The sequence below is a fragment of the Nuphar pumila genome, chromosome 6 (genome assembly GCF_984573655.1).
Source record: "Nuphar pumila chromosome 6, dmNupPumi1.hap1.1, whole genome shotgun sequence".
NCBI lineage: Eukaryota > Viridiplantae > Streptophyta > Magnoliopsida > Nymphaeales > Nymphaeaceae > Nuphar > Nuphar pumila.
Window position 1 is genome coordinate 119,869,684 of NC_143254.1, and position 72,089 is coordinate 119,941,772.

The window sequence follows — 72,089 nt, forward strand, 5'->3', positions numbered from 1 at the left end:
TAGCCGTGCTCAAGGAGTGCTAAGGTCTGCTCCTGACCAGGATGGTCGACCCCATAGTGTATCATGACACAACTTAAGCAGTTCTCGGCGGAGGCTTCCCGACCGTGACACAAAGATGCATTCTCCTTTTGTCATGAGGATGCCATCTTGTAGCCAAAATCGCTGAGTCTTCCCTGCCTGCGTCAGAGAAACAAGTTGTTGTGTTGTTAGGTCCTGCTGCATCCCTTCGCGAATGCGGCTCAACAATGCGCCTTCCAAATGCACTTCAGAAGGCTCCGCACTTGCAACTGCCAGTTCAGCCATGCGGCTCAGGGCGTCTGCCACAACATTGGTTTTTCCAGCCTTGAACTCCAAGGAAAAGTCAAACTAGGCCAAAAACATTTGCCACCGAGCTTGCTTAGGCGTCAGTTTCTTCTATGTCTGAAAATAGCTCATGGCCACATTGTCCGTCTTGACGACAAACTGGGCACCCAAGAGGTAGTGCTGCCAGGTCTTGAGGCAATACACAATGACGGTCATCTCATGTTCATGCACTTTGTAATGCCTCTCTGCATCCTTCAGCTTGCGACTCTCATATGCAATCGGATGACCCTCATGTATAATAACTCCACCGATGGCAAAGTCTGAGGCGTCTGTGTGGACCTCAAAGGGTTTTGAGTGATCAAACAGTCACAACATTGGCTTCCTCACCAAGGCTTTCTTCAAGCCGTCGAAGGCATTTTAGCATGCTCCTGTCCAGAACCATACCTGATTCTTCTTTAATAAATTTGTGAGGGGCGCAACAATGAGGGAATAACCTTTGATGAAATGCCGATAGTAGTTTGCTAAACCAAAGAATGATCGCAACTCTAGAACTTTGCTTCACGGAACTCATTCCTGGATGGCCCTTATCTTTTGTCCATCCATACACAACACACCACGCCCCACAATGTAGCCAAGGAAGCTGATCTCCTCCTGCCCGAAGAGATACCCATTCTCCTTCAGCACCTGAAACACTGTTTGCAAGTGCCCGACATGTTCCTTCATGTTGCTACTGTAGATCACGATATCATCCAGGTAGACTACCACAAACTTGTCTAAGTAAGGGTAGAAAATTTGGTTCATTAAAGTCATGAACGTGGCTGGAGCATTTGTCAACCCGAATGACATTACTAAGAATTCGTAAGCATCATAGCGGGTGATGCAAGTTGTCTTCGGCTCATCACCTTCAGCAATCCTCACCTGCCAGTAACCTGATCGCAGATCTACCTTGGAAAAGATACGGGCACTGCCTAGCTGATTGAACAAGTCCGTTATCAGTGGCAATGGGTACTTGTTTTTCACCGTAACCTTGTTTAAAACATGGTAATCCACACATAACCGTTTGAAGCCGTCATGTTTCATCTGAAATAGGACCGAGGCACCAAATGGGGCTTTCGATGGATGAATGATGCCTGCGTCCAACATCTCGTCTAGCTGCCTGCACAACTCTTTCAACTGAGCTAACCCCATGCGGTATGAAACCATTGCAGGAGACTTCGCTCCCGGGGTCAACTCAATCTTATGGTCGACCTTGCATCTTAGCGGAAGACGCTTCAGCAATTCCGGAGGCATCACCCCCAGAAACTTCTCTAACAGTGGGGCTAGGGTCGGCGACACTGCTGCTTCTACCTTCTCTTCTTCTGTGCGCATGGCAACTAAAAATGTCTGCTCTCCATGCTTGACACCCTTCTTCAGCTGTATTGTCGATAACACTGAAGACTTGCCTTTCTGCGTAAGACACTGCACTGTGTGGGACAAGTCTGACCCCATGATCGTCAACGTGTTAAACCTTGGCAACATCATAACATTCTGGCTCCGCAGAAACTCTATACCCAAAATCATTCAGGGGCACCACAGAGAAGTTGGCTTTACCGGCCCAACTCCCCACTTGGATAGCCACATCTCTCGCTTCACCAAGGATGTGCTTGGCCTCAGAGTTTACCGTTTTAATGGTCCTCTGCTTTGGCCCGAGCTTCAAGCCCAACCACTCTGCCTCTTCCCGCGAGACAAAGTTGTGTGTGGCCTCAGAGTTTATCATTATTGAAGTAGACTTTTTATTCGCAATGACTTTCAAGTACATAAGTTCTTTACTGACATGCATGTTTTTAGTTGCGTAACTTCTAGCTGCGTTAATCGATCGCATAACCCCCATCCTTAGTTGCATGGTCTCAGTGTTACTACATTCTTCCTGTGTTGCATTGGCTTGCCCGTCATCCTTTACGAGGCGCTTGTGGCACTGCCTGACGATATGCCTATTGCCACAGAACCAACATGTCACAACTGTACCCTTGTTGTTGTTATGCTTTATGTAGTTCTGTTTCTTATAAGATTGATGACGTGTCGATACCTCATATTTGTTGTCACACCGCTCATCCTTTTTTCCTTCGTGGTCAGGCTTCTTCTCGACTTTGGTTGATGGGGTGAAAGGCTTGCGCTGAGTATCAACTAAGCGCTCGGTTGCCACATATGCATCTTCCAAAATATGGGGGTTGCTCCTTTCCACTTCAGACTGTGCTCATGACTTAAGTCCCACAATGAACCAGTTGAGCTTATCCTCTTCTGGCATGTTAGGCAACTTCAACATAAGCTTTTAGAACGTTTTGACATAGTCTTATAACAAAGAGTATGTTTAAGCTCACGAACCATCCGGTACGCCTGCCTCTATGCAATTCTCGGCATAAAGTAGTTGCGCAGCTCTATTTTAAAGTCGTCAAAGGTGTCTATCACGCATTGACCCCTCTCCATATCGCTGCGCTTTCGCCTCCACCAAGCGATAACATCCCCATCCAATAACGTTGTTGCAGCCTTAATCCAAAGATCTTCAAGCATCATATTTTGAATATCCAAGTAGTCTTCTACTTGGAACAAAAAGTTCTCAATGACCTTGTTGTCTCGAGAACCATTGAACTTTGCGGGTCTGGGCACATCAATCCTTGATGACCTCTCACCATTTCTGCCATTTAGGGTCACTGATCGCTGTAATGTGTGGTTCTTCAACTGAAACTCCCCTACTTCAGTCTGCAAGTCGACCATTGTAGTTGTCAACGAAGTGACCTGCCTCATTAGTAAGTTCACCTGCTCTTGCAGGCTTGCCACCACATCACTCTATCCACCGAATGATTTAACTGCTCGTGAAATCGCTTTCTCGTGCGAAGTCACGTCTTCCACCAACCTATTGATAGTTGCAACCAACTCCTCTTGGCCCCGAGGTGAACCCATCTCCTCAGCTTCGACAACTGCCTTGCCTTTGGTGTTGAATAAGTTTTAATAAGACGTAACAATGTCTTGCTCACAAATCCTATCGACACCGATTCCGGAGTCCCTTCCCCAACACAAGAATGGGCTCTGCTACCACTTATCACGGGCCTATTTCCTTCAATAGGACAGCGGGGTGCGACGATCCTTCCTTATCGCCGCAAGGCTACTCGTCAGCTCGCTTGCCAATCGCGAAAACTTGTAATTAGAGTGCAAGAGAGAATAGATGAAGAAGAATTGCAATCACAAGAAGCAATCACAACTAGAGTAAATAAAAGAAAACTCAACGCATTCAATTCATTCACAATTTTGCCCGCAGGCATTTACAATTCAAGTATACGGGCTGCCCCTTCGAAGTATTGATTCACCTGAACCGAGCAGCTTACATCAAACTCAACAAAAGCAAAACAAACGCCAGACACAACTTTACAATGTAAGTCACAAGGGAACAATTGAAATGGTTTATGAAATTTCATTTCAGACCTGGGTCTGTCCAGACTTCCAATGAAGATCCATAACTTTTCAATGTAAAAAATATTACTTTAACGGTAGAGCCAGCTTTGGTTTATGTAATCCTTATAGGATCCTAGTATGGTTTTTCCTACCAGCAACTCAAAGTCGGATCCAAGTCTGAACCCATCCAGGTCCGACTTCTTGTCACCCGTCCACTGAAGGCAAAATTCCATCCAATTTCCATGGGTAGCATCTTTTTCTGTTTTTTTCTTCTTTTATTTTTAGCTGGGGGGAAGTATCATGATATCCAATCATAATAATAGAACTGAAAATTGTTGAAGCGTGAGTTTTTATACCAATAAGGAGAATGCCATTAGAATTCGCACAAAGGGTTATAACACAGCCCTTGGCGTTTTCAAATCAAACAATTTCAAATTTTTCTGCTCATTATGTACGCATAGTAGTTTCATAAGTTATTATCAGTACAAAGATAATCAACACCTTGTACAAAATAGTACAATATAAGCGTATCCATAAAAATGCATAAGGAACACAATGGGACTAATAAACATGAGACCTTGTTCAAGGAGTTGGAATCTCAAGGATTAAACATACTGATCTAGTCACATATGAAAAGTTTTCTACGTCAATGGTCAAATTCATTATCCGATCAAGAGCAAAGGCACCCATTTAAGCTCTTTTTGGGAAATCATATAACAGATATGAAGGTATGAGACCCTTTTCACAGTAAAATCACCTACAACAAGGTCATCAACATCGACTATTAGCATCGTGAAGCAAACAAACTGTTGCTTTTCTGGCACACACTCTGTGAACCCAAGATTGACTGGCATCAGCAAGAATTTAAAAAGCTTACACAACTTAACCGTTTGCCAAAGAACACCATCAAAATCTCAATTGTCTTTTTTCAAATCGGTTCATCAATACTAGCTACAGTGGCAAAAGCAAGACAGGACATGGAATAAATTCAGCCAATAGATTCCCATCCACATGCTTTGAGTGGATTGCTTCCATACTCAGGACTACCAAGTCCAGATTCAAATCATCAGCAACCTCTCCTATAATTGCTGTTGGTTTCTTGCCTTCTCCAAGTCGCTCCAACAATCCGAACTCTTGAAACCCACCTAAATCACGAAATAACTTTCATCATCATTCCAGCCAAGAAACCATTCAACTCTAATATAAACCAATAAGGCTAACCTTCGGAAAGATGCCACCGGATTCTTGACAGTTGAGTTTCGTGCTGTGGTATTGACTCCTTCAAATTTTCATCAATAACTGCAAGGAACATCAAGTTCTACATGCCTTGAAATCCTGCAGTCATAATTTTGCCCAAAGCACCATTGTTTCTACAATTTAAAAGGATTTACTATTTGCAGGAAAATCAAGAAGTTTCGGGAAGGTGTAAGCATACCAACAACAGTAATATCTGCCCCAAATTTCTTGGCCAAAGCTGTTGTAGTTGCTGCAGCCTAAACATGCAATTGCAGAAATTACATAACAGCATTAAAAATGTTTAAGGAATAATGAATACCAAACTCTAGCATGAAAGACAGCCGACATCAGGATGCTGATAGAAGAAGCAGGTTGTGCTTGCAGTTTGTCACTGAAAATCTCTCTAAAAGCTACTTTGGTTGATATAGCCTTTATATACCTCTGAAAATGAGGTAACAATAACGAAGACTATCTAAAGGCTGATATCAACAATTTATATGTGATTGGTGAGCTCGGTCCTATGCAAACCAATTACCAAATTAAAATTTTGTGAATTCACTCTTTTAGGTGACTGTAGCAGGGCTTGCTGCACATTGCGAACTGCACAAAGTACTACTGTGATCAACAACACAAAGCCTAGTCGACTCTACACTAATCAGATGCCAGAAAGTTCATACCACATAATGCTTATAGATCTCATACTAAAGAAAAAGACAAGTTAGATAGGCCACCAATTTTTCCTTTGTTTCTAATAAACAAAAGGTCTACACTTAATCTACTTGGAACTAGAATTATTTACTGGTAATATCTGATGAATTATAAAAAAAATTTGGTTCCTTAAAATGGAAACGACCTGTCGTGTCCCTTCAGATAGGTAAGGATTGCGGTCAGTGATGGGAAGAAGCACATGCTTGATTTGGGTGAAAGAATCTGCACCAACTTTGTCTCCAGATTGCAGTTCTGCCCTGACTGAACACTCAAACACGAAGTATTTTACTGGCAAATCCAAAAGATCTACCAGGCAATGGGTAGGCAGAAGATGTTCAATAATTCGGATATATAAATAAAAAAAACATGAAATTTTACAGTGAAGAAACTTCAGAAATATAAAGTTACTTGTCAAACTAAATGATAAAATAAATTGGTACTCAAGAGTTAACCATATCTCAGAAAGATGTTAAGTGGATAAGGTTGGAAGTTGAGCACCAAAATAACAAGAGTATAGGAAAGTAAATAAAATAGTTCATCCATATTTATTTGTAAATCAAGTAGGAAAGAACAGAAAATTTAAGAAAGTGAAGACAAGTTGGAAGCATAGATTCCCTTGATATAATAAACCCCCTCAGCCATCAAAAATTTTGACTAAAAAATAGAAACAAACTTGAAACCACTTGCACAACCATGGGAACGAGAGAATGGAAAAGAAGCAATCTAACATTAAACTATGTTAGAACCCCCCAACCAAGTCAGCATAATTAACCAACTCAATAAGCTATAGAACAATAAATATAGGGATAGAAGCTTGATGCATCTAATGATAAAAACAATAGCTTCAACTCGGACAACAAAAGAACGGTCAAAGCATAATAATTACTGTCAATGTTGAACTAGAAATACACATGAACCCATTTGCACTACAATGATACAATGACAAGAAAAAGATACAAAATCCTCCATTATTCTGATAAACAACTAGATCACAACCCTAGTCAGCATCTGCATAATTAACCAACTTCATAGGTGTTCATAACAATACAAGAAAATATGGCGATAGCAGATGGATCCATCTAACAAATGAGAAGAGACATGGCTAACAGAAGAGCCCAATTTATAAGTCTTAGATGGGACACTGAAGTACACCTGAAAAGTGATTAAATAACAAATGCACATGGAACAATTTTATGTTTCTGCCCAGTGATGCCACCTTGCTTGTGAGTATATGCCCCTCTTATGAACAAAAAAAACATATCTAGACTAAAGTGGAAGGTTGAGAATCAACGTGTAGCAGAAATCATGAATAATGGATGTAAAAACAAAATTATGCATATTGGGTACTTGGAAAATAAAACATGGCAAACCACCCTTAAGAAAGAGTAAGTGTGCTTGAACCCATATCCACTAATGAATTCAAAACACAGTAGCCAAGGAAACATGATATATTTATGCACGGCATTTCTTCTATGGTTCATGCAGCCAAGTGATAGTTTTAACTTGACACGAGTATCCAACCATTCGTGTATATGGTTTATAGAGTACAAGTATGCAAAATATTACTGACAAATACATGTGTACAATCTGGTCATTTATCAAGCTTTCAAGTTGGCCATCCAAGCAGGAAATTCATCAGTGACTACCACTATAATGACCTCAAACCGACTCTCGAAAATTTTGCAGATTTTTTTTTTAACGAATAAATAATTTTAAAACATTGTGGAAAGATGTCATTTATCAAGCTTTCAAGTTGGCCATCCAAGCAGGAAATTCATCAATGACTACCACTGTAACAACCTCAAACCGACTCTCGAAAATTTTGCAGATTTTTTTTTAAACGAATAAATAATTCTAAAACATTGCGGAAAGATATCCCATGAATCTGAGGTACATCACAGATTTAATATACACAACCCAACATACATTCCATACATAGAATAAATCAAACTATGAATTTAAATTGAATTGAATTTAATAGAATAATCCCCATTTATGGTTCAACAAGTTTTCCAAAACAATAACTCCCAAAAATGTCAGAATCTGGGCCACCATATCGTAACCCTCGCTCCTTCGAGCAAGTCGGTCCCTCTATCACTGTGCCTCAGTACTTGAAAAGTGTTTTTAAAAATGAGGTAAGAACCGAAGTTCTCGTACGAGACCCTCTCAAAATCCAACAATAAGAAAATTAACATAAATCAAATCGAACACAAGTTTAAGAGGGCTTAACAAATATCACATGTTCATAACAAGCTTGCAATATAAGCAGTTCAATTCAAACAACCAACAATATCTTGCTAAATTAACCATTTAGAGATGCATGAATCAATGGAATATGCATGAATGACTTTTTAACTTAAATTATCTTTTTAATGCATGTTCTTTCTTAATGCAATTCAGTTCTCACTTGTACCAAACCCGCAGATACTCAAAACGGATAAAATTCTCGAGGTTTAAGGCAGTTTTCAGTGGTATCTTAACACACAATTTGTATTTTATTAACGGGGTCCTACACATGTCGCTCTACCGATATAAAAAATCAACACTATCAATAAGAACATTAGGAATCAACACCTAATGTCGAGACAATAAGGAAATCAATATCTATTGATGCTACTTTCTCGGTATACCAATAACTGTAACTAAGTCTAACAATACCACCCTCAGGCAAAGTAACGAAAGTTTCCTATAACCGTGGTTGAGAACACAAACTACAAATTGGGTTATTGAGAAAAATAATGCACACGATGTTTAGTATCCTTACGGTCCCCCATGACCGTTATTCAAGGATTTCACATTTTCAAAGAGCCACCAAGAAAGAACAAATTATTATACTGTTTTGTTTAGCCTGTTTTACCATTCTTAATTTATTAAGGGTTCTTTACACAAGAACAATTATACAAATCAACATGCATTAACACTTTTGGGCCTTTGCCTGTCAATCTCAAGAGTGTAAGTAATTCAAGAGAACTATAAAACAATTTTGCAATGCATTTAAAATTTGCTATTTCAAGAGCAACACTTGCACCTGACCTCCAAAGGCTCATGAGTGGCTCATTCATAACCACTACACAAAATCTAAATGGCATTACAAATTTCAGTGGACAACAATCACACATAGATATACAAATATGTGTTCACGGTACAACATCAATGCATATTCATAGTACGTGAACAAATGCATATTGTAGCAAAAAATTCAAACTTTTGTGATCGACCACGTTCAACACCTAATAAGTTCAAATTCAATTAAATATCCAAAACTGATCAAATTTAATAAATTTTCAATAAAAATCAGATTGTAGGAAGAAAATCAGATTTCTATAGACTAAAGTTCAACTTAGAATTAATAAAATTTCAGATTCAGATAAATATCCACAACAGAACAGTTTTATCCATTGCCAATCAGATTTGAATAATAAAAATATTGGATTGTAGGATTTCCAAGAAAAATCAGATTTCGAATAAGTTTTCAAACTAGATTTTTAATACTCTTAATAGTCAGCTGAAACAAATCGGACTTAAAAGGGATGTAAAACCCGATCCATACTAACCGAATCAGGTTCACATAACTGATTCAGGTCTGACATAATAAATAAATAAAATTAGATTTATTAGACCTCAACAAACCTTTTACAATGCAGTTTTAACATGGACAGGCGTGAAGGGTAGAATAAAGTACATCGTAATGTATGAATTAGACTGTACAACAAATAAAATTGAAAACTTATGCTGACATACTAATCCGATCAGGTTCATGCTCACAGTTTACAAGTCGTGCATATGCAGAATTTACTTAACTAATCTGCCTATGCAGACAACGTACAGGGACAGATTTAATAGTCATTACGCATAAGCAAAACTAATGACTACTAACATATCTGGAAAACTATCATACATGAACAGATTTTAACAATTAACTTACATGAACAGATTTATCTAATCGTGCAAGCACTACCAACACACCTTCATCTAAATCAGCGTCAGCACCACCACACCCACACGAGTTTTAATTCTATCCAAGTTCAACACTGAAAATAGCCCAGAAAAATGGGTACTTGACATATTTTTCCCAGTCAAGATTTTAAATTCAAAACTATTCAGACGTCTTTTTCTTAAATCTGAAAAAAAAACTGAATTTTTTTAGATCAGATGCACAAGTCCAAACATAACATAGATGTTGATATGACTAATAAAAACCCATATTTATGCACACAAGCATTGATCCATAGATGGAATAAAAATTTCTGCGTGAATTCTGTTAGGAAAAGATAATCGCAAATTGAAAGAAAATATATATCTTGACCTAATCAGCAATAACTTTTGATTTTTAAGCCCAACATGAATCAGATTTTTTTGAGAGGCATGCAGATCAGGATATATATATATATATATATAACCCCAAAAAAGATCTATTCTAAACAGAATAAAGTCAATCCCTGAGTTTGAATCTCACAAAAACTCAAATCTGGAAAATTGATGCACAAATCAGCAGCGACAACAAATTAGAAAAATTGTGCCTCGATTCACAGATTCTCTTTCTTTTCCTAAACCCATGCTGAATGGATTTATGCTAACCCCCTTACTACTGGATTAAGAGGGTGACTCGTACCTTGTGTGATTCAAACAGCAAGGAAAAGAAGAAGACGAAGGAGTCATTGAAGAAGAAGGTGGCGCTGCTGCCGCTCAAGCGTCTCTGTCTCTCTCTCTCTCTCTCTCTCTCTCTCTCTCTCTCGGTTCTGCCTCCTCTGTACAGCCTTCTCTCTGTCCAAATCATGATTGAGAGAGAGGCGCATACCCATCTTATAACTCATATAGGACTCCTTATGAAAGGACGTCCTTATCAAAATAGAAAGTATTCTAACAAGACTAACTAAAAAAAAATATCTATAATATATATTTTTTATTTTAGTTAAAAAATTATTTTTAAAACTTATTTATCCACACCAGTGTTGTGAAAAGCGTTGAGGCGTAGCGAAGTGCTCCACCAAAAACCGAGGTGAGGCGTAAGCCTCAAAAATTTGTTTTTGAAAACTTTTAAAAAATTATAAAAAAATATCTAAAAATACAAATAAATAAAGAAATGCTTTATTGATGAAATAACAACCAATAAGAAATAGAAAATCTCAAATAAGTACTAAAAAATATAAGATTAACATATAAAAGTAACTAAAAACTGATTACATAACTAAAAAATATATGAGATTAGCCTACAAAAGTTAAAATATATGAGATTAACCTACAAAAATTAAAATATATGAGATTATTCTAAAAAAATATGAGATTAACATATAAAAGTAACTAAAAATTGATTACATAACTGGAAAATATGTGAGATTAACTAACAAAAATTAAAATATATGAGATTATTCTAAAAAATATGAGATTAACATATAAAACCTAACATCAAACCATGACAGTATATCATACACCTAACATCAAACCATGACAGTAGATGCAAATTTAGCCACAAAGAACTTAGTTATTGTACAACAACAACAACAACAACTACGCCTTCATCCCAAAAAAATTGGGGTCGGCGATATGAACCAAAAAAGAAAATCATTCTGGGTCTTCCACATGAATCCTTCTCCTCCAATCATTTTTATCCAATGCCATGTCCTCGATGAGGTTCAAAGCATTCATATCCATAAAATAATTATTGTATTGTGGAATAATTAAAGATTGATAAAATTGATTAAATACTTAGTATAAAGAGCATTTACATTATTATGCCATAAAATAAGTTTGTTTGCATGTGCACACAGTGTTCTGGCCAATGAATGGAAACTCTAAATAAAGTAAAGTAAAAAGGTAAAGAAGACATGAGAGGGATCCCCAACATGAAAAGAGATCTGATATTTTTTTTATGACATAAGAAGCGATCTAATACAATTAGCCAGAATCCTATATATTCCCAAACCTATACCATGTGCTTGAAGTTAGACTATTGGATTTGATTCCTGAATTAGTTATACTTGTCAAATTATGTGTTGAAAACTACGTTTCTATAAGCTAAGTAACCAGTGAAGCTATGGTTCTCTTTACTGATCCAACTGTGATTTGCATGTTTTTATGAGACAGCGTGCAAAATACAACACTCCCAGTGTGGATGGGATTGAGAAAGCAAGAACAGTTCAACTGTTACAGTTGTATAGACTGCAGTGAAACAACCTTAATGTAACTAATAGCATAAGATGGACTAACCAACTTTGCAGCAGAAAACTTTCAAAAGAATAAACATATGCTTCAGAAATCTTGTTGTAAAAAAAAAAATGCGCCTCAGGCTTGCTCCTTGAGGCACAGAGGGCCGTGCCTCAAGGCGAGGCGCACCTTTTGTGCCTCAAGGCACGTTTTTGATAACACTGCCTGTAAGTAATCTGCCTAACAGACCCAAATATATATATATATATATATATATATATATATATATATATATATATATATATATATATATATATATATATATATATATATAATACAGGGACAGACCTGATAACTTTCATGCATGAGCAAGACCTATCATGCATGAACAGAATTAACATTATGAAGAATTAACTAATATGTGTGTACCAACACACTTCGAGCTGCTGACATGCCTATTTCAGTGTCAGCGCAGCACACAAGTTCCACAATAAGGAAAATCATTCATGCTGAACCCTGAAAATAGCCCAGACAACTAGGTATGTTTAATTTATTTCAGCCATGATATTAATTTCAGGACCATATGACCATTCAGATTCCTTTATTCTTAAGTCTGAGAAAAATCGACTGTTGGAACAGATACGCAAGTTCAAACATAGGTACCAATTTTTGACTGTGTGATAAAAGTTTGTTTTATGAACACAAACAATCATTGGCTATCGAGTAAAAATCAAAATTCCCGAGAATGCAATTAAGCAGAACATGAAATAGGTTCGCACGAGTTAACATGCCCAATAATGCAGTTTAAATGTGACAACAATTTTGTACCATGATACCAAATTCAGCATAACCCATGAAATAAATGTATTTATTCTTACTGGAACAAAAAGGGAACGTTAGATAACGAATTTTCAAAGCAAAATACCCACCGTGTATTCAAATCAATAAAAACGACAGATTAAAGATGAGACATATAAATCAAACCTAACACCAACAATCACAATAACCATACTGAATATTAAAACTACTGTAGGTTTGACTGTTCAGACCCATCAAAGTCCCAATCAGAATCGATGGTTGCAGCAGCCAAGGAAAAATCCAGATTCAGAAAACAAAAACAAAAATATGTGTATAGAAACACATATTTAAATCTTTCTCTAACCTATGCTCGATTCAACCTAACTAAATTCCTTCCTACTGAATCCCAAGAGGAAAAATCCAGTACCTTTAAGATCTGATCAGCGAAGAAAAAGAGGAAGGAGACATTGTAGGAGGAGAACACAGTACTGCTGCGCCTCTCTCTCTCTCTCTCTCAAAATCGTGATTGAGAGAAAGAGGGGAACACGCCCTATTATAAAGCCAATAGGACTCCTTATAGAAGGACATCCTTTTTTTGTTGGAAATAGAAGGTATTCTATTCTATTTCCTTAAGGAAATAGAAACCCTCTTCTAACCAAACTCTCAATATATATATATATATATATATATTATTTTAGTTAAAAATTCATTTTTAAAACTTATTTATCCACACCCATATGGATCATGGATCTCGATTAACAAGTTCAAGATCCACATGTGTGTCCAAACTCAACGTCAACTCTTATTATCAATACCTTTTATATATTATATTAATTCCAGACATCGAAAATATAATTATTTAAATAAAAATTATATTTATTAAATTTAAAAATAGACAAAAAATTGTGAGATATTACACGTCCCTAGGTATCCTTAGAGCTCCTGGACTAATCGGGCCCATATTGCTCGTACCCAATTTAGTCGTTTTGTCATTGTTTTTCCTATACCTCCCAAACTGCTGAGATGTACCACGACATAGATCTTAGGGTTGCGGGTAGTAGCTGCAACATCCAAGAAGTGTTTTTACATTAGATATGGTAATGACAAAGTTGAATATCGGTTCTAGGATGATCATAACAAAAAGATCATAAGAAGGAGAGATGTCATATTCAATGAAAACGTCGTGTATAAAGACAGATCTGTTGTAGAATTTGACAATACAGGAAAGAGTAAGCGGATTGAATCGGATATCTCTGAACATGATGTGGCAAGGAGAGTTCAAGACAATCCTGAAAACATTGTGCCACAACCACAACTTGCACAACTGAGATTCAACATAAAAGGTCGTCTAGAGCATCTAGACCTACTCAATGATATTCTCCTTCTTTGCATTACTTATTGTTGATTGATGGGGATGAGCCAGAATGTTTTAGTAAAGCAATGCAGGTTAATGATCATCTCCAGTGGGAGTCAGCCATGGAAGAAGAGATGAATTCATTATAAGCAAATCAAACATGGGTGTTAACTAAACTGTCAAGGAAAAAAAAAGCACTTCGTAACAAATGGGTCTATCGGATTAAGGAAGAACATGATGGCAACAAGAAATACAAAGTCATGTTGGTTGTGAAAGGTTTTCAACAGAAGGAAGATATTGACTATACTGAGATTTTCTCTTTTGTTGTTAAATAAACTACAATCAGGCTTGTATTGAGTATTATTGCAGTTGAAAACTTGCACTTAGAGCAGTTAGATATAAAAACTGTTTTTCTTTACGGTGATCTGGAAGAAGACATCTACATAGTGCAACCAGAAAGGTTTGCACTACAGGGTACGAAAGAGCTTATGTCCAAGCTAAATAAAAGCTTGTATGGCTTGAAACAAGCATTCAGATGGATCATTGTTGTTACCTTAAGAGGTTTGATGATTGTTATATTATTTTGTTTTTATATGTAGATGATATGCTCATTGCAGGATCTACCATTCAAGAGATCAATAAGTTAAAGCAACAATTATCAAAGGAGTTTGCAATAAAGGATCTAGGAACTGCAAAAAAAATACTTGGGATGAGAATTCTTCGATATCGAGAAGTTGGCTCTTTAAAGTTGTCTCAAATAGACTATATCAAAAGGGTGTTAAGAAGGTTTCTTATGCATGATGCAAAACTTGTAAGTACTCCTTTGGCAAGTCATTTTAAATTATCGAAAGAGCAGTCACACAAGTTAGATGAGGACTATGAGTTTATGTCCAAAGTTTCATATGCTTTAACAGTTGGCAGCTTGATATATGCTATGGTTTGTACCAGACCAGACATAGCTCAAGCAATGGAAGTTGTGAGCAGGTACATGGTATATTCAGGGAAGCAACATTAGAAAGCTGTGAAATAAAACTTCTGGTCCTTGAGAGGTACCACAAACATGACATTTTGTTTTGGCAAAGGTGACATGATTTTGCAAAGTTTTGTTGATGCATATTTAGGTGGTGATGTTGACAATCGTAAAAGCACCATTGGTTATATTTACACTTTAGGTGGCACTGTTATAAATTGGGTATCTCAGTTGCAGAAGATTTTGGCTCTCTCCACCATTAAAACTAAATATGCTGATATTACTCAAGCAAGCAAAGAGATGATCGTGTTAAAGAACTTTCTAGAAGAGTTTGGCAGAAAGCAAAGCAGTAATGTATTTTTTTGTAACAGCCAAAGTCTGACTCATCTGGCAAAGAATTCAGCATTTCATGTTAGAACAAAGCACATTCAGATGAAGTATCACTTTATTCGTGATTTGTTGGCTAATGGGGCACTGTCACTTGAGAAGATATGTGGGTTAGAAAACCCAACAGATATGTTAACTGATCATGCATAATTTTATGCATATTATATACATTTTATGTGCATGATTAATTGCGAAAAGAGATCAATAACCCTTGTTTATCAACTTTTGGCAGGGCATTACTTAGTTTTGAGAAAAAAAGAAAAATCGCACAAAGTAAACCCACTTGAGTAGTTTTTGATAATTCAATTTCTTTTAACAGCCTTTCTTTTGAAAATAATTTTTAGAAAACATAGTTCTTTGAACTTATTAAACATAGGTAGAGTTTTTAGAAAATATTTTTTTAACCTTAGTTTTAGCTTTAAATAGTATCAATCAAGAAGGGGGGGGGTCTCTTCTAGGGATTCACGCCAGCCCCTCCTTCTCTTCTCCTCTCTCTTCCCTCCCTCTCGATCTCAGTCGGTTCTCCCCCTTTTCTTCTTCTTTCTTTTCTCCTATTCCTCTTTCTTTCTTTCCCTTCTCTCACTAGCTACTTCTTTTCCTCGTCATCGGAGAGCGTCATGCGTGCAATCTCGGAGGATGACCATTCTTTTCTCAACCTCTCCTTCGGAAGCAGCCATGGTATGCTTCTTCTCCCTCGTCTCTTTACATTTTCATATTTAGATTAGATTTTCTTATTATGCAAATGCATATGAAATCGGTTTTAACATTGCATATAGAATAGCATGATGTCTGCCTATTCGTTGCATTTAGATTAGAATAAAATTTGATTTCATGCATTAGATAGTTAGTTTGCATTTATTTTTTTATTCTTGTTTTTGGCAGAGAACACACAAGCTGCAGTGCAGTCTGCGCTGATTCTATACCAGATCTGTCATCATTGACAAATCTGGTCAGGTTCATATAGCCAGACGCTGATCTGGCCTGACCGAATTTCGATCAAGCCAGAGCAGGCCCAGCCAATATTATGATCTGCATGAATATTTTTTGATTCGATAATCTGATCTGTGTTCAAAACCGATCAGATCACAGCAAGATCGTTGATCAGCGTGATCTGCAGATCACGCATATCAGCATGATTCTCAGATCACGTGTTTTAGCCTGATCAGACCGGCGTGCATGCTCAGCAGTTCACGCAAATCAGTGTGATTTGCAAGTGTGGATCTGTAGACCATCAGCACTAGCATGACCAGATTGGCATTCAAGAATTTTATATTTTTTTCATTGGTCATCTACAGCAGATCACGCACCCCTGTAAATCACGCAGATCAGCGTGACCTGAATGCGCTGATCTGTTCGACCATCAGCATAGTGCGATCAAAGTTGTGGAAGAAAAAGTTTTAAGCATTGCATTGCATAGATATATCTGCGTATTTGATATCTTTTGATCTCGGCCTTCGCATCAAGCTTGCATGTTCTCGTCTGCTGAATTATTTCTGCGCCCTCTGTGTTGATTTATTTTCTTCAGTCTCTTTATGTCAGCATTGCATTGCATGATAGGTTAGGTTCTGATTTCGTTAGGTAGTAAATGTAGTTAAATTCTTTCAGCAGTTTCGTAGATTTGATTGTTTTCACTTGTGCAACCTAACATTCGTTATCTTGGAAAGCCCAGTGGTGCGTACGTTTTTGTTTTGCGTGTTTAGTGTTCTTTGCAGGTGGATTCACGTGTGCGAATAAAGTGCCATCGCTAGGGTTGTGCCTGTGCGAAGCAACAAGAGCTAGTTCGTTAAAGAACGGAGCCCTGCAGATTTTTGTGTTTCTTTATTTTTTTGGGCCACTGGCCATTTAATTGGGTTGTAATAATTTAATTTATGCTCAAACTATTTTAATAGGGTAGAACGTTTTATTTGTTCTTTTTCTTAAGGCAATAAAGTTTTGTTATTGTGTGGAGTAGAAAGATTTTTAAACACATTCCCTGTGTTCGACTTGGACTTCACTATTAGTGTGAACCGGAAATTTAAAATTTGATGCACGGATTACATAAGTGATTTTCATTAAAAATATATATTTTAAAATACTTCTAATCAAAGTTGCATTAAATTTTTGGCGTCGTTGCCGGGGAACGGCAATTTAAAACTCAATACTCACTTTATTGCCTTTTTTCGCATTTATTTAGGATTGCTAGTTTACTTTTACACTTTATTAGGATTGTTTAATTTAATTTTCTGTTGATACGTAGGATTGCTTAGTTTGTTTTTGCTTATTATTTAGGATTGCTAGAACCACGCTGAGTGCAAAACATAGAGCCTGTTTACTTTTCCTGGCCCACCTATTAGGGTACCATCTTAGGTGAATGTTCATGTAGTTTGCTTTGAAGTTCTATATCTGCACTGAGTGGTGGTTGTTTATTTTCAGCTTTATTTTGCTTTGCCCGCTTGCGTGGTGTGGTTTGATCGAGTTGGCACGTTAGATTAGGTAGAAAACCAAATCCTTAGGAAGGTTGCTATATCGATGTGTACATTGTATGCAAGAGCGACGCTCGCAAGACCCCGAGCTCATTAAACCTCTAGAAGACCCAAAGTTCATCCTTAGGCGAGCTCACAGATCAGGACACATGGCTGAAGATCAACAAATCACTCATCCTCTGAGGGACTATTTCATCCCTAATAAATATACTCCCACCTCTTGCATCGCGAGACCTGATATAGGAGCAAACCAGTTTGAGATTAAAGTTAGCGTCATTCGGATGCTCTCATCTTTTTACGGCCTTAATAACGAGGATCCCTATCATCATCTTGACAAATTTTTAGAGATTTGCTCCACGGTGCAGATCAATAACTTTGGAGATGACGCTTTAAGGCTAACCCTCTTCTCGTTCTCCCTAAAAGACAAAGTGAAACATTGGCGAAAGGCTATAACCAGTTTCATTCAGATTGAGGGAGAATAATTTTACGAGACCTAGGACAGGTTAAAAGACCTACTCAGGAAGTACCCCCACCACCAAGTGCCTAAATGGCAGTTGGTGCAGTATTTTTACGATGACCTAACTAAGAAAGACAGGCAAATGGTTGATTCTTCGTGTGAGGGCACGTTCATACTCAAGAGCGAGGACGAGGCATGGGCCCTATTTGAAACATTGAGTAAAAACTCTATGCATCATACCTTGTCTTCGAGATTTGACAGGACCACCTCTGCTCCTAGTGGTCCTAAAAAGGGAGGGATTTTTTAAGTTGAGTAAAATAAAAAACTGTAAATCAAAGTAGACCAATTGGCTAGAAAAGTGGACCAACTACTAGCTAACCCAACTTCAATAAATCAAGCGAGTAAAGTGTATGAGTTATGTACTAGCCCTGCACACTGTGTATCTGACTGTCCGACATCACCGTTCTATCCTGAGTTTGTTCAGGAGCAGGTGAATATTGCTCAAAGTTTTGCCAGACCGTCGCATGATCCTTATGCAACCACTTATAATCCGGGTTGGCAAAATCACCCCAACTTTGCATGGAGAAATGCACAAGACTCACCATTTGTGCCTTCCCAGACACAGGCCACACCGGGTAACTTCCAACAAAGTTACCCAAGGACCACATTCCCACAGGCTCATCACTAGTTTAGCCAGCCTTCTCCCCAGAAACCCACAGCGAGCCAATCTTTTCAAGAGAAGCAACTCGAGGCCTTTTCTGATATCAAGGCCAACCTCAACTCTCGCGTGCAGTCAATAGCGAAGCTAGAAACTCAGATGAGACAGTTGGCTAAGGCCTTGAGCACGCGCAACAAGGGGAGCCTTCCTAGTCAACCTGTTGTCAACCCGAGGGATAAGAAACCCATGCGCTATGGCTTGCACACGTCAAAGTCTCATCAAGAGCAGGCCAACTCTATTATGATCCTTCGAAGGGGGAAGGAAGTCTACCCAATTCAGGAGACGACTTAAAAACCCAAGGAAAAGACTAAAGACCAGTCGAGTTCTCCTGCCAGGCCCAAGGAAAGCAGCCAGGGCCCACGGCATGCGCCTTCTCCTTTGTATATACCTGAAGACCCATTTCCTCAGGCCTTAGAAAAACTGAATCTATTTGGCAAGCAAGGGGCAAAAATGCAAGAAATGCTTGAGACATTCAAGTATGTTCACATAAACCTCCCCTTGTTAGATGTCATCCAACAAGTGCCTGCATATGCAAAGTTTTTTAAAGAACTTTGCAAGCAGAAAAGAAAATCAAGATCTCTGCCCAAGAAGATCTTCTTGACTGAGCAGGTGAGCTCAATGCTTCGGCACCAAGCGCCACCTAAACTTAAGGATCCTGGGGCACCAATCATCTCTTATGTCATAGGGAACATGACCATCGAGCATGCTTTGCTCGATCTTAGGGCCAATGTAAACATATTGTCGGGTTTCCTGTATGACATTTTTGGGATTGAGGATCTAAAACCCACATCGACCATCCTACAGTTGGCTGACAAGTCTACCAAGATTCCTCGAAGAATATTGGAAGATGTATTAGTCAAAGGTCGAGGATTTTTATTTCCCTGTTGATTTTATTGTTTTAGATATGGAAGGCACAGATCTCGTTCACCAGATCCCCATCATTCTAAGCAGACAATTCTTGGCTATTGCCAATGCTTGTATTAACTGTCATACTAGGGAGATAGGACATCTCAATTGGCAACAAGCGAATGCGCTTAAACATCTTTGATACTGCCACGAGAACGACAGGAAATGATGAATGTTTTCATATCTTTGACACCAATCCTCAATGAAAGCAATCCAATCCATCACAGTTGGAGAGTTGCATAGATGACGTTTTGGTTCATGACTCATTAGCTGAAAAGCGTCCCCACAAGTGTCAAAAAGATTTTCAAATATGTGTGGAAGCAAATTGGTTCATAGCGGAGAAAAGAGCCATTTCAGGGTCTAGAGGGGTAAACTTTTAGGACACGTAGTGGACAGGGCAAAAGATGAAACTATATATTTTAGACCTCCCAATTGAGCATGACCTTGATTCCATTCATCTCATGGACGATGAAGGGTAACCAGAGATCCATTTGGCTGAAGATGTAAAACTTAGCGCTTTTTGGAAAGCAACTCATATTGTTGTTATAATTTAGTAACCAAGTAGTTTTTCTGTTTATTTATTCTCTTCTTTCTTTTGTTTTATAAGCATGAATGATAGATCAGGTATATATTTCATTTCTTGGATATGGTTTATGAGTTGCAGGTAACAGGATAACTTCCAGCAAATATATAGGTGATAGCTATCCTTTCTCTCATGTTTCTTTTGTTTCTTAGTGTGCATTCATTTAGTTGCATATAAGCATGGGGGAGTGTCACTGAAGATAGTGTCATTTAAGCATGAGGGAGGGTATAGTTTGCACCCAATATTTTTTTTCTGTCTATGCATTTATTCTGACAAAAACTCATGAAAATTAGGCTTTTAAGGAATAAATTTTAAGCTTATATGAATGTGTTACATAATCTGACATTTTAGAGAATTTTTAAACCCCACGAAAAAAAAATTTCTGACACTAATCTAGAAAGTGTGGTCATTTATGTGGACTTCAAAGAAAGGATGGTAGATGAACATGAGAGTTTATTTTGAATCACGAATATGAATATGCATAGCTTTATTTTTTTGAAAAACTAAGCAAATGAAAATCATAAAGGAATAAGAGGCTCAAAAGAAAAAGAGCATGCATTTAGTCGTTTGATATCCTCGTTGTTCTCTAGTAGCTGGGCTCTGACACAAGTTAAAGTGTTTGATTTTCATGTTGAAAAGGGCAACGAAAGAGATCACTTTTCCGTTTAGTTGATATCTGTCGCCTATTCGATTCGAGCAAGTAGAGCCTAAAGGGTGTTTACACCAGGTGCCCTAAAGCCATCTGGTTTAGGAGCCACCGGCCCGAAAGCCCGTTACATGGACTTTATAGAGAGCCTAAGAGATATTGATATTGCACATGGTAAGAAGAAAACTATACGTAGAATTATAAAAATATAAGGTCTAGTGACTCGAGCAATTAAGATTGAAGGATACTCTGTATCTGGTGTCCTAAGGTCGTCTGGCCTGTGAGTCATTGACCCAAAGCTCGTTACAAGGGTCATGAAAACCTGAAAATTGATATAGTGCTCAATTGAAAAAAAAAGTGAAAGTGTGAAAAATTGATAATCACCAGAGTTTTTTGAAAAAAAAAATTTATTGCTTAAAAAGAATCATAAAAAAAACTGTGTATAAGTGAGGATAAATAAGCAATGGCATGAGTGCACTTGATTTTTTGAGAATAAAGTATAGATAATTGCAAATTTTTAGAAAAATAAAGGAAAAGTTTTTCTTCTGTGGTGGCATGTGAAAACTCTAAATATGTTATGAAAATATAATTGCATGAAATGTTTGTTTAGATAAATTTCTTAACTGCCTAATACTTTTTTAAATAGAATTCTGATGTATACATGACAGAGATGTTTGTGGGTAGCATCACTGCAAATCCTCACGAGACCTTACTCGTCCACTGGGGCAACCCAGGGGTTTAAAGCGCTTTTTGCATATGCTAAATGCAACCGTGATTCCTACGAAAGTGAGTTAAGTTTTGATTTGCATGTTTTGTTTTGTTTTTTGTTAAGGATCAGTTTGCTCGAGGACTAGCAAACGATAAGCATTGGGGAATTTGATCATGCATAATTTTATGCATATTATATACATTTTATGTGCATGATTAATTGCAAAAAGAGATTAATAACCCTTGTTTATCAACTTTTGGCACGACATTACTTAGTTTTGAGAAAAAGAAAAAAATCGCACAAAGTAAACCCGCCTGAGTGGTTTTTGGGAATTCAATTTCTTTTAACAACCTTTCTTTTGAAAATAATTTTTAGAAAACATAGTTCTTTGAATTTATTAAATATAGGTGGAGTTTTTAGAAAATATTTGTTAACCCTAGTTTTAGCTTTAAATACTATCAATCAAGAAGGGGGGCATCTCCTCTAGGGATTCACGCCAGCCACCTCTTCTCTTCTCCTCTATCTTCTCTTTTCTCACTCCCTCTCGATCCCAGTCAGTTCTCCCCCTTTTCTTCTTCTTTCTTTTCCCCTATTCCTCTTTCTTTCTTTCCCTTCTCTCGTCGGCTACTTCTTTTCCTCGTCATCGGAGAGCGTCACGCGTGCAATCTCGGAGGACGACCATTCTTTTCTCAACCTCTCCTTCAGAAGCAGCCATGGTATGCTTCTTCTCCCTCGTCACTTTACATTTTCATATTTAGATTAGATTTTCTTATTATGCAAATGCATATGAAATCTATTTTAACATTGCATATAGCATAGTATGATGTCTGCCTATTCATTGCACTTAGATTAGAATAAAATTTGATTTCACACATTAGATAGTTAGTTTGCATTTATTTTTTTTATTCTTGTTTTTGGTAGAGGACACACAAGCTCTAGTACAGTCTGCGCTGATTCTATACCAGATCTGTCATCATTGATAGATCTCGTCAGGTTCATATAGCCAGACGCTAATCCGGCTTGACCGAGTTCCGATCAAGCCAGAGCAGGCCCAGCCAATATTTTGATCTGCGTGAATATTTTTTGATTCGGTAATCTGATCTGTTGTCAAAACGGATCAGATCAGAGCAAGATCACTGATCAGCGTGATCTGCAGATCACGCATATCAGCGTGATTCTCAGATCACGTGTTTTGGCCTGATCAGACCGGCGTGTGTGCTCAGCAGTTCACGCAAATCAGTGTGATCTGCAGGTGTGGATCTGTAGACCATCAGCACTAGCGTTCAAGAATTTTATATTTTTTTTCATTGATCATCTAAAGAAGATCACACACCCCTGTAAATCACACAGATCAGCATGATCTGCATGCGTTGATCTGTTCGACCATCAGCATAGTGTTATCAGAGTTGTGGAAGAAAAAATTTTAAGCATTGCATTGCATAGATATATCTGCGTATTTGATATCTTTTGATCTCGGCCTGCACATCAAGCCTGCATGTTCTCGTCTGTTGAATTATTTCTGCGCCCTCTATGTTAATTTATGTTCTTCAATCTCTCTATGTCAGCATTGCATTGCATGATAGGTTAGGTTCTGATTTCGTTAGGTAGTAAATGTAGTTAAATTCTTTCTGCAGTTTCGTAGATTTGATTGTTTTCACTTGTGCAACCTAACATTCGTTATATTGGGAAGCCCAATGGTGCGTACATTTTTGTTTAGCGTGTTTAGCGTTTTTGGTAGGTGGATTCACGTGTGCGAATAAAGTGTCATCGCTAGGGTCGTGCCCGTGCGAAGCAACAAGAGCTAGTTCGTGAAAGAACGGAGCCCTGCAGAACGGGCCACTAGCCATTTAATTGGGTCGTAATAATTTAATTTATGCTCGAACTATTGTAATAGGGTAGAACATTTTATTTGTTTTTTTTTTTAAGGCAATAAAGTTTAGGTTTTTAAATATGTTCTCTGTGTTCGACTCGAACTTCACCACTAGTGTGAACCAAAAATTTAAAATTTGATGCACGGTTTACATAAGCGATTTTTATTAAAAAATATATTTTAAAATACTTTCAATCAAAGTTGCATTATTAACCAAGACTATCCTGCGAAGAAGCTGAGGTTGTGCATAACCTCAGTGTTAAAAAATGTAATATTTATATGTAATCTATTTGTAGTTTAGTTACCCCACGCTTCCTCCTCGCTTCCCCATTTTTTTCATTTTTTTCGCTTCCCCCTTGCTTCCGGTTCGCTTCCGAGACGGTTCGAAATTTTCTTCTAAGTGGTCCCACGCTTCCCCGCTTCCTAAATTTTTGAAAGTGCCTCGCTTCCCGCTCCTGCTTCCCGTATCGCTTCCCGCTCCCGCTTCCTCGACTGGTAACTCTGGTTAGAAACTAGTTAGAATTAGGTTTAGGATTTTAGTTTGGACATTTTTAGACTTTTGGACATGTTACTTTTTTACCATAGTAAAAAAGCAACATGTATTTTTAGAGCTGTTGGGCTTCCAACGACTCTAATTAGAGCTGTTGGGAGCCCAACAACTCCCTCCAACTCTATGCCTTATGCTCTATAAATATGGGGCTATTTCCCCTTGTAAACTATACTCTTGAGTGTGGGTTTTCCCACTTGAATGATATATAATGTTTCCTTTCTTCTTGTGTAGACTCTTTTTATTTATTTCGGTTATTGTGTATGTGTTGAATGAACCATTGTGTTCATTGAGAGAGATCTTTTGTGATCTAAATTTGAAGCTTTAGTTGTGGGCTTCATCTTCTTACATGGTATCAGAGCGAGGTTGTGATCAAGCTATTTATCTCGGTGCATTGGGAAGCATGCCACTCTTGTTTTGGAGAGAAGAGACGTTCTTCCTCAAGTATATATAAAAGTGTGTTCAAGCAAAGCTTGGAGGCGTGCTTGCATCTACCATTCGTGGTAGAGTATATCCTTCTTCTCTACTCTTGGTATTTTCTTCTTTTTCCCCTTATTAAGCCCTGTAAAATTGATGACAATGATAACGTCACCATTAAACCCATCAAGCTTAATGATTCAAACTACGTTACATGGGCTTCATTTATCAAGCACCTAATATGAGGAAAGGGGTTGTGGGGATTAGTAGATGGAACCGACTTGAAACCCAAATTAATCCTCACAAAGATCGAAGATGAGAAAGAAATACCTTTCACGAAGGTAGAAAAGACTAAAGCTATTACCACTTACGAGAAAAAGTGGAAAGAATTGAGGATGGGACACACCAAGATTATGTCTTGGCTCATAAGTAGCGTGGACATCAAAAAATGTTCAAGTCTTGCAAAATTTGAACATGCAAATAATGCGTGGGACTATCTTAAGAGAATGTACTCTCTTAAAGATATTGCTCATGTGTGCAATTTGCAACATCAAGTTCGAAATATGGTTCAAGGGGACAAAAACATTAGAGAATACTATAATAGTTTGTCCGAATTGTGGGAAGAGTTGACTCTTCTCGAACCAAAGTGACATTGCTCATAAGACATTGAACTCCGTGAAAATCAAATGAATGTGGAGCACTTCTTTCAATTTGTCAATGGTCTAAGATCGGATTTTGAAGCTACTAAATCCATTCTTCTTCATCAGGAAAAGGTTCCCTCAATAGAGGATACTATAGAAGAATCGAGTATGGAGGAAAATCGGCTCAAAAGTAGAGTTGCCAAAAATGATGATGACTCGGTTCTAGCCGTATCTAGACCAAGGAATCATGTCCTCACCTACAAACCTCCAAACTATGGAAGAACAAATGACATAAATGATTTTGAGAAGAGAAAAGTGATTTGTTACTACTGTCGTGAGCCAGGACATGTAAAAACTTATTGTCCAAAACTGAAGAAACCATATGAAAAGAAAGTTGCCTCTGTCGGACCTCCGCAAGAATCCAATGAATCTTTCATTGGAAGCATATCTCTAGTACAACTAGTGGAAGCACTTCAACCACTGTTCAAGGGAACGTCGTCCTCGACTGTAGCCGCAATCTCTTCCATTAGCACCTCAGATCCAGGTAAATCTCTTTGGCTTCTTGACTCAAGTGCATCTTTTCATATGACCCTAAACATTAATATCTTATCTAAATGTCATAACTTAAATGGGTCAAATGTGTTTGCTGTTGATGGGACATCTCTTGAAATTAAAGAAATTGAGAATTTCGAAAACTCAAAAAGATTTTGTATTCCACAAGTTAGATATATTCCTAAACTAAATTTAAATCTTTTATCTGTTTCACAATTAATTGACCATGGATGTAATGTTTTTTTCTCCTCTCGTGAATGTCGAGGGCAAGATCACCAGTCAGGAAAGTTGATTGGGGAAGGCCATAGAGAATGAGGCTTATACTATATGAATTTTTTGGATATACCTAAGAATACATTGTGTTGTAATGTTCAAAAGATTGACTTAGACTTATGGCACATGAGACTTGGACATCCTAGTGTATCCAAGCTCCAGTTATTTCCAAAGATGATTTTTTTTTATAATTTTGAAACTTTTAAATGTGAAAAATGTATTATGAGAAAAATGAAAAGACTACCATTTCAAGAAAGAACTTTTGTCACTTCTCGACAACTAGAATTAATACACTCAGATGTATAGGGCCCCACACCTATTAGCTCCGAAGGTGGCTTTATTTATTATGTAATCTTTGTAAATGATTTCACGAGACACACTTGGATCTATTTTCTTAAACATAAATCTGAAGTCTTTTCACACTTTCAAATATTTCATCAGTTAGTCAAATATCAATTCAAAGATAACATTTCAAATTTTCGCACTGATTCAGGGGGAGAATTATTATCTAAAGAATTTAAGAATTACTTAAACTTGTATAACATTATACATAAAAAATCATGCCCTTATACCCCTCAACAAAATGAGTTAGCAGAAAGAAAGCATAAACGCATCATAGAAACAACAAGAACCTTACTTATTATACATCAAGTACCAAAGGTTTTTTGGGTCGAAGCCATGTTAACAACAATTTATCTTATCAACAGGATGCCATCATCTTCCTTAAACCACATATCTCCTATTGAAAAACTTTTTAAACAAATCCCAGATTACTCCAGGTTAAGAGTTTTTGGGTGCAAATGCTTTGTTTTTTCAAACAAAAATGATAAATTCTCTCCTCGTGCTATTTCATGTGCCTTTTTAGGGTATGCAAGTCATCAAAAAGACTATAGATGCTTCGATCTCAAAACAAAAAAATTATACGTTTCAAGGAATGTATTCTTCCTGGAAAAAGAAAGTTTTTTTGAAAATATAAATTCTAAGGAAATAGATGAATATTCTTTTCTATTAGATCTAGTTTCAAAAATTGTTGAAGATGTTGTAGAAACAAATCCCGAAGAACCACTTGATATGACAAATTCAGAAATTTTTAGTGACCCTTCTGATTGCATTCAGTACTCTAGGCGAGGTAATTTAGAGAAACCTTGTGTTCTCGAAAAATACACTAAAGAACAGAAACAAGTATCCACTAGGAAGTCATCGAGAGTCTCTAAAGCTCTCAAAAAATTTGTATCATACGAGTCTTTTTCACCAAAGCATCAAGCCTATATTGCTTTAATACACTCCTATGTAGAACCCTCTAACTATGATACAACAAAAGAACAATCTGAATGGGTCAAAGCAATGACAGTAGAATTAAGAGCCTTATAAAAAGCAAATACTTGGACTATCCAGGATCTTCCATAAGGAAAAAAGCCTATCGGATGTAGATGGGTGTTCAAAGTGAAAACCAAGAGTGATGGCACTCTTGAAAGGTTTAAGACTTGTTTAGTTGCCAAAGGTTATTCTAAAAAATATGGAATAGACTATTAAGAAACATTTGCTCTGGTTGCTAGAATGACCACAGTTAGGATCTTGACAGCTCTAGCATCTTCAAAGAAATGACATATATACCAAATAGATGTTAAAAACGCATTTCTTAATGAAAATCTAGTAGAAAAAGTATATATGGAACCACCACCTGTTATTAACATTCCTAAATAAAAGGCTCTTCGATTAAACAAAGCTTTATATGGGCTTAAGCAAGCCTCAAAAGCTTGGTATGATAGATTTAGCCAAGTTATGATTGATTTTGATTTTCAATTTTGTCTTACTGACACAATGTTGTTTGTTAAGAATTCTAATGCAAGTATCATCATTCTTCTTCTCTACGTAAACGACATGATCATCACTAGAAGTGACAAGCAGGGAGTTGATAACATTAAAAAACTTCTCAAAACACATTTCGAAATGAGTGATTTGGGTTTTCTAAAATTTTTTCTTGGTATAGAAGTTGCTTATTCTTCTAGAGGCTATTTGCTAACTTAATCTAAATTTGCCTTGAAAATTGTTTACAGGTCTGGTATCACGAACGAAAAGCAGGTTAACACTCCTGAAGTTGTAAACATCAAAATGAAGATCGATAATGGAGAATTACTTGAAAATCCAACACCGTAGAGACAACTTGTTGGAGCATTGTCTTACCTCTCTATTACCAGACCCGATATTGCACATGTCGTCCACACAGCGAGTCAATTTCAGCATGCTCCTACCACTGTTCATATGGGAGCCGTTTTGTGCATTATTCGATATATCAAAACTTTAATTTTTCGAGGACTTTTTTTGTCTGCTTCTTCCTCTTTCGATTTGACTGCTTATACTGATGCAAATTGAGGAGGTGATCCCAATGATCGACACTCAACTACTGGGTTTTGTGTATTTTTAGGTGAATCATTGATTTTGTGGAGGTGTAAGAAGCAACAAAAAGTCTCTCTCTCGTCAACTGAAGCTGAATACAGGGCAATAACTACAACTACTATGAAAGTAGTCTGGCTAAGGCGTTTGCTTCATGACATGGGTCTTGAAAGTACAGGAGCTTCAAGACTATGCTGCGACAACAAAAGTTCTATTTATATTACCAGCAACCGAACATTCCATGAACGCACCAAGCATATTGAAATGGTTTGTCACTACGTGCGAGAGGAGTTCCTACATGGCACCATTGATCTGTCATATGTTTCATCAGAATATCAATTGACAGATTTCTTTACCAAACCTCTCGTTGCTCCTAGATTTCACTTTCTCTTGGACAAATTTTCGGTTATCCAACCGTAAGTTTGAGGGGGAGTGTTAAAAAATGTAATATATTTGTAATTTAGTTACCCTTTTTTAGTTTAGTTAGAAACTAGTTAGAATTAGGTTTAGGATTTTAGTTTGGACATTTTAGACTTTTGAACATGTTACTTTTTTATCATAGTAAAAAAGCAACATGCACTTTTAGAGCTGTTGGGAGCCCAACAACTCCCTCCAGCTCTATGCTTTATGTTCTATAAATATGGGGCTATTCTCCCTTGTAAAATATACTCTTGAGAATTAGTTGGCCTTCATGGATAGTAGTTGGACATGTCACACTAAGACTCTAGATTGCAGGAGGAGAGTAGTTACAAGATGAGGTTGCTGGAAGGATAATCAGTCTCCAAGTGAGAGATTGTTGGAAAAGTGTGGCACCTGATTTCCGCCTGGATATAAATCCCTAATTTTCGTGGTAAAAATTTTGGAGGGCAGTTTTGTAATTTTACCTTAAAATTTATCCTAAAGAGGTCTACTCTAAATAGGTTTCTCTAGACTCCTATTTAAGGAGGGCAATCCGCCTCTTGTATTTTGTGGTTTTTTCTTAATCAAAATAAGAGATCTAAGTGTGTCGTGGACGTAGGCAACTCTTGCTGAACCACATAAAATCCTTGTTCATTGTGTGGTTGTTCTTTCTTCTCTTCTTCTCGTCTGTTTTTTCAATCTATCGATAGTGTGCTTGGGTCGTTCCACAATTCTCCCCCTCACACACGCGCACACACACACAACAAAAAAAGTGGAAGGCTATGAAAATATATTAGACCAATACAATAGGGTTGGTAAATGAGATGAGCTTCAGTGTTCAAGCTTAGGTTTTGCTTGTGGCAAGCGGAGTTGAGCTCAAGCTCATGACAAGCCGGAGCTAAACTAGCAGAGCACAAGTTGGGTTGTTTACCAAAAAGTACATTGTCTCAAAGCTGGAAGTAATAGGATTTGAACTCTACACTTATTGAGATAAGCTTGAGCTGGCTGGCTTACAAAAAAAAGTTTGTTGTTTTGAAGCCGGAAAATATAGGATTTAAATTTTCAACCTATTCAAAATGATTCACATGTCCAATCGGATGATCCAAGAGCCGATTACTACATAATCAAGCATGTAGAACATGTGTATGGTCAGAATTTCAAAAAAAAAAGTAAAAAAAAAAACAGAATGCCAGTTTGTACTGCAGTTTATAGGATTTTGGTTTGTAGGATTGCATTACTCATGTAAAAATATATCTACAAAATATTTATTACTATTTAACAAGCCTACATGAGCTGAGCTTAACACCTGTTGCTCTTTATTCGGCTTGTCATGCTTGTTTCACAAGTTAGAACCAGCTCTTTGCAAGCTCAGTACAAGCTGAGCCATGGGCAGCTCGTCTTTTTTCGCACCATACAATATATAAATTGGCATACAATCACCCTCTGGCAAAGATACGTTCATGGGCTCAATTGTCTACCAGACCATCAAAAAGCCACAAAGGGTCATAAATGATCGGTGTTATTCTCCCATTCTAGTAAATGGGTAGTGGCATTTGTCCATTAACACCACATTTTCAAATAAGAGAAACTATCCTTGATTGGTTACCAATAGAACACATGAGAAGAAAAACTCTATCTTGTAAGACCAAGAAACAGAAGAAGAAAATAACCAATATCCAATCCATCCATCCTTAGGCTAAAACCTATGCTTCAGGCAAAATCCAAGCGTGCCACTCAAAATTACCACAAATGCAGAAGCATAAATATGAAACACGCACATAAGCAAAAATAACAGAAAAGCAAGAGAGAGAGAGAGAGAGAGAGAGAGAGAGAGAGAGAGAGAGAGAGAGAGAGAGAGTTGCTATTCAGATAATGAAAGTGAAATAAAGCAAAACCAAACCAACCAATCTTATCATAATGGGGGGTAAACTGCAAAAAATAAAAAAAACCCCAAAATATTACTTTCCTCAAAGCAACTGACCATATTTGCAAGTAACAATAAAAAATCGTGAAAAAACAGCGGAGTTAAAAGACCAACTTGAAGATGGTGCTGCAGGATTGTGGAGGGACCTACACCAGCGGGTGGTGGTGCCCGAGAATCGTGGGTGGAAGCGAGTATGACGGCGAATCGCAGCGACAGAGTGGTTGGCAAAAGAAGACGGTCTGGTTATGGGCATTTCCGCTATTACAGAGGAAGCGAGCGGCAGATGCAGAGAAAAAGAGTGGGCGAACGCCATCATTAGATAGAAACTCCCCAGAAAGAAGAGATACTGCAGATGAATGCAGAGGTGAGATGGGTACCTCTCTGTCTCTCACCAAGCTATTATCTAGACCGTCGGATATGAAAACACAGTTCTAGAATCGAAGACATGTTTGTGCCCAAGCTCTCATGGAAGAACTGCGTGCCATCAGTTGGAGCTGTTAACGCGCTAGATCCAGAACCGGACCCGGTTGATGAGACCGAGAATCTGGGACCATCTAGTTAGGTGTGTGACTGTCAACTGTTTAGACCAATGTTGTCAATATGGTATCGGAGTGAATCGGCCGATTCGGAAGTGAATCAGCCAACTATTGACCAAAATCCTACGTGTCACAAAATTTAAACTATTTTTTAAATTTTAAAAAAGAAAAGCCAAATCAACCGTGTACCGTATCGATTTCTGGCTGTACCTCTTCTTCCGGTTCCATCTATGTTTTAATTAAACGGATGGCATCGGAGGAGTTTAATACCGACAGCTCAAAAAGAACTGTTCATAGATAGGCTTTGATTGTCGTTCACCGTGAAGACGACAAGCACCCGTGTAGGGTGCAAAAGGATTAAGTATTGTTGGATATTTAATCTAAATATGACGTTATTTTTAGATGCGGATCCTTCAAATATGCGTTTGGATTGAATTCATATTAGATTACGCAGATTATTTTTAGAATCCGATCCATATTTAGATCGAATCTGAAATAGTTTCGTATTGAAATCCAATCTGATTGCAGCGTTTACATGAAAAAAAACTTGTTTTTTTTTTATCTTTTCTCTTCACCTGATCCAATATGACCACATATATTTCAAATCCAGGTTCAGCCATAGCACATTGGGATATATAATCAGGTGAGAGCTTAGATTCCAATGTACTTTTCTAAATTTAGATTTGAATTTGAATTTGAATTCGAATTTGAATTCGAATTCCATTTGGATGCATCCAAGGGGACCCAACGATGAGAGTTAAATTGATCCAAGCCCACTAAAAAGGGCTACCAACCATAAGTGGGCCTTTGTTGTGGGCGGAATACTCCTAGATGCCTCAAGATAGCACACAAATAATGTGTTGGATTTGGAAGTGACTTAGATTGATGGTTCTGGAACCATCTAGTGGCCGTAAGCTTATTGAGCCCTGTCAAACAATCTCTTAATGGATGCTACTAGTGACACTTAGGGGTGGCAAAACCTGACACGACCCGCCAACCCGCCTCTTAGGCGGGTTCGGGTTGGGCTTAAGCCAACCCGTTTAATAAACGGGTCGACCCGCGTAACCCATTTATTAAACAGGTCGGGTTCGGGTTGGGGGTATGCCAACCCGCCAACCCGGCTGACCCGTTTAATAAACGGGTTAGGTGGGTGGGTCAACCCGCCAACCCGTCTGCCAACCCGCCAACCCGACCCGCCAACCTGAGAACCCGTTTACCCGACCCAACCCATTTATTAAATGGGTTGGCGGGTCATGTGGGGTTACCCGTTTATTAAACGGGTCGGGTTCATGTTTGCCACAGCCGACCCGTTTAATAAACGGGTCGGGTTCGGGTTGAGGTATGCTGACCCGCCAACCCGTCGGGTCGACCCGCCAACCCGTCGGGTCGACCCGCCAACCCGACACGATTGCCACCCCTAGTGACACTGCCCATGTTTGGTTTTGGCGATCATTTTTCCCAAACAAAGTTTAACAAGATGTGCCATAGCAAATAGAGGATGCCCATAATCAAAGGTCCTTGTCTTTGATTCAATTTTGTGCAGCCCCTGATGCTGATTTATTTCATGTGTGTGAAGAGATTACACATGAAAAGAGGATAGAGTCTGATTGTGTCATAATGATACTTTCTCATCATGATGCTGATGGCCCAGTCTTCTGTATATGTTCAGCAGATTTGTAGAGGGCAGAGATAGAGGAGAGGGAGAGATTTCTCATCATGATGCTGATGGCCCAGTCTTCTGTATATGTTCAGCAGATTTGTAGAGGGCAGAGATAGAGGAGAGGGAGAGAAGGATGTTGATGGCTTCCTCCAGGAGGGTTCATATGTTTTCTCTTAACACACCAAAACTGCCCCTCAAAAGCAGGGTTTATCCATGATTAGGTTTTACAAAAAAGATTTTGATAAAACTAAACCCAAAACAAAATATAGTTTGGATAGAGATAACTGAAAAGTTATCATATCCATACATTTGAGGTGAGTGGGCCCTATTCATCTCAAATGCATGGGCCCCATTGAGAGGCACCATGGTCATAAACCATGTTAACATGGGTCAACATCTCCCACTTGGCCACGAGAGTCTAACAAAAATAATGCAGTGATTTATCCTCCCAAACATATCTTAATCCCATACATGAAACATGTTTAGAAAATAATTCATCGGATATGCTTTTTGTTAATGGGTTAGCAACCATATCCACTTTTCATCAAGCTAATAGCATATTTATTGTTACAATATAATTGTACCAGCCCGTCGGCTATCTCCATCTTCAAATCTTTCATGAAGCGGCTTATTCAGATGACAAAAGTAGAAGTCATATTATATGCTATATATTTTGTTTTTATGTGTATGCAAAGCTAAACAATCTTGTTTCTTGCACGACCAAGAAACAACACCACCTCCAAAGAGAAAATTATAGCTTAAAGTAGATTTGTTGTCATCCTTGCTTCCAACAAAATTAGCATCAAAATTAGTTCTAAATTATTTGCCTGATAACATAATTTTAAGTATTTAGTTTCTTTCAAGTATCTAAATATTCTTTCTACAACTTGTCAATGATACCATCCAAGATTACTCTTACAACACCCAGAACAAAGCTAATATCTGGTCTGACACACAATATAACATACATCAAGCTTCCAATAGCTTGATCATAAGGGATATTGAATTTCTTTTGTCCTTCACCAAGACAATCATTTTTGTTCAACTTAACCCTTTTAGCCACAGTGGTTCTAATTGACCTATAGTTATGCACTTTAAACTTTTAAAGTGTACGGTCAATATATCTCTCCTGACTTACACATAAAAGTCTAGAACTCTTGTCTCAAGAAATTTTTATTCCAAGAACATAGGATATCTCGTGCATGCCTTTTATTTCAAACTGAGTACTTAACCACGCCTTAGTTTTAACAATCACATCATTGTCATTTCGAGTCAGAAGTATATCATCATTATAAAGAGTTAAAATAGCAAAATTTGCTCTCATTTTTTCATAAATATATACAATGGTCAAGAGCATTATCCATATATCCAATATCACATATGGCTTTATAGAATTTTAAATATCATTGACGTGGTAATTGCTTAAGACCATATAAGAATTTTTTCAACTTATACACATTATCTTCTTGATCATTAACAACATAACCTTCTGGTTGTACCATAAAAATGGTTTCTTTCATATCACCATTCAATAATGCATTTTTGACATCCATCTTATATAGATCTAGATCATAAATGTATGCAAACTTTGCAACTGGAGACTACATATCTCTATAATTCACTCTTTCCCTTTGCAAAAAACCTTTTGCTACTAAACGAGCTTTGAATTTATCAATATTTTCATCAAACTTATATTTCTTTCTTTAAACCCATTTACACCTAATGGATTTTTTTCCCTTAGGTAAATCTGATAATTACTATACATGATTTTTTTTATGGATTCAATTTCTTCATCCATGAATTTTACCCAGTCTCATGATTCATGTAAATCAATCACTTCACTATTTGTTAAATTATCAGTTATCTCATCAAGTAACATAACTTCTCAACTAAGTACACATAGTAATCATTTAAGTATGATGAAGAAGCTCTAGGCCTTTTATGACCACTTAATGTCTGATGTAAAGATGAAAGAGTCATATATGAAGGTGTATCACCTTCCGGATGGTCAAAAAGATCTTGCTTAGTTGATTTATTATCTAATTGTTCGATAGGATCATCAATATCAATAAGATCATAAAGGTCATTGTCAACCTTAATGGGAGCATTTTCATTGGCATTTTGATTTTTCAAAAAGTCAATATATCTGCTTTCAATAAGACCGATACCTGGATCATAAAACATATAGCTTTTTTATCCAGTCCAATATCCAATGAATGTACATATAATAGACTTGGTATCCAACTTGTCTCTTGATTAATTGAGGATTTTCACATGTGCTATAGAACCCTACATTCAATGAAGGCTTAAGTTTGACTTTCTACCAAACCAAAGTTCGTAGGAAGTTGAGATTACAATCTTGTAGAAAATTTGATTTAGGATGTACATTGTTGTGCACACTGCTTCTCCCCAGAACACTTTAGGTAGAGATGCATTAAACAACATAAACCAACCCATGTTCATGAGAGTTCACAGAGAATGTGCATTATTGTGAAAGAATTACACGTCCTTGATAATATTTTTTAAATTCATTTAACGTATATTCAGCTCCTCAATCAGACCTTAAAATTTTAATATTACGTCCAAGTTGCATTTCCACTTATGATATTCTTTAAATTTATTCAATGCCATAAACTTATGGGACATCAAGTATATATGTCAAAATCTTGAAAAGTCATCTATAAAAGTAATGAAGTATTTTATTCTTCTGTGGATCTTATGAACTATTTCTAATAGTTATGATGCTCTAATGACTTCTTTTGAAAAAAAAAATTCTGATAATTTTTTCATATATACAAGACTTGTATTTATTAAATGCTTTTTTTATTAAAATTTAGTAATAATTTGGGTCTAACCATTTTCTTCAACTTATATAAACTAACATGTCACAATCTTTAGTGACAAAATAAACATAGGTGTAGTTAAAGAGATCTTGTTAGGATTCTAGAGGCCAGGGAGGAGTTTTGGATGGAGATTAGGTGGATTTGGAGAGAAGAAGGTTTAAGGGAAGCTTCTAGGGGATGGAGTTTATTAGTTAAGTAGGGTAGTGGGGTTTATTCTCCTAAATACAAGAAGGATCTAGGATCTAAGGGCCTCTTCCTTCATTGGCTTTGGAGGATTCCTCCCAAGCCAATCTCAAAATCTCTCTCTCTCTCTCTCTCTCTCTCTCTATATATATATATATATATATATAGAGAGAGAGAGAGAGAGAGAGAGAAAGAGAGCTCAAGTGATTTTGGATTCATGATAATGATAAATACAAGAGCCATCACCTATTTATAGCGTGGTGAGGCTAAGTACATGATATTTGGATCTCAACTCCTAATGAATTCAATCCAATAAATAGTAAATCCAAGCTACAAGCAAACTCACATGCAAGCAATTCTAACCCAACCCGATTACAAAGCAAAGCCCATACCCAAATAAAGAGAGAAACCTGCCCCAAATGAAGATGTGTTCTCAACAATCCACCAATGAGTTGTCTTATCCTTAAGACAAGATCAGGCATCCTCACCAAACTTTATTTAACCTCATCTAACACTAATTTTAACCCTTCATCATGAGGTTTCATGCCTTCCATTCTTTAAGAATTAGTATTGCACCATGGTGAATGTCCACAAAATTGTGAGCAAAGGTTGCCTTGCCTCCAATATGAGAATACATGCATGGCATGTGTGTAGACATGCTTATTTATTGTTGTTTTCCTTCACTTGAAATTGTCATTCTTCTATTTCTTCTTAACCCATGGAGCATGCATGTTAGCTTTAAACATTGTATTTAATTGACTCTCATTAGTTGCTTATTTTATGGGTGGTACACTTAGCGGCTTTAAATTTTACTTTCTTCCCTTTGTATTCAAAGATAACTTTCTTTTCTTTAAAGTTCCACATGACTCCTCCCAAGGATTGTAATTGTTGTGTTCCCAATGTTGCATCTTCCCCTTCCCCTTTTAGAGGTAAGACCTAAATCTACCTCAAATTTGTAGTCCGTTGATGGTTGATGGTTGATGGTTAATTCCACATTGATACATCTAGTTTTACTATACATTTTGCTCCTATTATCCACCATCACCTTTAACATGGGTTGGGGTTGGACCTCACATTTAACCTTTTTAATGGTGTTTAGACAAATGAAATTGTGGATTGGTATGGTGTCTACAATGATAGAGATAAGAAAGTTTTGGATTGATGTAGACCACCTCATGATTCTAGTGCTTGGATTTTCCATCAAGGCATGATAGAAATTTTTGAGTATGTAGTCTTGTGGTTCTCTTTGTTCGCTCTTCACTATTTCTTCTTCTTCTATAATATAAAATGGAGGGTTTTGCATGTGTGGCTGGATTTCCACCTATCATCATAATGGTAATAAAGACCTAGCTTTTGGCACTCTATCATGCACTTATTTGTCACTTTTTTTACATCAATTTCTTTGATATATGTAGCTAGAATTGAAAGCCATCTTGATGGATTCTTGGGCCTTTTCATTATACTTAGAATGACCTTTGCCTCACTTGGTATCTTCCCAACTTGCTTGGCCCAGTACATAACCATCGACTTTCTTGATGTACAAGCCTCTCCTCGGCTAGGCATGCTATTCCAAAGTATTCAATGAGAGTGTTCGGTTTTTGTACTTGCACTTCTACCTTCAATTCCCTTTTAAACCAAACAATAAAAGTGTCCACAAGTGAACACTAATTCCAATCCACTATAAAGTTGCTAAGATGCTCGAACTCAATTTGGTACTCAAAGACGCATTTGGTTTGCCAGATCTGAGAAAGATTGACAATGTAGTTTTTAAATATTGAATTCCCAAAGCGCAAGATAAGTACTTTTAAAATTGACTCTCAACAAAGAGCGTTGATATAATATTCATACCACTGATACAATCTTGTAGCTTTTTCTTCGATGTACATAGTGGCTAATGTCACTATCTCAAATTTACAAGTTTGAGCAATCTTGAAATATCACTCTTTTTTAGAGATTTAACTCATGGAATACTCTCTAGCAAACGAAGACAATTTGAAGCATGTTTGTCTTATGTTGAAAAACGTGATAGGTCATAATCTAAATAAATAATCTATAAACTTTATCAAATTTAAATACTATAAGAAATATTATTCACCGAGTATGACATACCCACGTATCATTTCAATTAAATATAAAATTTTATTACTTTATTTTATGAGAAACAATCACATCTCTTTTTTTTTTTTTAAATAATCATAGTAACAAGATAAGCTATACACTTCTATAAATGATTCATATAACATGACAATTTAGATATGCAAATGAAATTTCCATGATCGAATCAATGTTCTAAATTAGTATATATGATAATAAAAAATCAATTGAAATATCTAAAGTTATATAGATTGATCAAATTTTGAATAATAGACATTTTTAATTAGAAATAAACATTAATTATAACCAATAATCATAAATATGATTTTAGTTAAGATCAAAATAATATCAAGCTTATTTTAAATAAGCAACCAAATATGTCAAAACAAAAATTGTTTAATTGTCATGCAATTTAGGACATGAAAAAGGACTTTGCTTTTGAATTAAAATAAAAAAATTTAAAGAATTGAATAAGCTTTCCAATGCATAAAAAATCATAGAATTCTGATATACAGTTGCAAAGTTATAGCTTCTCCAAGCTGACTATATCAAGTGCTACCCAATTTTAGGTATGATTTGACTCAAATATATTTATGCAATCGAATCAAAAGATAATATACATAAATTGATAATAAATATAGGAAGATAAAACATACCTTTCACCAGTCAAAGCTCTCAAATCCATGTTGACTAAAAAAGAAAGAAAAAATAAGGCACAAGGCTAAATTAACTTACTTTAACTTAAACCACTATCAAAATAGAATCGAGCTCAAGTTTTTGTGTCAACCTTAAGTTTAGGAGTATACTGAACAATGAAGACCTAGGTTTTCCTCTTGGCTACATGGTACAAGGCTACCCAGAAGGATCTCTTCATTGCGCTTTCCTAAGGTAATACCCTCTATTTATAGAGTATAGGGACTTAAGTCTCACATTAAAAAAAAATAGTCCCAATTGATGTCAACCTTCAACAATACCATATTAATTGATAAGGCTATCCCTCATTAGGTAATACTTTCAATTAAAATAAGATTCTAAAAGTTGTAAAGATTTTAAGGGTGCTAAAAACAAAATTTAACGAACATATCCCAAAAACAAGATTTTAAAAAAAATTGTTTGGCAAATTATGACTTTGATTAAATATATATATATATACTTATTTGTACCACATTAAAAGACGTACTAGAGGTATAACATTAATATAATATGCTCACACTAGTTACCATTATGAGCATCAGAAAAGTGTTGCTCACCCAATATATAGACATACAATACAAATATAATATGGAGTCCACGTTTTGAATGCAACTTGGTTCCTCTTAAGCTTCTTCATTTTTCAAGATTAGTTCACCTTTGTCAAGGTGGTCCTGAATTATGTGCCTAAGAGAAATACACTCTTCAATATCATGAACAAAAGCCTGCTAATATCTGCATAGCTCTTTTATCTGGTGAGGATTTGATACTTTGGGCAATTCAAAATCCTCATGTTACAACAACATATTTAAAACTTGAGATTGAGTCTATCTTAGTGATTTCTCTATTATTAGGCCATTTATGATTTTGGGTTTGCCTCTGATTTTGTCTAGGAGACCCAAACATTTTCTTTGCTTTTTGAGGAGTATCCACACTAACCTGACTCTTTAGTGATTCTTCTTTTTTAAATTTATTTTTTTAGACCCAATATTAACCAAAATCCCATCATATATGTCACTTTTAAGATTTCTTTCTGTCCAAGTGAAAACATTAAACAGATCGACGAAGGTCTCACACATCTGAGTGGCCAAGAGGCCCTTGAGATGTTGATTGAAGTTGTTCATAATGAGGATGATAGCATGAGACTCTCGGATTGAGTCCTTCATGTGATGATACATTAATCTCCACACATTTATGAAGTCCTGAGCATTCTCATACTTCTTCTACCTAAGATTATAGAGATGATTGATCATTGGTAGAGTGTCTATTTTGAATAAGAATCACTCAATAAACATGTTCATGAGGGTTTAGAATTGTCTATTCTGATGAATGTTTAGGATATAGAACCATGATAAGGCCTCACCCTCGAGACTCCTTGAGAACCACCAAAATCAAGGCATGATCATTTTTTAATCAAATTGAGCAGGTATCTAGAACATAGTTGCATGGATCTTTGGGTTCCTTGTCTCGTTGAACTTGATAAACTTTCAGGAGGTGAGACCCAAGAGTTTATTGTCTTGACTCAGGAGAAAATCTTGGATCTCATAGGGTCTTCTTTCTCCTTTGGTTTCTTTCATCTAGCGACTCACATTTATTGGCTCCTTTTCCAAGTTCTAAACTCATTGGATTGAAAAGATGTAGTTCTGACTATTGGATCAATATTTCTAGAATATTGATGGACTTGACCTTTCAGACATGCACACTTTGACTTTTCTGTTTGTTCATCTTTTTATAATCCCTCAACTTTGCTTTATTTTGTAGGAACTTTTGTTGTATCTCCTGCACCATCAATCTTATAGCACATTGGAGTTTTATACTTCTTTCAAAACAGATCCTCTTGATGATTCTTGGGTCAACCCTTTGCCATTTTCCAATGTCATACTAGACATATCTGACAAGACACCATGATATATTGAGCCATTAGAGAGAAACATTCTCTTGAAGATAGACTATTTGGTTGTCTCAGTCTGCAGGTTAATTTTCTATTCTGATTTTGGAACTCAGAAACATAAACTCTAGTGGTTTTAGGTTCTCACCCAAAACAGAAAAGTTCTAGGCCTGTGTCTCAGCTTTCCAATGAATGCAAAAACATAAATTTTAAATGTCAGATTATTGAGATACAATTTTAAAAACATAGATTGTTCTATAGAAAATAGTTTAAAAATTGATTGTTTTCCGTGTTCACACACTTTTTTGAAATCCTTAGAGTCAAAACCCGAAATTGCGTTATAGATGAGAATGGAAGATCCAAATGTCTAATTTTTAATGATCCCTAGACCAATAGAAAATGACCTATGGATAGGGATATATAACTCTGTCAACTGGATAGTTTTAGACAAGACAAAATATAGAAAATAGGATTTTGGATCGAGGGTGGATCCAATATCCAAAAATGAAAATGAAATGAAAGTACTAACCTTGCAGCGCTGATTTTCCAAAAATTCAGATATTGGAGTCTACATGAATAGTCCCACAATGATCGCCATTATGTGGATCCTTGAAAAAAAAAACAAGGGTTTGTACGAGAAAATTTTAGAAAATGGGTCTGAAAAATCAGATATGAATTTGAGAGTTTGTCAGGTCTGTTCTTCAAGGTTGAGCACATGCCTTTTCTCCTCCTTTGAGTAGGGATCAACTGAACTAAGAACTCCATATCTTTGTTTTGGAGCGTCGGCTTGCGAGTGTACGTACCTCTTATGCGAATCCTATAAAAGAAACAAGTTTGGTGGTGAGAGCCATCAAAACTCGAGAGAAATAAGAAATAAACAAGAATATACGAATGTTAGAGGATTCAATATTTATAAAATACAATAAACAAAAAAAAAATATAAATTGAATCTTACCTCGGGCTTAGGTAACCCTTTGTACGTTGTTGACGAGCGCATGAGAGCATAAACAACACTTTGGCTAGGCACAAGCTCTAAAAGAGGGTGAGATAGGGGATGTGGGTCCTTGGCTAGGCTAGGCCGTGTGGTGATTTTGATAGAGTAGGGCTATAGCAAAGACTTGAATTCCAGATATTAAAATAAAAAAGGACCCTCTATTTATAGTTTTTCTGGTGGATCCAGATCTATTTCCTATATATCAAGGATCCACTTTATGGATCCAATCCAGATTGAGATGGACTGCTCCTACCGAGCAACTTTTTGAATAGACAATTGAGATTCATCCAAGGCATGTTGCCTTAGATATGGTTTTATCTTTGTAAAGGGATTTTGGAATTGAATGTCTTGTTTCGAGTTTGAAAGGATGAGTTAAGTCAGACTGGTTACAAGGGCCCACAAGTATTGACGATAAATGTTGTTGATGACAAATGTTGTTGACGATAATTATTGCTGACAACAAATGTTACTAACAACAATTCATAAGTGGCAACAATAATTCATCAGTTTTGGATTGTCCTGATGACACATCAAAGAGCTACTGACGACAATCAGAAAAATGATGACACATTGATTATTGTTAGTATTTTTGAACAAATGTTAATGACAAATTGATTATCATTAACAAAAATAGGTAAAACATGCTCGATAGGTTAACTTGTTTTGGTCACAACTTTCTATCTGAATGTTAGTTTGAGATGATTTTTTATGTGTTGGAAAGACAATATCATCTACAAAACCAAATTTAATCATTTTGATGTTTAAAAATGTGCTTAAAGTGAGCATTACCTGAAAGCAAAATTTTTACTAAACAAGTTATTTTGTTTTGGTCATAACTTTCTACTATGATATTGTATTGACTTGATTTATAGCTTGCTAGAAAACTAATATCCTTTAATTTAATTGATAAAATCTTAAGGATGCATTTTTTAAGGCCAAAAATGCAATTGAAGCTAGCAAAACTTTGGAATGGGTTGAAAACATTGAATTTTGGTACATAACTCCTGATATGTAATGACTCAATCAAAATTGGGGTGCCTACATGACCTTACTATAAAAAAAGAATAAGATACATTGCATCACCCCAACTTACTCAAGCTTATACTCTTAACTTAATTTGTGAGACATCAAAGGCAATGTATCCTAAGTTCTAAGGTAGGGGTTTTTTCCCATATCCAAATTAACACAACTTATATAGGTTTCTAGATGAGCTCATCTTGCAAAAAAAAATTATAAAACCATGATAAGATCTTGCATAAGTCATAGTTGCATGCAATACCAGAACAAGAGTTCATTAAAATAATCATAACTATATTTGAACATTCATAGATTTTATCAAAAGTTATGCAAAGCCATATAAAATATCCAACATATCTCATTTGACCTAAATAACTTTTTCAAGACAACATAATTTCCCATACATGTGGAATACATGTATCAATTGCTATAGTTAACAAAACTATAAGCATTACTTTTGTACTAAAAAAAGTAAGGCAGGTTATCTCTCATAAATCTAATTAACGAATAACAACCTGTCATATATTTTGATATGCAATCACAATTTTCATAAATACCACCTTGCTTATTCATGAGCTTATCAAGAAAAAATGATAAGTTCTTGTTGTCTATCAAGGAGCATGCCCGACTTTAATGCCACAATAAGGAGCATGCACTTGTAAATTTTAAACTTGTAACATCTTTTGTACTTGATGATATTAACATATTTTTCTTACCAGGAGCAAATCACATATGAATCATCACAAAATTGAATAATGCATATAAATACCTCTCATAGATATTCATGTTAATTGTGTGGTTCTCAATTCATGAAAGTAGATCATTTTATAATTTCATGAATGCATGATTCTTCACTCTTATGATGGATAAAACAATATTAGATTGAAAGAATATATGCCTTTACCACAAAAATATACGTAATGAACAAAATGATAAAAGACTTATCTCAATGACTTTACCATTGTCAATTATAAAACCTTTCAAGAAAAGATGTTAGGCCTTATATACAAAACATGTGATATGATATATTTAAGATATTACTATTTAGTTGTAATCAAATGCTATAACTTTATATTACTTAAATACTGATTGATGATCCGTCTACATGCTCCATTTTCATAAGAAAATATCCACGTGTATAGAATCGCCCAACTTAGTCTAATGGACTTAGTCCACCAACATTTTTTTTTCCTTTTGGTGCTAAACTGCTACATCATATGACTCCCTCTCGTGCTAAACCTCTAAGGCAACATGTTTGTGCCTGAAAGAAAACCTGGTGTTGTATTCATTTCAACTGTGCCATCGAATGCGTGCCCACAGTACTAAAACCCTATAAACTTCACAAATAAAACATTAAGTAATGAACAAACAAAAGACTTGTTCATGCAGACACTACACAGAAAAACCACAACTAAATTCCCCCCCAAAAAATAGCATAAAACATTCAATCTAATCACATACACTGCAAACAAATGCACACATAGACACAAACATATACATAGAAACAAAATCATATAATAATCTACAATGAAAGAAATACCGAACTTGCATGACTTTCCTATTATTCTTCCTCTAATTTCCAAAATTTGTATTTTCCTCATCCTCTTCTATTCATTTTCGTTTAGCTTTGTATACATAGACTACCCAATGTCAAAGAAAATTAGTCTCTTCTCTTTTCTTCCACCAGGGTCTCTGACTTTCAGGGAGGAACCGTGTTTGTTTGTTGGTCGGGTTGCTATGTCGTATTTGTCATTGAGATTTTTTGGGGTTGGGTCTAGATTTGGGTTGCACCTAGCCTGCAAGTCCTTTTGCGTTAGGTTTTGTGGTTGCTTATGAGACATGTGTGGTCGCAACTAGTGTGTGGGTGGGGTCGGAACATTGTGGTGTTGAGAGTGTTATGTATTGGTGCTTGGTCAGTTTGTGGTTGGGATTGAAAAAAGTGGTGTCAAAATTGTTAGAGTTAGTGATGGCAGTGGACCGGGAGGCGGAGGCGGGGGACAAGGTCTCCACCCCCGCCCTGTTTCAAAATCCGAACCTCCATCCCCGCACGGGGATGGATTTTAACCTCCATCCCCGTTTCATGTCCTCCATCCCCAGTCCAAACGGGGGCGAAGCGGGGCAGGGCCCCATTTCCCCTTGGTCTATAGTCATCCCTTAAATGATTGGGGATGGGGCGGGGATTGGGACGGTCCAAATGGGGCGAGGCTGGGCGTTATCCCCCAGTCCACTGCCATCCCTAGTTAGGTTTGTGGTTGGAGTGGTAACAAGTGGTACTGTAATAGCATGCTGTATGTCTGACTTACGATTCTTCTTTCACACATCATCATCCATGCATTCCACATACTTACAATACAGATGCATGTGAAACCATAATAACAACCATCCACATCGCCTCTCTCATCCATCCATGCCATTCACCATCGTCTGCCACATCCTCTCTTTCACTCCCCGTCTGCCCCTCTCGTCTATTGACGACATGCATCCCCTTCTATGCATCATCATCAACATTTCCAACAAGCTACAAGGCACACAAAACCGACGGACCCCACAAGGCCGATGTGTCTCACATCCATTCATCATCCACAATTATATCCAAGTGTCACACAAGATCGGTGGGTCCCACAATCAGGTACATAAGGTCCATGGGTCCTACACCAGGACAGAACTGCACCACATCACCCGCTCCTGTCAAAACAGTACATATCATCCCTTACCTCCACGCACGTAGTTTTGTTAGAAAATTGAGAGAAGATAAACTGAGTTTTAAAAAAATATGCACACCCAGGGGAATCTTCAAGGTCCCAAAGATTATGCTGCGTTTGGCGACGGCGACATCCCGGCTAAAATCCCGCTTTCGGATGCAACCCAAGCCACGACCCTCGCTTCTCTCTCTGTATTTCAGGTATCCGGCTGCTTTCGAAGATCTTAGATCCGTACAGAAAACCCACGCCCTCTTCATCGTAACTGAGCTCGAAGACGACGGTTTCTACGCCAACAAACTCATCAATGCGTACGCTTTAAAGGGAAGACTCAACGATGCGATGTTGGTGTTCAAGCATGCCGAAGACCCGAATATTTTCATCTGGAATTCGATAATAAGATGGTGTTACTTGTATGGTCACAGCAGAGTTGCTCTTGATTACTTTTATCGTTTGTTGGGCCACCACGAAACCATCAAATTCGATATTTGTTCGATTAGATTTGCTCTGAGAGCCTGCCTTGATTTGTCTTCTCTGGAAGACGGTTTCCTCATCCATCAGCGTGTTTCTGAAATTGATGATGAGATGCCGAGAAACGTGTACTTCGGTGCTGAGTTGATCCATATGTATTGTGGTTTGTGCTGCATAGAATCTGCTCGCCAAGTGTTTGATGAAATGCCTGAGAGAAACGAAGTAGTTTGGTCTTTGATGATTTCTGGATGCACGCACAATGGGTTTCACAAAGAGGCTGTGCGGTTGTTTTGTCGGATGCAACATGAAGGGTTCTTGTTTAATTCTTTCACCATTGTGAGCCTCATTGGTTCTTCGACTTGTCTGACTGATTTGGGCCTTGGAAGGTGCATCCATGGGAGCATTTTGAAAAATGGGTTGGAGGGTGGTGATTCGTTCGTAGGGACCTCTCTTGTGGACATGTACGTGAAATGTGGACGTTTGGATGATGCACGTCGAGCTTTTGAGGAGGTTCCTGAACCAAATATTGTCACATGGAACGCCATCATCTCTGGGGTTATGCATCATTGCTTGTTTCATGATGCTTTTTGGTTGTTTAAGAGACTCCAATTGTTAGATTTGAGACCTAATCTAGTGACAATGTTGAGTCTGATCTCTGCTAGCGTTGGACTGAAATCAGAAAAACTGTGCAGATCTGTTCATGGTTTTACTATTAAACTTGGAATTGATATGCATCTTGCGGTGGGTAATGCGCTTCTGGAAATGTATTCAAGGAAGGGATGCATTGATGAGACAACTGAAATATTTAACAGAATGCAGGTCAAAGATGTGATCAGTTGGACAACAATGATCAACATGTATGGTAACAAGCGTTGTCCTGTTGATGCTCTGCAGTTCTTCTGTCATATGAGAAATGCAAATATTACACCTGACATGGTTTCAATGGTGACGCTGCTTACAGCATGTGCATTGTTGGGTTATTTGCAGAAAGTTAGGATGGTTCATAATCAAATTGTCATATGGGGATTAGAATTTGAGATTCCTGTAAAAAATTCTCTAATTTCTGTATATTCCAAATGTGGTGACATGAAATCTGCAGAAAGAACACTGAGTATGATGCCCGAAAAGAGTACAGTTACATGGGCTGCCATGATTTCAGGTTATGTACTAAATGGGCAGGCAGAAGATGCAGTGAGATTGTTGATAAAGATGGTAATTGATGATAAACACAACAAGATGGATTCAGCTCTCTTGGTTAGCGGATTATCATCAATTGCCGATCTTGTTAACTTGGGGTTGTGCAAGCAGGTTCACGCTTACACCATCACTAGTGGATTCCAAGAAGATTGTACGGTTCAAAATGCTCTGCTTTCAGCATATTCAAAATGTGGAGTAGTTGCAGATGCAAGAATGATTTTTGACAAGATGAATTGGAGGGACACCGTCTCATGGAACACAATTATATCAGGATATGGGATTAACGGAGATGGAAAAGGTGCCATATCTCTGTACCATGAGATGGGAAGGGAAAATGAGATGCCACGCGACTGTGTCACATATGTCAATGTTCTGAACGCTTGTAGTCATGCTGGATTGGTGGATGAAGGATTGAATATTTTCTCTGATATGGTGAAAGATGCCACGATCAAACCAGAGGCTGAGCATTATGCATGCGTTGTGGACATGCTTGCACGTGCTGGGAGATTGTCTGAAGCAGAGAAGTTTGTAAAGCATATGGTTCAGGAGCCAAGCTCTAGCTTGTATGGAGCACTGTTAGGTGGTTGCCGGCTATATGGCAATGTAAACCTTGCTGAATGTGTTGTTGACATGATCCCTGAGAATGATGCGGCAGATCCTGGACATGGGGTTCTCCTTTCAAACATCTACGCTGCTGCCAGGATGTTTGATGAAACAGCACGCCTTAGATGTTCAATGAAGGTGAAAGGCTTAATGAAGAATCCCGGGACAAGCTTGATTCAAGCTTAGTTACTCTATGTGAAGAAAACAGACAGAGCAGTGTATATGATAGTCCGAAGTAACTTTACTTTCTGTTTTAACTTTTTGACAATTCAACAAACGGATGCAGTTGTCACGTCAACAATCCAAATCAAAATAGGACTTGTGGATACAAAGTTACTACATATGGCCTTTCTTCACATGCCAACCCACATCATATGACTCCCTCTCGTGCTAAACCGCTAATGCAACCGGTACTATGCTTCAACTTCTCATCACTACATCAAAGAAGTTTTTTGAATAAAAAGATAACCGTATACTAATCAAAACAAGTAGTAGTGAAAGATGAGATCGGGAGGTGGATAGAGGATCTCCGGCAGATGGAAGCAGCTACTTGGGGGTGGACTCCCGTGGCGGTGGCCAACATTTTGAACGGAATAAAAGGGTGTTTTTTTGTTTTGTTTTTCAGAGGTGGAATCTCATGCAAATGGAATTCCTCTCTCTCACTAAACAAACATGAGAAAAGAAATCATATGAGATTCCAAATCATCTGATTTTGAATCTCATATTTCAATTCTCATGAGATTTCTTTTCATTTTTGAAAAGAGCAGCCAAACATACCCTAGAAGAACTTGTACCAATGCATATATAAGTCCCACTTTTATATTTACAATCTACTAAGCCCTCTAAAGAAGATATATGACTCCTTAAAATGGATTCCTTCCTATTTTAAGCATATACTTTTTTTTGTTAATTATTCATGTTTGCCAACTGTTATTAGGGCATGTTTTGATGCAAATCCATAAATTTAATTTTTTGGCTTTCTAAATTTGATAACAACACCAAAAAGTTATATATCTGGATTTTATTTATCACATATCCCATTTATCCAGATGATTGGTTGTAACCAAACATCATATGATGTTTCAAGGCAAAATAAGAAATTTGTAATAGTGCTAGGCTTGCTAGCCTGTATACATGAAAAAGAATTACATAAATGCAACAGCTAAAAATATAAGGCAAAACACATGTATCCGAATATGATGATTAATTCGAGAATTTACATCAACAGTGATTGAACTACAATGGTTAACATAAAAAATCTGTGTGTTTTAACCAAAGAAATAATTAAATGTTGGTGGCAAGTTTGAACTTTGAACAATGAATGGCTGACTTTTTTTTTTTTTATGACGATGATGATGAGGAACTCTCTCAGAAACGAGGACAACCCCGGGCAGGGCCCCACGACCACCCTGCCTTACGAGTTGTTCTAAAGTAAAATGGCTTTTCAGACCCTCTCTCAAGTGGTGTGACAAAGCCACATTGGAGCAAAGGTGATTTAGGAATCGGCTGATCATCTGTACTCAAACAATCGAATATCCCAAATTGATGACCTTTCCAAGTCATATACCTCACGAAGTAAACGCAAATACAAAGCAAAGGTGATTTAGAATCGTTCTTTTCAATCAAAATGAGGGGAAGAGAGATGACAAACACAGAACTGGTTTTGTGACTGATGTGTGCTTTAGACATTCGTTTTCTACTTAATTGGAATGAAGACTTTTTCATAAATGGGGTGGGACACAATTAGGTATGGCAGTGGACCGGGGGAAAGAGGGCCCCCGCCCCGCCTCGCCTCGTTTGGACAGGGGATGAAGAGTATGAAATGGGGATGGAGGCGGGGACGAAGGTTAAAATCCATCCCCGTTCGGGGATGGAGGCGGGGAAGGAGGTACACTTTTCCCTGCCCCGCCACGATCCCCGCCTCCATCACTTTTCCCCGCAATATCCCCACCCCGCCCCGCCTCATCCCCGTTTGAACCGGGGATGGAGGTTCTAATCTTGAGGCGGGGTGGGGGTGGAGACCTTGTCCCCCGCCCCGCCCCACTGCCATCCCTAGACACAATTATTTGCTCATCCTTGTTGCCCATTGTTAAAATTTAGCTCACGTTTGTTTAAGGTGACTCGGTAAAATTTTCAATTTATCATTATTGCACTATTGTCTTATAAAAAAAATAAACCTGCAGCATCTTTAGTATCCAATGGCCACTCTAAATATGTTATGGATACAACCTCATTCGGGGTGGGTTTGTTTTTGTACGTGGGTCCGGGCTTTGCTTTGTAATTGGGTTGGGAAGAGAATTGCTTGTATTATGGGCTTGCTTGTGGTTTGGATTTACTACTTGTTGGATTGAATCCAGTATTTCATATCCAAATTCCATGTACTTAGCCTCACCAAGCTATGGCGCTTGTACTGCTCATTATCTTGAATAAAAAATCATCTGAGCTCTCTCTCATTTAAGATTGGGTTGGGAGGATTCCTCACCTTTAATCGAGAAAAGGCTCTTAGATCCTAGATCCTTCTAGTGTTTAGGAGACTAAACTCCAGTACTGTCCTACTTAACTAAGAAACTCAAACCTCTTAGAAGCTTATCCTAACCCGTTTACCCTCCAAATCTACCTAATTTCCCTCCAAAGCTCCTCTAAAACCCTAACATCTGGTATCAGAGCTAATTGATCCTAAAGCCTACCTAATTCCATCATTTCTACATAGTTCTACAAGAATTTTACACAAAGAACACCAAAAAATAGATCAAACTATCTACCGATTTCACTAAATAGCCTATACTTGAAAAAATCGGCCAAGTGAACGTGGGAATTGAGTTGGATCTGAAGCTGATCTAACTTCAAATTTGATCATATTGTTGCTGATCTCGCATCAGTTTGGAAGGAGGAAGGCATCACGATCGTGAATATCAAAATCAGGTCGAATTGGATTTGATCAACCAATACCGTGAAGCTAATTAACATTATTTGATGCTTCCTGACGAGAGAGACTCATGGAACGACCACTTTAAGTGTGCATGCTCTAGTTTTTCTTGATTTTGATTGAATTCGAGGTCAGATACTAGATCTGGTGTATTAGTAGCTAGATCCACTGAATTTGTTTAGACTGTAAAGGAAGGTTTGGATCCAGATCAAGAAGATCCACACATTAAAGTGGATCCTGGTCCTGACCCACGCATTGAGGTGGATTGCCCTCTCACAAGTCCTATTCAGGACTCCTCATCCAAGAAGATCTCCTCGTCCAAGAAGAACTCCTTATCGAAGCAGGACTTCTCACCCAAGAAGGAGATCGTTCCTCCTTGATATACTTGTAATCATAAAGGACCATGTAACTGGGACTCTCTATGTTTGGAGAACTCTCCCAAAACGTGCAACTCTTGGGTTATAAATAAGAGAGGGAGGGATCTCCTCTGTAGGGGTGGCAATAGGGTCGGGTTGGCGGGTCAGCATACCTCAATCCGAACCCAACCCGTTTATTAAACAGGTCGGCTGTGGCAAACACGAACCCGACCCGTTTATTAAACAGGTAACCCGACACGACCCACCAACCCGTTTATAAACGGGTTGGGTCGGGTAAATGGGTTGGCGGGTTGGCGGGTTAGCGGGCGGGTTGGCGGGCCGACCCCCCCGCCTAACCCGTTTATTAAACGGGTTGGCGGGTTGGCATACCCCTAACACGAACCTGACCCGTTTAATAAACGGGTTAGGTGGGTTGACCCGTTTATTAAATGGGTTAGTTTAAGCCCAACCCGCGAGGCGGGTTGGCGGGTCCTGTCAGGTTTCGCCACCCCTACTCCTTTGTGGTGTGTGAAATAGAGAGAGAGGAATCTCATAGTGGACATAGGTCACACTTGGACTAAACCACTTTAAAATTTTATTCCCTTGTCTGGAAGTGTTTGTGTTTGAGGGATTCACGATTTTACATGGTACCAAGGCCTATTGGCTCCAACGAGTTGGTGATCTAGTTTTGTCCCTCCCTTGCCCGTGGTACTAGCTTCAAGCTCGACCTTCATTGTCTCCAACTCAGCCGTTCAATGGAATGTATTTCTTCCTTGGTGTCCATCAAATTGGATCAAAACAACTACTTGATGCGGCATTCTCAAATAGAGTTCATGATGTTCAGTCAGGACCTCATCAAGTTTGTGGATGGATCATACTCAGCACCATGTCAGTATGTACCAGAAGGTAAGCAACTAAAAAATAATTCTAAATTTATTACTTGGAAATGGGTAGACCAACTGGCATTGAGTTGGATCAAAGCCACTGTTACTGAAGCAGTTCTGGGGAAAGTAATCTATCTTGGCTTTTTCTTTTGAAATCCTTCTTGAGTCTTTATAAGAGTTATCGCTTTTTTTTGTGAGATGTTTTCTGGGGTAGATATTCCTTTTCTAAACTTTCTCTAAGGATGAATTTTAGTACTTCCTTATAACCTTCCCCTTCGACTTGGTTTTTCTCAAATCCTTTTCAAAGTCACTACTCTCCTTATGGTTTTTTAATTTCGTGGGAACCTCTTCTTTATTACTTGAGAAATCCTCCTTTTCTTATAGGATTTTGACTACTTTCTCACTTCTTTCCTTGGTTTCCTTTTTCTTGGATTTCATTTTCTCAATTTCTTTCTCTTCTTTGCTTTCCTAAGAATCCTCCTTTTCCTGGCATTATAAGGATGATGGTCAATAGCGACGACTCTTTTTCAACGAGAAAAAATATGGGATCTCCCTCTTGGTTTTCCCTTTCTTCGGTGTCTTTCTCCTTATATGGGACCTCTTCACCCTCTTGGATTTTCCCTTGGATCTCAGATTCTTTGATCTTGAGAGCTTGAGCTTTCTAGGCTCTAGTAAGTACCCTCAGTGGATCTAGATCCAGAACCTCCTTATCTTGGGGCTCAATCTCACTAGTTAGCTCCATAATAAACCCTTTCTTAGGTTTACCCATGACTTAGGACACACAAAGGATTCACATAATATCACCTTGCAAGAAATTTTGAAAAAATCCTAGGTCACCTAGTCACGGGTTATTCCAACAAGTCTCTTCAGAGCTTTAAGGTTCAGGGTTCCCTTCTAGACCTTTCACTACATACCCAAGCTTAGAGCATCTGGTACGATGACCAAGGACACTAACATTCAGGGTTCACTACTAATTGCATGCATGATACATGTCATGATCCATCATGCCCCTATATATGAATCCTTCAATTCAAAATTCATATACATGATACATTCATTGCATGCATTGTATAGACTACATGCAACATTCAATTTTAGCCATATAGTAATATCAATCATGCGTATGCACACATGTACCTGCATAAAGCACCTTATATTCTGCTATCTAACATCATGTCAAGCATGATCTTTTAAACCACAACAAAAGAACACTTTTATCCACATACATTCAAATCATGCGCAACATGATCTCTAAACTACAATCATAACAATCTTAATATTCATAACTAAGTGGTGTGTGTATATTGTATTTCTAATACTTAGCATTTAAGTATCATTTATTTTGTACTTTCATGATAATTCACATATTGCAATATATATTTCTAAGCATTCATACTATTAAAATTGAATGGATAAGTGCTTCTAAACACTTTCCATTTATGAATACAAACTATGCATGTGCACATGCAAAAACGTTATGATAAAATTCATGAATTCAAGTGATCTGGTGAGAAAATGCCATGCTTTAAATTATGGAAATTAGATGTTATTTTTCTTTTTTTTATTGATGGTCCTACTTGCACTGAGACAACCCTATAGAAGAATAGATCTTTTCAAAATCCCAACACAGTTTTGGATGAACTTACCTAGATTGTGCTTGTAATTTTTATAACATATGGAAATTACTCTTAAAAAGGATTCCTTAGTTTTAGAAAAGCCAACTAGGTGCAATTATACTAAAAAAAGAGAGGAAACAAAGTTGCACTACCCTGGATGAATAACTACAGAGATTTTGAAATTTATTCAAGGGCACTAAAAATTGGTGAAATGGTTAAAATTCATGACTTTAATGGTTGATAGGTTTTCTTTTCTTCATTTTTTTCTGTCTCTTCACAATTTTCTGTAGATCAGATTAATGCTTAGCCATAATTTTCTTTATTAGGAAGTGATTTTGTGAAAAGATAAAAGAGAATTGACATAAATTTCTTAGCATTTTCAAATTACGACTAGAAAATATGATTTGAATGCTTCAACAAAATTAGAAAAGTGCCTCACCAATGCCAAAACATCAAGTGCACATCAAAATTTGTTAAGGCAAAAAAATTTGGTGTATTAGAAACAATAAGAAAGAAGAGAGAGATGAGCTAGGGTTAGAAGAGGTTCAAAAGAGGAGAAACAAATGGTCATCCAAAAAGCAATATTGTGTGAGAGAAGGCCTCTCTTACATAAAGGGTTGACCCCCTTAGAGTATAAAAAACAACAACAAAAAGTCTAATATACCCCCTTCTTAATAGGGCATGTACATGAAGGTCTAATAAATCTACTTTACACATATCTATACTACAATATATTACATAGACTTTCAATACTCCCCTTGAAGCTTGGAAGGATGTAAGAGAATCATTCCAAGCTTGAAAAGGAAAGAACTGAAATGCATAACGGAAAGGCCTTTTATAAACACATTGGCAATATGATTCTTTGAGGTAACATGCTCCAAAGCTATAATCTCATCTTCATAAGCCCTTCTTGTATAATGGCAATCTATTTCAATGTGTTTAGTGTGCTCATGAAACTCTGGATGCTTTGCAAATCCCAAAGAGAGTGAGAAAAAGAGGGAAAAGAAGAAGATGAGGATTGAAGCAACTAAAAAGGGAACTAATACTTACCAATGGGAGTCGTGGAGGTTGTAGTTGCAACTACAAAATGGCACAAAAATTGAGGTTGGCTCAGTTCCCAAGAAAAATAGAAGAAGATAGAAGAGGGAGAATAAGAGGGTGTTGACCCCTCTTGGGAAACAAAGAGATAAGGATGGGGTGCCCTAGTGGGCCCCACCTAGCCCCTTAGGTGTATATCCAAACGGGTTCCTATTTGGATCCATTTTGGATCCAAATAGCCCCAAAACCTAATATTGATTTTTAAAATATATAAAACAAATACACATTAGTGTACCATAATATATATATAATTTTATATTTTCAAATAGAATAATTAGAAATAGTTAAAAACCTCTTTACCTATCTTAAAATTCATTAAAAATTCTAAATTGGGTCGACCTATTTGGGTCCAAACCCATATAGACTTTGGGTCCATTCTAAAATCCATATATTTTTTTCCAAACCAATTTCTTTCATCTTAATAACTAAAAATAGCTATGCTAATTCTATATAGTTCATGGTTTTGGTACTTTCTATATTAATGATTTATTCAATTAAAATATTTCTCATAATTATTTTATGACTAAAATACTCTTTGATAGAGTTTCTTTGAAAAACCACCAAAATACATTTAGTTAGGCTCAAAACACTTTGAGAATACCTTGATGAGTGATAACTCACTAAAATAAATAGTTTTAATGATAATTTAAATATTTTAAATAGTAATTTGATTAAAATAACCAAAATACTCCTTGGTTAAAAATTAATATTTTAACTGGCTAAATTCTTCTAATAAATTATAAAATTCAATGATATCACACCAATATATTACCAACCTCCTAAAAATATATTTTTGATCAGAAGTAATATAATTACTTTTTAAATATCTAAAATAGTTTTGAAAATGCCAATTTTACTCTTTTTAACCAGAGCAAATGAGCATGAAATACATAAAATAAACACATAAAACTTAGAAAAATAATTTCCTTCTTATTCATTTATAAAACTCAAAAAAATTACAAATTTTACAGGCCCTCTATTTATAGGCCCTCACCAGGGCTTGGTGTCGCCAGTGAGTCACACTGGCACTAATCAGGATTGGCGCCAGTGGGTCACATTGGCATTGTCTTAGGTCACCTTGATAGGATGGATTTTATAAGTTTGTTTGATGAACAATTTAGTATGTTATAAAGCTGACATCCTTCTCTAAAAAATCTCTTTTGTGTTCAAAATCAAATTCAACCATTTAAAATGTAAAAAATGCCATCATATTGGGCCCTACTTTTATAAACAAGTTATTTTAAAACCTACAATCGTATTTTGGCAATGACTCTTCACTCTAATCTCTGATCCGGTGATTTTTGGTTCATTGAAAAGCTAAGGGCCTCTACTTTTAGTTGAAAGTGGTTTACGGTGTGATTTTGTTGGTTAAAAATGCGTAGAACTTACTTTCTTTTGAAAAAACTCAAAATCACATAAAACCCTTAGAAATATGTTTTGAAAAGCATTTTGTTAAATGGGGATTTTAGGAATGCCTTTGTTAAGAGCTTACTTGGGGTTTTTCCTCTCTTAGTTGGAATGGAAGTGGATGAGTTTGGTGTTTGGATGGAATGGGCTTAGATTAGCTTGTCAACCTTCACATCATAGTTCATTCGCTAAGTATTTTACTCTTTATAATAAAAATACTTCAAGTTTACATCCATGTCACGTGAATGTGAACAAACCATCCCATTTTTTACGAGTCATTAAAGTGACTCTAGGTGGTGTTGAGGGCTAACATGTATGTTGGTTGGGAACCCAAAAAAATTTGGGTGTCTAACAACGGGAAAAGGTGGCTCAGAAAACTTTGATTAAGAAATTTGTCTCATTGAAGCAATAACTTGCAGATGTTTTGACCAAGCCTCTTTGTGTCTTTGGAAGAAACCCAGCCTTTGTTCTTGGCTTAGTTTGACGCCGATTATTAAGCTTGAACATGGTGACATATGGACCCAATTAACATAAGATGGACCTACAAAATGAGAAGATGCAGAAAAACAAAGAAGGTAAGGCAGATCGAAATTTTCAGAGCTAATGACAGCAAGGAAAACAGGATAAGGCTGGTAGAAGATTCTCATGACAGCAGAGACATGGAAAATCGTATTGGGCGCAGCTCAGCTTCGTTGATTTCCTCCTCCCTTTCATTCCTTATTCTCCCGGCGCCTTTTTGCTAATGCAACTTTATATATATCCCTGTTCTCCTTACGAATAACATGATCGTTCTTTGGCCGTGGATGTAGGTTCAATCCCTGAACCGAACCACGTTATCTTTTGTGTGCTGTCGTCTTCTGATTTTCTGTTTTGTGATCCATACTGCAAACTCGTTTTTGCCTTAGAACTTTATCCCAACACTCCGATAGAGCCTTAGTCTTTTCAGGAAAACCTACTGTTTTCATTACATCAATGATTAATGCTAAAAGAAGTCGAGAAAAATATCTTCATTGCTCATGACGCAGGCTCCAAGCACTAAGGGATCCCACTCTCTCACCATGCAGACAGCCTTTCCTTGTCAAGAGAAAAAGAGGAAGGGAAACTGCATATGTGAAGACAAAGCTAAAATTTACTACGATGGACTAGCCTAGGAAATATCTTCAAAGGCTGGCAATAATTCATTTAAAAATGGCCAAAACTTCTCTGTTATTTTGTATGTGAATTAATATTTTGCAGCAGTCGGTTCTTTTTATTGGGCTACACAAAAGTGCCTTATCTACTGAAGACTCCAATCAATATGGAACTTTGTGGATATATAAAAAGCATGATGGCCATGATATAAAGTAATGTGTCCTTATCATCAGGAAAGAGCAGGAAAAAAAAGTTATCTTGCTCGGAGGTGAAAGCCGCTCCTTTTCTATCATGCGTACTCTTAGCGGTAACATCATCAGGGTTCCTTCTGATGCTGTTCATCCATGTGGTGGCATATGACCACCGTTCTTTTCTTTTCTGCTCTCTTAGTCGTCCATTATAGGTGCTCTATACATGCCATTCAACAAAGGCATCAATGTCTTTAAAACAAAAAACTTATAGGGCCCATTTGAAACATGAGAAATCTATCCACAGTTGCTGAATGAACGGCATAAAACCATTAATTGATTGGCACTCCTATTTCATAATGTGGACGACTTGAAATAAAGAACTTATCCAACAAGGGAGTAATCATCCCCAAGCTTGTATCCATCTATCAAAATACGCATCTATACGTCAGCGTTAACACGGTTTAGTGCATGAGTTTTCAGCAAGCAAAGCTACATTTAGCCTTTGTTTGGATAGCAGGCACTGATGGGTGCCGGAGCAGATTTCTGTAAACGTTGACAACCACAAACATTAGGGAATCTGAAAATGGCAATATGTCGGAAATGAGAAGGCATAGATAGGTAGTGGTGGTGTCCCACTACTCCGTCACAATCTTGGTGCTTACAACTCATAGTACGTACTACTTTAACGTTTTAGCAGGGAAGAATCCTTTGATGTTGGTGGTGGTGCCACTAGATTCTGTCGTCTGCCCAGCGGGGGGACAGTTTTCTGGCCAGAGTAAGCCTTTGGTGCTTCTAAGCACAGTGTGGATTTCTCAGATTCGCTCCTTTCGATTCCATGATTTTTTTTATAGGCAAGTTGGGGTTATAGGCAGACCCTACCAGTTAAGTAATCAAAAAACAATTTACAAAGATCTTTCTAAAAGGAAGCTAATCCAAAGAATACACGCCAATTCTCAAGAGACAAAACCCCAACAAAAAATCCAAGACTCAAACCTGCTATTACTGTTTTACAATAGACCATTTTTATTTACAACTTCAGATCTAAGATCAAGAGATCCAAGACCCATTATGGGTTTTCCCATTAAACTTTTTATCGTTTTAACTTTCCTTGGACGACCTACTTTTTTAGGGGTAGGAGATAAGAAAACTTTCTTCAATGTAAAAAAAAAATTCCACACAATTTAAGAGGTATTTCCTTATTTGATTCTTCATTAAAAGAATCCATGTCCTTAAAGAACCTTCCTCAATGAATGCATCTCCTCATTAGATGTCAAATCAGATTTTGGGTCCTTTTTAGCTTAAGCAAGCACGGTGTCATGGGCTAAAAAAAAGCCCTTCGTGACGTGCCCGGTGTACTCCAACATCGTGTACAATAGAAATCGAGCTAAAGCATGCACACACAATCACATAAAGAGGTCCTCTCTTCCAACTTTGATCTTTTAAAATATTAGGATTTGATCTTGAAAATATTTGCTGACCTTTTGGCTCTCATAACCCAGCATACACTTGCTGAAGGTGACTCCTTCACAATTGATAATAAAAAAACAAAAAAAAAGACTAATAAAAAACAAAACGGTTGTGAGAAATAAAAAATTTCACGCACTATCACATCGCCCAATGACATAGATGCTTGTGCGTGAAGTTGCTTGTTTATGAGGTCCTGTCATAACCAAATCTATTAATAGTGTCACTATCCCCATTTTATTTTAGATGGGCAAGCTGGAGGATAACTCTCATGGAATTGGAACATGAGACCCTTTGGTTACATGACTCTCTGGCCAGAAAATGGCAAACCCTTCTTTTCTTTCTTGAAGTTTTGGACATTCGACCATTTTTCGGCCACCTACTGGCTGGAAAATGGCTGGGTCAGTATTCTCCATGCTGGGCTGCACTAGCTGGCCATTTTCTGACTGTGGGTGCATGGCTGGAAAATAGTTGAAGAAAAATATTTTTCTTTTACCAACAGGGGTTTCGCTTGTCTGATAGGAGCAGCTAGTGCCCAGGATGTTGCAGGTTCAAAACCCATTGGTATAGTTGTATAACTAGTAGGCGTCTGCCCTAAACCCAGCTTGCCTTTCAAATTTTTTTTTTTTGGTTTCAAAATATGTTTTTTCAACCACTCATTGACACGGAAAAGGCAATTTAGCTGCTATATTTTTTTAGAAAACTAACTTGTACTGGTCATCCAAACACCATAAAATCTATGATTTTGCAAATTAGGTTTGCCAAAAACGTACGTAGTTTAAGCAAAACAAAACCTGGATTTCTCAAAACCCAAGTTTTGTGCCTTGTCATCTAAAAGGGGCCTTAGAGTTGAGATCCCCGTTACCAAACGAGACAACTTGAGATCATAGTTGACCCGTTGTAGCACCGTGTTGTTCACCAAATTCTGACATTGACGGCAACGGTGGTGATATGATACAATGATCTGATGCATCATTGCTGGAATCTCAGGGCAAAAAATGTGGCACCATTTTTTAGTGGAGTCCGTATTCAACTACCCTGGACCTCTACCAAACGGTAATCCATGATCGGTCCAAAGATTTACAAGCTACAAGACATGTGATGATTGGATCATCGGGAGCAAATCAGGCAGAATGTTTTGCAGAAAACGACGATGCCATGTGTAGTGAGACCCCATTAGCTACTTTTGGTGCAATGGTGATGAGTTGGGCTGATAAATTAACGAGACAAGCCACTTTTAACCTGGCTGAGTAGGTTTAAGCTGAGAGGGTGGTGTATGTTCGCCCCCGATGATTCACTGAATCCCACGTCTGTGTTCGGGGCTTTGAATGAACATCACGTATACAAGCACATGGGGCTCGTATTCCCGTGTATGTTGACATAACTTTGCATCGAACTCTGGTGTTGTTGCAAAGACTTAAGTACCCTTTCTTGTTATTCTTCTTATAAAGTGATGGTTTGAGAAAATGACAAAAATGCCTTTCATTCAAAAAAGAAAAAACAAACAGTTCAAAAAAAGGACAAACATTTCCTCCATCCAGAAAGTCGAGGATGATGTTGACTCTTCAAAGTCTTCTTCTTTTTCTGTTAAAAAAAAGGACAAACATGTCATCTTCTTCTTTCTCCGTAAAACACTGTAAAACCCTCTCTCTCTCTCTAGAGAAGAAATCAAGGGAAACAAAGAGTTCTTCCTGGAGAAGGCCATGAACATCAACCCTCTCACTCTCACTCTCTCTCCCTTCTCTCTCTACTTCTGTGCACATCCAACAGACGATCCTACATTGCTCCATCGTCATCTTCTTCTTCTTCCTTCTTCGTAAAACACTGTAAAACCCTCTCTCTCTCTAGAGAAGAAATCAAGGGAGGTAAAGGGTTCCTTCTGGAGAAGGCCATGAACACCAACCCTCTCACTCTCTCTCCCTTCTCTCTCTACTTATGTGCCTGATTTAGAGTTTTTGCCCTTACAGGAGGGGGGTCCGGGGGTTCATCCCAGCGTGGGTAGCATCATTCAACTAAATGAGTTGTAGATCCTGATTCAGAGTTTTTACCCTTATAGGAGAGGGGTCTGGGAGCTCCTTCCAAAGTGGGTAGCATCATTCAACTTGAAGAGTTGTGGAGTCTGATTCAAAGTTTTTAACCTTACAGAAAAAGGGGCTCTGAGGGCTCCTCCCAGCGTGGGTAGCATCATTCAACTTGATGAGTTGTGGAGTCTGATTCAAAGTTTTTACCCATTCATATTTTAAGGCATTAGATCTCATGTTTGAACATCCACGCATGTGCAGTTTGCTTTCATCATGTTCAGTTGTTTTCTAGATTATACTTTGAATTCTTGTGCATTTTAGATCTATCGATTTGTATGTAACCAGAGCTCATTTTAATCTGATTTTTTTACTGCAACTTCATGCATATGTATTCATGCTCTCCACCAAAAATCAGATCATTCTGAGTTTGTTTGACCCACTTTAAAAATCAAGATTCAAAACCTGTTATTTTGCACCGTCAGGATTTTAGCAGAATCAGGACCAACTTGCGGAAGTGATTTCTCCTTAACCAAAGACGATCGTTCCGATCCGTAAAAAGGGTTGTTTTCTAAATTGAATCTAGTTTGTTCATACCAAATTTTAGCGATTTCTATGTGTTTTCATACCAGTTTCGGGTCAAAAACTATAACACTGTCACCCTGTGTCATTTTAGCGGCTCAGAGTTTAATCCATTTTGTTTGAATTTTATTTTCCTAATGGGAGATCATTTTTCAATTCTGTAAAACGGGTTCTCTTTGTTTATGTGTCTAGTTCATTCTTGTAAATTTTCAGAATTTTTCATGGTCAATTACTATTTTATTTTGATTAAATACCAGAACCTTGTATCCAGATTTTATAAATGTTCTGATTTTGGCTCCTATATCATGACTGTTGTAGCACTTCTTCAACAAATCGTTATTTGATTGACAATATTCTTCAACAAATTGTTGTTATGATTTTTTTGAGTCTCTAATGAGTCCCTACTATGATTTGTAGTATTTTTGGGTCTCCAACGAGCCTCACAATGATTTATAGTGTTGTCCGATCTTTTAACTATGATTTATAGTGCTTTGGGGTCTCCAACGAGCCCCACAATGATTTGTAGTATTTTTCGGTCTTTTAATTATGATTTATAGTGTTTTCGAGTCTCTAACGAGACCCACAACGATTTATAGTGTTGCTGGACCTCGCTATAGCGATTTGTAGTGTTTCTCGCTAAACACTACAGCGATTTGTGATACAAATCGCTATCCGAATTAGGACCAACTTGTCAGGGTCATATCTCCCTAACCAGAGATCGGATTTCAAATCCGTAAGAAATGGTGTCTTTGGGATGAAGTTTAGTTTATTCTTGTAAATTTTCAGCGATTTCTATGGTCATTTGATACCCCATTTGGATCTAAAACCAGACCCCTATCAGTCTGCCTTATTTGAGTGACATAGGTTTTTATTTCATTTTGTAAGAGTCATATCTCCCCAACGGAAGATCATTTTTCAAATTCGTAAAAAGGGTTTTCTTCCTCTATATGTCTAGTTTATATCTGGAAAGTTTTATAACTTTTTATGCTCATTTGATATTTCAAACCTGTTAAAAACCGAGACATGTTATAAAATGTTATAAAACTTAAAAAGTTTGAAACTTTCTCTATGTGTCTCGATTTTTAACAAGTTTGAAATATCAAATGAGCATAAAAAGTTATAAAACTTTCCAGATATAAACTAGACACATAGAGGAAGAAAACCTATTTTACGGATTTGGAAAATGATCTTTCGTTGGGGAGATATGACTCTTACAAAATGAAATAAAAACCTATGTCACTCAAATAAGGCAGACTGATAGGGGTCTGGTTTTAGATCCAAATGGGATATCAAATGACCATATAAATCGCTGAAAATTTACAAGAATAAACTAGACTTCATAACAAAGATACCACTTTTTACGGATTTAAAATCCAATTTCTGGTTAGGGAGATATGGCCCTGACAAGTTGGTTCTGATTCGGATAGCGATTTGTATCACAAATCGCTGTAGTGTTTAGCGAGAAACACTACAAATCGTTGTAGTGTTTAGAAAATTATTGTTATGATTTTTTTGAGTCTCTAATGAGTCTCTACTATGATTTTTAGTATTTTTGGGTCTCCAACGAGCCTCACAATGATTTATAGTGTTGTCCGATCTTTTAACTATGATTTATAGTGCTTTGGGGTCTCCAACGTGCCCACAACGATTTGTAGTGTTTTTCGGTCTTTTAACTATGATTTATAGTGTTTTTGGGTCTCTAACGAGACCCACAACAATTTATAGTGTTGCTGGACCTCGCTATAGCGATTTGTAGTGTTTCTCGCTAAACACTACAATGATTTGTGATACAAATCCCTATCCGAATCAGGACCAACTTGTCAGGGTCATATCTCCCTAACCAGAGATCGAATTTCAAATCCGTAAAAAGTGGTGTCTTTGTTATGAAATCTAGTTTATTCTTGTAAATTTTCAGCGATTTCTATGTCATTTGATACCCCATTTGAATCTAAAACCAGACCCCTATCAGTCTGCCTTATTTGAGTGACATAGGTTTTTATTTCATTTTGTAAGAGTCATATCTCCCCAACGGAAGATCATTTTTCAAATCCGTAAAAAGGGTTTTCTTACTCTATGTGTCTAGTTTATATCTGGAAAGTTTTATAACTTTTTATGCTCATTTGATATTTCAAACCGGTTAAAAACTGAGACATGTTATAAAACGTTATAAAACTTAAAAAGTTTGAAACGTCCTCTATGTGTCTCGATTTTTAACAATTTTGAAATATCAAATGTAAATAAAAAGTTATAAAAATTTTAAGATATAAACTAGACACATAGAGTAAGAAAACCCTTTTTACGGATTTGGAAAATGATCTTTCGTTGGGGAGATATGACTCTTACAAAATGAAATAAAAACCTATGTCACTCAAATAAGACAGACTGATAGGGATCTGGTTTTAGATCTAAATGGGGTATCAAATGACCATAGAAATCACTAAAAATTTACAGGAATAAACTAGACTTTATAACAAAGATACCACTTTTTACGGATTTGAAATCCGATCTCTGGTTAGGGAGATATGACCCTGACAAGTTGGTTCTGATTCGGATAGCGATTTGTATCACAAATCGCTGTAGTGTTTAGCGAGAAACACTACAAATCGCTATAGCGAGGTCCAACAACACTCTAAATCGCTGTGGGTCTCGTTAGAGACCCGAAAATACTATAAATCATAGTTAAAAGACCAAAAAACACTATAAATCATTGTGGGGCTCGTTGGAGACCCCAAAACACTATAAATCATAGTTAAAAGATCGGACAACACTATAAATCATTGTGAGGCTTGTTGGAGACCCAAAAATACTACAAATCATAATAGGGACTCATTAGAGACTCAAAAAAATTATAACAACAATTTGCTGAAGAATATTGCCAATCAAATAACGATTTGTTGAAGAAGTGCTACAACAGTCATGATATGGGGGCCAAAATCAGAACATTTATAAAATCTGGATACAAGGTTCTGGTATTTAATCACAATAAAATAGTAATTTACCATGAAAAATTCTGAAAATTTACAGGGATGAACTAGACACATAAACAAAGAGAACCCGTTTTACAGAATTGAAAAATGATCTCTCATTAGGAAAATACAATTCAAACAAAATGGATCAAAATCTGAGCCGTTAAAATGACACAGGGTGACAGGGTTATGGTTTTTTACCCAAAACTGGTATGAAAACAACATAGATATCACTGAAATTTGGTATGAACAAACTAGATTCAATTTAGAAAACAACCTTTTTTACGGATCGGAAAGATCATCTCTGGTTAGGGAGAAATCTCTTCCGCAAGTTGGTCCTGTTTCTGCTAAAATCCTGACGGTGCAAAATAACAGGTTTTGAATCTTGATTTTTAAAGTGAGTCAAACAAACTCAGAATGATCTGATTTTTGGTGGAGAGCATGAAGATATATGCATGAAGTTGCAGTAAAAAATTCAGATTAAAATGAGCTCTGGTTACATACAAATCGATAGATCTAAAATACACAAAAAATCAAAGTATAATCTAGAAAGCAACTGAACATGATGAAAGCAAACTGCACATGCGTGGATGTTCAAAAATGAGATCTAATGCCTTAAAATATGAATGGATAAAAACTTTGAATCAGACTCCACAACTCTTCAAGTTGAATGATGCTACCCACGCTGGGAGGAGCCCCCAAACCCCCCTCTTGTAAGGGCAAAAACTCTAAATCAGGCTCCACAACTCATCAAGTTGAACGATGCTACAGTTAGTGTGCAGGTCAGTCGGTGTTTGATGGAGAAATGTTGAATCGTTTGTTGGATGTGCACAAAAGTAGAGAGAGAAGGGAGAGAGAGTGAGATGAGTTTTTACCCCTCTCTTGTAAGGGTAAAAACTCTGAATCAGGATCTACAACTCATTTAGTTGAATGATGATACCCACGCTGGGAGGAGCCCCCAAACCCTCCTCCTGTAAGGGTAAAAACTCTGAATCAGGCTTCACAAGAGTCAATGTACAGGTCAGTCGGTGCTTGATTGAGCAATGTATGATCTTCTAATGGATGTGCACAGAAGCAGAAATAGAAGGGAGAGAGAGAGTGAGAGGGTTGATGTTCATGGCCTCCTCCAGGGGAGATTTCTTTCTCGGATAATCCTGCAGTGCAGAGACTGAGTCTTAAATAATCATCTTCGGGGCACTTAAGTCTTTACAACCACTCCTTTTCAAGAACCGTCATTTTTTTTTGCACCAATGGAGGAAAGGGTACTTAAGTCTTTGCAATCTTATCAAACTCCAACGCTAATTAATGCTGACAAACATGGGGATACGAGACACACATGCTTACATATGTGGTGCTCTTTGGGACCCCCGATCATGAGATGTAGCTAACTGCCCTGTTCGGGGGGGGGGGGGGAACATATAACCTGCTTCGGTTTAAGCTTTACATTTTATTATTTTTAATTTTGAAAAATATTATTTTTTTAAAACAACCCAGCTCAATCTCGGCTCGTTTAACTCAGGCTAGCCATCAGCATAAGATTGAACACCCTCTATTTGGTTTTAACTGGTTTTTCTACACTAATAACGAGCCATCAAAGCTGGTTTAATGTGAGGTTGGAATACACTTTAATTATAACTTGTTTCTTCAATAGGCACTTAGATCACAAGTAATCAGAGGTTGTAGAGAATCTTTGGAGGGGCCATGTGTATGGTGAGTGTAGTATTGATCTTGAGAGAATGGACCCTATGCTTTGTGGTGAGTGGGTCACACCCCACCCCTCTCTCTTGTCCACACACCCCACCATTATCAAGAGCTGTATCCACAGCTTCTTCTACCAACTTTTCTTGACACATTACTAATGGATTCAGCTTAGATCTATTTTACACTGCGAAGGTGCAGTGTTTCAGATTTACATTATAATTCTCTTATAATTGGTCTCTCTCTCTCTCTCTCTCTCTCTCTATATATATATATATATATATATATATATATATATATATATATATATATATATATATATATCGTGCACTTGGAAAGGAATCACTTGAGAAGCCCTCATATTCCCTTGAAACCATAATCGCAAATATTGCCGATCTGTATCCGTACAGTTAGGTAAAGAGTGAGCCAATAATGGGATTTTTTTTCGAAAAAACGGAAACTTAAATATGCTCCTGGATGGTGGAGAATCTGGAGATGAGGGAATGAAGCACAAAACCTTGCTTAATTGAAGTACATCGTTGTTTTATTAAGATATTATCATGACTCTTAAAATTCTAACTAGTATTCATAAGCATATGCATTTACTTATATTTTCTGTATATTAAGAAAAACAAAAGTTTTTAATTTATCATGGGACCTTTCTCTACTTAGAACATCTTGTGATTGAGATTTTGTGCTATAGCTTCTGCTTTATTGACTAGTGATATTTGTTAAGGGAGTAGTGTGTGTTTATGCCTTATTTACAGAAAAGGGGGTTATACATGACATTATTTCGTCACACAAACTTGGGAAGCACCCCCCCCCCCCTGCGTTTCATTAATTTCCATGCTTTGGGAGGAGAGAGGAGAGAGGAGAGAGGAGAGAGGAGATCAGGTGATATTGAAAAATCACCATCCATGGTGATTTTCATTATCCACCTCCCATCCTGCTGGATCAAGAGCCGGATGCCAATTCCCCCATTGAAAAGAAAATTTTGAGGATCTTGCATCCGGTCAAAACACTTGAAATTCACCATTGATGGTGATATTCAGTATTCACCTGATCCGAAACCAGAGGGTGGGGCAGGCTTTGTTCAAAAAGCTATGTAGATACCATGACAGATAAATGCAATACAATGATAATATTATACAATCTAATCAGATTTCTTAAGAAAATACTATCTAGTTAATGCTATTAATTTTCTAACAATCTATTGAGTGATACATGGATCTAGGTGTATAGATATTTGTTAAAAATGAAGTCATACAATTATGCTTTTTAATTTCTTTTCCTTGAAAAAAAGGTATTTATACATGTTATATTAATAACAATAAAAAATCAAAGCCCCAAGAGCTCCGTACGCCCAACTCAAATTGATGGATGGACAAAAGCTGGGAGTAGTCTGAAGGGGGGGGGGGGCGTGGTTGACCTTTATCAGTGGAAGCCTGCAAGGTTGGCAGGGTTCACATCCATCGTGGCCCACCCACCATCAGTTTTCCAAAAAAAAAGAAGGCTTTTATTTCAAAGCAAATTTTCTAGTAAAAAACGAAAAATGCATCAATTAAATAGCACAAAACTGTCGCCCTTTTGTGAAAATGACAGCATGCCTTTGACTCTTTTGATAGTGGAGAAGCTAGCTAGCGTTAAAAATGCAAATGCCACTTCGGGAAAGTGGGGCGGTGCTTACCCTTATCGGGCGTTTGGATAGATCAATTTATCTTGAAATGTTGGATAGGTTGAAATTTTGAATTGTAAACGGCAATGTCAATTTCCCAGCTTATCTCACTTTTCTGAATAAGTGGGGACATCTTAACACCCTCTTAAGATGAATTGACCCAAAGATTCACGGACATGCGAATCACAGTCAGATCAATGTTGAGGATTGTTAAGGAAAACAGTACAAATAGTTCAGCACTTGGATCCAACGGTATAAGGGTCCACAAAGGATTAATGACCTGCAGGATAAGAGTCTCACACAAGAAGAGAAAGGAAGGAACAAGAGGATATACCTAATAAAAGCTATGGCTATCAGCTGAACTTTCCATTCCATTTAGCTTAGATGAGATAATTCTCTTGTAGATTTGTGTTGATTAGGAATTATCTCTTAGAATACTTTTTTTTCCTGCTTTCTGCTGTAACTTGCACCCTGTCTCTATATGCAATAATGGAAGCTCCCGTCCTCACGAGTGTGTAAGGTTTTACCATCATGGAAGTAGGATCTCTCACGAGATCTGAACCACATTAATTAATCATGTTTGTATGTGCCTTCTTTATAATCTTTGTTGTGTTATGGTATCAGAACCAGGTTCGAATAGGTAATCATGGAGGACTCACACCAAAACCCAGTCATACCAATACGGCAAAATCAGATGTTCTCGTTGCAGCAGTTTTTTTCTGCACTTCAGGGATTGAATCTCCAAGAAGGATCGTCATCGGGTATGAACACTCTGCTTCACTTTGTTGCTACCATGCAGGCACCATAAAATCTTCAATATTTTTTTTCACTACCGAACTGTCTAAAGACAATTTTTCGTTACGAGAATCTAAATTTATTCCACTGTTAAGAAGCAACTATCTTATGAGTTTTTCATTGATGGGTTGAATCAGTGAATCATACATTTATTCAATGGCAACCGCAAGATCAATTGTTGTTGAGTTCGTTGTCTCTCTTATCGAGAGAGTTCATAGTCAAGTTGTTGGCTTACCCACGTCCTATGAAGTATGGCCGTTTCTTAAGTCTTACGTGGCCCGATCGAGAGCCTGAATCCATTAGCCAAAGAGTAAACTTCAGTTCATTAAGAAAGGTGGAGATTTCATCTCTTCTTTTCGTAAAGTGAAAGTTTCAGCTCACGAGCTTGCCCTTGCTTCTAAACCAGTTCACATCCAAAATTTTCTTGGGTTCTCGAAACCAACTTGGGTTGTTGGTCCTTGACATTATGCCATGTCATGACTCATCAAAAGTTAGGATTTGTTGGGTATGAACTTAGTTTGTATTTAAGAGACCTAATCCAGGATCCAGATTCACGCCGGTGCTAAGCATTGTCATGGATATGGGATCGGGTATAGATCCAGTTTGGATCCAATTGACCTGATCTAGGATCTAGGCCCACATGATCCACTTCAATGCCAAGCACTAGCATGGATCAAGTTGGGTCTAAACCCAATTTGGATCCAGGTTAGACCTGACCCGACCCAACCCTGATCTACTGGATCCATTTCAATGCCATGCACTAGCGTGGATCTAGCCGGTTCTAGACCCAATTCAGATCTAGGTCTAACCCAACCTGAATCCAGATCCATTGGATCCATGCACATGGATCTAGTTGGGTCTAGACCTAGTACTGACTCATATCCAACCCAAATCTGATCCAAAGTGGTTGGATTCATGCCAATGCTCTGGTATGGCGTGGATCTTGGTGGAAATGGGCAGAAAGCCAATAAATAGGTTCCTTGTGTTTCATTTTCACATATTCAAAGTTTCCTACAAGCCACTAGAGTGTGTGTGTGCGCTAGAGGAGAACTAGGAGCACCTACCTCCTTCCTTGTCCTTGGCTTCAAAGAGTAGCCCCACCTAGATAATTTCTCTTCTCTCTAGATTAGGTAGTTTTCCTAGGTAAATAGTTTTCAATGTAGCTCTCTCTAAGTCAGATTTCCCACTTGGGTCATACTCAAGTTGGGAAAAGGTAGGATGCCTAGCACTCTACCACCAAGGATAGTTTGCATCTTATTTTTCTTAGCATTTTCCTATGTAGTTTGAAGGAAAATTCTAAGTACTGCTTTAGCTTTGCTTTCTCTTTCTAAGATAATGGAGTAGTTTTCCTATGAGAAATATTCTTCCCACAAGACTTTTTCAAAAATACTTTGTCAGATCCAATCTTTCGCTCTTTTAAAAGCTGATGTATCTACTTCTTTGTTATCGATCGAGCTTCGCAACAACAAATAGGGGCATTTGTAGGCACCACATTTTTTACCAAGACATTTCACATATCAAAGATCTCATGTTTTTGGCATACTCCAAAATAATAGAAACTTTGATCTTATTTTTGTCCTTCAAAATGACTTTAAGGTTTTTCACCAAAAGGAAAATTAAACTAGAAGAACTTAGCTTTACAAAAAGTTAAAAGTCAATTCAATTTGACAATAGAATCCAAAGTTAAAACCAAAACAATTTGTCATTCCCTAACGACATATCATGATAGTTAGCAGTTTTGATGAATTGTTGTTAGCATTAAGCCTTTTTCATGATGTTTTGTTAGGAATCTCCTAACAACACATGGTTTGTCATCAGTAGTTGGTTGATCTCATGATGTGTCATCAAGTCTTTGTCTAACAACACATGAATTGTCGTTAAGAGTTTCTAAGTGTCGTTAGCGATATGTATCATCATCAGTATTGGATGTTAGCATTTTCTTTGATTAAAAAAATGCAGGCCATTTGGAAAAGAATCGCCCAAATCCTATCCTTATCCTCCCAAAACCCGAAAATGAGATCTAACATAATCCTAAATCACCTAGATCCTATCTAGCCTATCCAACCCCTAAAGTTAAGCTAAAGGGACCCTTAATCAATAAAGAAAGCCAATTTGAACACTAGCCAATAGGACCCCACCATGACAATTGTGGACTATCCAGATGTACAGATCCTAGATTTATAAGAATCATGTCTAAATCAGTTAGAAAACCTATAAATAGGGGCCCACCCCTATTCCAGTATATGTAATTTGAAATCTAGCCATACCTATACTCTGTCAAATTCTTTGCACAACTAAACCTAGCCTACCTAACCTAGTTGAGCCCACCTAGTCTATCCTTGGAACCAGATCTCCTATCTCACATGTCCTTCAAAGCTCTCACCTCACCAGAGTGCTATCCGAGTTTCACCATGCTGGTCATAAACATAGGAGAGTGCTATCTAAGCTTGAGGTAAGATTCAATTTCATTTTTATCTTTATTTCATTTATTTTATATGTTATAAGTATAGCATCTCCTAACCTTAGTATATTGTATGTGTTTCTACCTTTTTTTGAGCCTTAATGGCTTATGCCATTAAGATCGCTTTTTTAGGACTTGCATCCGAGGTACATGTACTCATGAAAGATAAAGCCATATTGAAGATTTTAAGCCTCTGGTGCAGCTGATCCCTGCTCAACGAAAGAGGAAAGGCACGTAGCTTGAAGAGTGAACCCAACAAACTCTCAAATTTGGATATGGTTTTCGGTACATTTTAAATCTTTTTTTTGGATAATCTTATTTTTTTCTTTTAAAAATTCAAGAATCCAAACAAGGATTGTCAGTTCATAAACAAACCTATAACCGCTTATTGGGCAGTGGTTAAAAGGATTCTTCATTATCTCAAACATACTTTGGATTATGGGCTTCATCTCTAGAAGACAAACTTCAAATCTTTATCAGTGTTTCCAAATGCAGACTGGGCCAGTTGTGTAGTTGATCGAAAGTCCACTTAGAGGATATATGATTTTTCTCATCTCCAACCTTATTTTTTGAAGTGCCTGTAAACAATCCATGATTTTTTGCTCCAACATAGAAGTTGGATATCGTGCCCCAGCCAAGGCTACGACTAAGCTTCTAAGGTTGAGATCACTTTTAACTGAACTTTAGATCTCTTTCTCATATCCACCAACACTTTGGTGAGAGAGGGTGGTGTATGTTCCCCCTGGAACACCGGGCCGCGTGTTCCGGGGTCCGAATGAGTGCCACGTGGCACTCATTCGGCTGGTTATGTACGGAGGAAGATCTTGGGTTTTGCAATATTCCTTCCTTCGTACACAACCAGCTGAATGAGTGCCATGTGGCACTCATTCGGACCCCGGAACACGCGGCCCCGTGTTCAGGGGGTAACATACAATCTGCTCGGCTTTGGTGCGATAATGTCATTGCCACTTGTAAGCTAATCCAATTTTCCACAATAAGTGCAAACACATTTTGTTAGACATCACACTGCCAAAGGCCAACATGTGGTTCACATCTCTCCTTAATTGATCACATTGTCGATATTATGACAAAGCCTCTTCCTTTACCTCAGTTTGAGTTTCT

General features: G+C 37.4%; 2 protein-coding genes across 3 annotated transcripts; one reads left to right on the forward strand and one right to left on the reverse strand.

The window, feature by feature from the left end:
• Positions 1–4,388: 4,388 nt before the first annotated feature.
• LOC149835934 (uncharacterized) lies at positions 4,389–31,245 on the reverse strand. 2 transcript variants are annotated; one of them, XM_090008867.1, is made up of 5 exons: positions 30,975–31,245; positions 5,819–5,934; positions 5,165–5,222; positions 4,951–5,028; positions 4,389–4,874 (listed from the first exon to the last, which is right to left on the reverse strand). In XM_090008867.1, exons 1-5 carry the CDS (start codon positions 31,138–31,140, stop codon positions 4,681–4,683), a joined length of 612 nt encoding a protein of 203 aa, XP_089864993.1. In that variant the 5' UTR covers positions 31,141–31,245; the 3' UTR covers positions 4,389–4,680. The 2 variants fall into 2 exon arrangements, with proteins under 2 accessions (XP_089864993.1, XP_089864992.1); XM_090008866.1 differs by having other exon boundaries at positions 30,939–31,245.
• Positions 31,246–45,770: 14,525 nt separating this feature from the next.
• Positions 45,771–47,885, forward strand: LOC149835935 (putative pentatricopeptide repeat-containing protein At3g01580). Its single transcript, XM_090009672.1, has one exon. The coding sequence runs from the start codon at positions 45,771–45,773 to the stop codon at positions 47,883–47,885; it is 2,115 nt and encodes a 704-aa protein (XP_089865798.1).
• Positions 47,886–72,089: the final 24,204 nt, after the last annotated feature.

Excerpts from the sequence above, each read along its gene's own strand:
- LOC149835935 (XM_090009672.1), top strand. The coding sequence starts at position 45,771 with ATGTTGGTGTTCAAGCATGCCGAAGACCCGAATATTTTCATCTGGAAT.
- LOC149835934 (XM_090008866.1), bottom strand. The coding sequence starts at position 31,140 with ATGATGGCGTTCGCCCACTCTTTTTCTCTGCATCTGCCGCTCGCTTCC. Across the intron at positions 5,935-30,938 it reads TCCTGCAGCACCATCTTCAA|TCAGGGCAGAACTGCAATCT; the intron begins GTTGGTCTTTTA and ends TTGAGTGTTCAG. Across the intron at positions 5,223-5,818 it reads TATCTGAAGGGACACGACAG|GCTGCAGCAACTACAACAGC; the intron begins GTCGTTTCCATT and ends TTGCATGTTTAG.